The sequence below is a fragment of the Magnolia sinica genome, chromosome 9 (assembly GCF_029962835.1).
Source record: "Magnolia sinica isolate HGM2019 chromosome 9, MsV1, whole genome shotgun sequence".
Lineage (NCBI taxonomy): Eukaryota > Viridiplantae > Streptophyta > Magnoliopsida > Magnoliales > Magnoliaceae > Magnolia > Magnolia sinica.
Window position 1 is genome coordinate 34,049,190 of NC_080581.1, and position 72,089 is coordinate 34,121,278.

Sequence of the window (72,089 nt, forward strand, 5' to 3'; positions counted from 1 at the left end):
CAAAAAATGAGAGTGATACAACTCTCCAATGGACCACACTACAGGGAAATTATAATTATTGGATATCCACCATTAAAATCCTCCTAGGGCCTACCATGATTGGATTATGCTCATTTTTGGTCTCCTACCATAAAATGATCTATAGAAATATATGGACAGCATGGATGAAACACGTACGTGGTGGTGGGGCCCATAGAGAGCTGAGCACCAACCATTGGTCAGTGTCCCAGGGAGTAGCCGATCCGTCCGTTTCTCGAGGGTTGCAACAATGGGTGACTTCTACTTCATGCCAAGACTGTACAAGTCCTAAACCAAGGTCAGGGGCATTTTCATCCGAAACAAAGTCCAAAAGCTGTCAGAAGGCCCTTTAGGGAATATATGGAGTGTCGTAGAGTTCAAGGTAATTTGCCCAAACTTTGAGGTGAGTACGGTCAATTTCCCAGACAAAAAATAGGGGAATTTCTCATCTTCGTCTTCCCGCTAACAGAGATTTTGAAAATGGGCCCACTGATTGCATCCCAATTAATGATTAGACCATCCATCTTGATCAACGGACCAATCCTACCAGGACTATAGGCGTTTCCACACGAGTTTCAGGCACACCTGTGAATAACTCCATCTGCAAGCAGGGCTTTGTGCGCATGAGATTTCTAAAAATAAAAATCTCATTTCGCTGCCAATGAGCTAGCGATCCATGTGCGAGAAATCCTCCCACCCTAACCGCACACTAGGAAAATCCAAACCTTTCATTTTAGGGCGCTCATCTCGTTCTTTTTGCAAGAGACTTCACCACCACCGCTTATTGCACTCGAACCATTAGGGAAGTTAATGACCACCCAAAATGTGGACCCCACAACAATCAGTGGACACATCCAGTCCATTCAGAAGCATTGGATCATAGGTTATGGCCGTGGAGGAGAATTTACCATGAGCGGCCACCTCATCTCCTCTGCCTAACCGTAAAAACCCACCATTGTGTAATGGGCCTTATTTCACAATCTGAGACCTTCACTTGGTAGGCCAGGCCATCAAAAACATATTCATTGCATTACATTATTAGCAGACAAATAGGATTTGATTAGATCAACTCAAACCAGTGTCCTAACTCTATAGTTAATCCCAGATTAGTTACATCTGAAAGTTTTAGAAAGGCTTTTAAGAGTTATAAAAGCCCTCTTTCTATTTTGGGTAACCGGCCCTAAAAATCTGAGAGAGAGAGAGAGCATGGATCGGCTCTGAGTTGTGTCACACCCACTTTTCGAGTCATGGCCGAGTCGTAGCAGAGCCAGGCTCCGTCTGGATGCAAGAAGAATGAGCATAAGAAGAAAGGAAGGAGAGAAGAAGCAGGAGAAGAAGAAAGGAAAGAGAGAAAGGAGTAGGGGCGTGGGATATGATCTGTTGTTGCCATGCCGCACCAAGACTCGGCTCGAATCTGCCGAGTTTGGGGAGATTCAAAGTCGAGTCCAGTTGCTGGACATTTGCAATAGGGAAGCAAGAGGTGGAAAGGAAGAAAGGGAAAGAGAGAAGAAAGGGAGAGGCGAAGAAGAAGAAGAAGAAGAAGAAGGGAGAGAAATGAAATGGCAGGGGGTGGGGTAGTCGGACTGAGTCGACTCACCGAGTTATCGGGTGAGTCAAGTTGAGTTTGGTTGAGTCTGGCTGACTGTTGGACATTTCGACAGGGAGAGATAAAGAACTCGAGAAAGGGAATGTAATGCCCTGAAAATCGGGGGTCGAGCAGGAGCCCAACTCCCGAGTCCAACGCATCACTTATGCAACATAGATAATGATGATTAAATGTTGTCTATATTAGTGCCTTAAACATGTATGGGATTATACCAAAACAACATATCATACTCCAGAGACAATTAAATTATGCAAACGGAAGACTGTGATAGATGTATAAGATATATATAACTGTTGTAGTCTCTAAAGTGTGAACATGTTACCAGGTTAAACATATACATGTATACTCCCAAAATGTACAAAATGAATATACATGTGTGCTCCAAAATACAATCATAACGAGTGTAATGATATCTAGTCAGCATCCCTGAAAGCCCCGTCGATCAGAGCACGGTCTACATAGACCTGCCTGATAACTGCATGTAGGAGAATTCCTCCTCATCGTCGTAATAGTCTGGTTTTGCCTCATAAGAATTGCCATCACCTGCAGTTAAGACAGAGTCTGGTCGGTGTTTAAAACACAGTCCCAGAATGTGGGAGTAAGTGATCAACTCAGTGGAGCTATAAGGCAAAGGTTAACATGTTATCAATTCAATCAATCAGTAATGATAAAGCAATACAATCAAGCATCCCTAAGTACTCTGGTTAATGCAAAAATGATATGTCTTAATGATGTACGCCCTCGCCTACACTCCCTCTGTGATCTTCCTCTTACGGTCACGGCATGCACCCCTTCCTCTATGCTCAACACCAATGCCAAAGGCACATGCAATATGGTACATGAGCGTGATTACCGAGTTCTTATTAGACCTTTTCATACAGCAGGATTGGGAAGCTAAGGTATCTCCCTTATATCATTTCCCAAACAATGATCCATTCTAGGGTCATCAGTCCTAGCTAGTCTCATACAATGTTGCGGTTTCAGGTCGCTACAAAGGGCTCGTCACCTCAATGTATGCCTATCTTATACTCTAGTTGATACAAAAAGGCTCGTCGCCTCAGCGCAGTCTCAGAGTATGCTCGAGGTCACTGTGAATGGGTTGTCACCTAGTCGTAGGCCGATTGCTTGAATACAGTGTCCCATACTACTGTATTCGGCTCACGAGTTGGTTTGCTCACTGGACACTATGAAGAGGCTCGTCGCCACAGCATAGGCCAACAGCTCGACCACGGTATCCCATACCACCATGCCTGACTCATGAGTCTTAGCGGATCAAGGTATAAAGGTTAAACAGGCTTTCCACTGGTGAGTTTGGTACCTTAGATTCAAGCAGTACCGTCCATACATGGTGAACATACATCAGACCAATTGAGTTACTTGACAAGCATTACTAGTACGAGCGTACATCAACTTAATCGACATGAAATGCATAAGAATTCCGCGTGGCCTAACCACTGTCGTCAAATGATGTAGGACTCGGATTTGTCGAACGTGTCCGCCATGGCTGAAACAATTCGGCCACCGATCGTAAACCATTACCAATTTCCTGGGCTACATTGTAGCCTCAATCACACTTCAAACATTAACATTCACGTGTAACAACCAAAGCTAGCATGTGACAACCAAATCTAAATATAAATCTTATCTGAGCATTTTAACATAACACATACTACACATGTTACAATACATAGGCAGTTCATCCATCAATCACATAGTAGTAAGGTAGGTTACATAAAGAAACTGTAATCATAGATAAGGGGATTGAGAATCCTATCTCAACACCCTCATTACATACATTTAAACCAGCATTTTCTTATTCAAGCCTTTTATCAAACACCTAGTCTACACATATTACATGCATGTAATAAATCAGTTAAAACATATATTATAGCAAATCCTCCTACATAGGAGTTTCCACACACACAACGATCATGTATTAGCCATCAATAATCATAGCAAGCATAAATCATAATTCCATATTCATTCAAACATTTTAACAAACACTTAGAATGCATTTGAAATAGCATAACCTACATATATATGTAATATGTTGAAACATCCTAACTACGCATATGTTATAGCACTCAAGTCAGTCACAAATCATTGACTAACATTGAAAGCCTTGAAAACCATAACCTAAACATTTATAGTCCGCACCTTACGCCGGTAGACACGCATCAAACTCAGTTTGTATGTCAAGTCTTCGTCTACAACACGACGGCCAACTATAGCATAAAATAGGTTAGTTATTTCATCACTTACACTATTTAAAACCCTAAAACAGATTAGGGTTAGGTTTTCTTACCCAATAACGGAATCAGGATCACCGATATAGCGACACGGTAGCGATGGTTAAGCGCGTGGAGTGGCCGGGAAGAATTCCAGGAATAAACTCCAACACTCTCTCTCTTCTCCTCACTTTCTTCTTCTCTTTTCTCTCTCTTCTCTCTCTTAGGGTTGTAAATTCGTATGGAATGAGAGAGAGAGGGTTTAAGGTGCTTATATAGGCCTAAAACTGATGGAAATGGCCCTAGGGCCATGGTATACTTAGGTTATAACCAAAAGTTGGTTGTTTCGGTCCAATGGAGCTGTTCTGGAGGCCCCTTTTCCACATGCGATCAAACTTAAGCTTCCTGACATTAGATCTAGGTTGGGTTAAGCTTTTGATCCGATCAGATTTACAGATCGACCGCGGAGGACCAGTTTCAGTTCAACGGTCACCAGTATTCGATCAGGGCCACAAGTACACTGACATGGGTTAGAAATTTTTCCTGATCCGAGGGTGTAATTGGGTCAGATTCTAACGGTCTAAAACCTCAGATTTGGCCTGCAAGTGAATGATTCAATTCACTTAAGTTTCAGTTCATTTCCTAAAGATATTCACGTTTCTCACACACTCCGCTCCGGGCTCAAGTTGTGTATTTCAGGATACTATCTGGACTTAATTTTTGAGGTGGTAGTCAAGTCCAACAAAGCGGTCATAACCGTATAGTTTTAGGGTAATCGGACTTTCGACGCGCGGTCCAGGTGTGATACGGAGTTTCAAAGTGCTCCCAAGAGCAACTGGGTTTTGAGATGGATCCTAAGTTTTAAGGTAATGTAGCATTAACAGTTTTACTTGTTTTGGGTCTTACAGATCGTATTTAAAGTGATTAGTACTAATTTCATAGGTAACCTAGTTTAGCACTTAGTTAATTCTCGTCTAATTGTTAAAGGATTTGGTCCTTTGTGATATCTACCTGAAGTGGTACTTGGGTCTTCATATGGATTTTTTTTGAGACATTACAGGGAAGGAAGGGAGTAGAAAAAGGGAAGGAAAGAAAAAGAAAGAGAGGGTGAGAGAGTTGTGGGTTGCCTAGTTAAATCGAGTTGACTCAGTTGGACCTTTCCCAAATGTTCCACATTTAGTTCCTTGGTCAAGCAAGGCTTAAATCCATGCAAGTTTAAATTCATAAGGTGAGGAACATCCCCTATTGCTTCTTTCATTCATATATTTCCATATTAGCTTAAACTTCAAATGCAAAGAATTTTAGAGAATTAGAAGCATTAATTTCATTTGTGTTGATATTTATGAAGTAATTCTTTTTAATCCCTATTGCCCAAGTTCTATGACCATATGTATGTAATGTTGCCTTATGATTTCCAAGCAACATTTATGATTGTTTGTCTATAGGTACTCTTCTACTAGTCATGATGTGAAGTAGGAATTTCCATGCAAATTTAGCTATAAATTGCATAGTGAAGATTTGCCTCCATTGTCCTTAACTTTCAATATTAGTTGGCTCTAACATATGGATGTCCCTTTTAATGAAGGTAGAAGGTAACTCTTAAACAATTTAAATGATATCACTCCATTGAGATTTATATGTGACCTTGTTGAAGGAATCCCTCTTGGCCTTCTACGTCCATTGATCTTTTATTTAGATAAATTGTCTTTATGAATAAATTGTAGATTATGGGAATGTAGACTCCTCCATGCTATTTATACTCCATTTTTTATGAGCCTTGAGAATCTAAATCTATTAGTGTTATATATAATATTTAATATTCTGATTTTAGATTTATTTCTACCATACGTACCTTAGGAACAAGAAAAACATGAATTCATTCCTATGTTGTATTGATGAGCATCAGGAAATACTTTATTCCCTATTTCTCAAAACTTAAATTCAATAACTAGGTGGATAGAATTTAGTTTTGTATTCCCTATGTCATATTAGTATTTGCTTGATTATATGCATATTTCAATTAGTAATGATAAGAGTTATGAAGTTTCAGTTCATTCTATCTTACAAATTGTACAATGAAGATTATGTATGAAAAGTTATTTTCTGTAAGAAACGTAGCCTGACCTTGTCAACAATTAATCATAGTTGACATGTCACATTTATGGGCCCTCATTTGGACCTAGAGAAATTAAAAAGGATTTATGATTAGCTCATGTTTGGATGTTTGATATCTTATTAAAAGACCTCAAGCTATGATGATGTTTATGAGAGCAATCTTGTCAATCCTGAGGAATGTACATGGGTATCATGGTGCATAACATCCACGCATGACATTTGAGCTTTACTGGGTGCTCAATATAAGTCACGTTCTGTTAAGTTACTAAGAGTTTCAATACTTTAGTTAAACCCTAGATTACATGCATTCGTACCACTATGGGCTGCTCTCTTTACATGAGGCTTTTCCAGGATTTTAGGACCTCCTCGGGCGTATCCTGAGTATTTTTCCAGGAGGTCAGACATCCTTGGGCGCACTCACCTACATGGCCTTTTCCAGGTATTTAATCTACCGTAGGCGGTCTTTTCTTTTGACATGGCCTTTTCCAGGTAATTAATCTACCATGAGCGATCTTTTCTTTTGACAGTTGGATGTGCATCCCCAAATCTGTGACTTGAGCATATGACTTGGCCTTCATTATGATATTGTTGTCTTGTGAAATGAAAATGCTGGTTTAATCTACATTGGAATGATTTGATATGCTTGAATCTTTGAGGGAAGTTCCCACTAAGTTTTCACTCATCCAATCGTGCAGTTGCACCAAATAGATGCAGATTTGAAGACAGGTGGAGACCCCTATGACGGGATCCTAGAGACGACTGAGGTGGAGTTTGGCGAGGGGGACCTCTATGCCGTTGCTATTGAGCCGTTGGAGCTCAACCGATATTTTAGGATTTACTTGCTTTCATGCTTCAGACTTAGTATTTTGTTTTAATTGTAATAATAATTCCCTACTGTGGGATTTCATTTTGCTTTCTTTTAATTGTTTGAATTCCCTTGTTTTACTTCCATTTACTTGTATTAAACTTCCTCGTTATTACCCTTGATATCCTTGGTTTATGCAATGTTGCCTTACTTCATATTATGGAGGTGTTACAACTGCTTTCCTTGCATAACCTGCTGTCAAGCTACCTTGCCTAACTCTGCTTTTGTATGATGCATGAGTAGGCATATGCATTTTAAAATTGCGTCGATTGTCTAACACGACACCACGCTATGTGAAAGTTTCTGCAGCTTAGAATTATGGCTAAATCCTTGGGAGGGGGGGGGGGGGGTTAGGTGAACAGGACCACTTAAAATTTATGTCACTTAAAAACTATTAACACTTAGGCTTTCAAGCTAGGTGGGTCCAATTGAATAGACTACAAATGATATAAAAAATTGAGTCACGAGTCTATGTACGAGATAAATATCTTGTGTGTGCATGTACAATCAATTAGATGCCTAGCACACAATCCATTTAAGCATTCATATAATTCAACCAATTAAACTCATAAGCATGAATAGAAATATACACAAATCACAATCGTAAACACAATGATATATAGTGGTTTGGCTACTTGCCCACTTCACTCCCGGCAGACGCACTCTACTCGAGTCTACCAGATTTCACTATCTCGAAGGTTTTCAATAAGTTCACTTCTAACCTTTACAAGCATACACTCCTACTGGAGGCTTCCATGGAGACCTACACATGTACACTACTGTCGGAGGTCTACACAAGGACTTGACAAACGTACACTCACATTTGAGACCTACACAAGGATTTAACATACGTACACTCCCGTTGAAGGCATACATAAGGCCTAGATCCAGTCAATCATATACAAGTAAAGAGTATGTGGACTATAAAATGACAACCTTGTTGGATTGAGCCCCTTTGTAGTGCCTTGCTTAAGAGCTTCTTCAATCTTGAATCGACTTCTTTTGTGTTCCTCCGAACTTTGAAGTCAATCTTATTTTGCTTGAATTGGCTACCTTCCACTTTATGCTCCAATGAGACTACCAAAGTAATAGAAGAGATGTTGAATCTTTTACAACTATGGGATACTTTGTTCCAAATGGAGGTTCACTTGGATGGATACTTTAGAGGTGTATAAACATTAGGATTTACCTATGGGATTGATGTCTAAACTCTAAAAAAGACTTGAGATCATGTTCTTCTTGCAATAGAGCTTGAAATACTCATCAGAGTGAAAAATCACTAAGAAGGTAACATAAATCTCATTGGGATAGAGCTTAGAAGGTATGGTAAAGAATGGAATACATTAAGGCTTCTAATTCATCAAAATCCATCAATGCTTAAAGATCCAAATGTAAAATATATAGAGAAAAAGCTCCAACAGATATATAACGGCTAGTATCGATCAATCGAACTTAAGTTCAATTTAGGATTAAAATGTTATTGAACATTTTTGCACACCTTCGATCGATCGATTGAATGGCCTTCGATTGATCGAGACCAATTAAAGGTTCGCTAGATTGATCAAAGATCAATCGAACTTGTGCATTTTAATTTTCATTTTATCAACGCACTTTACAAATGATCTAGCTGACACAAACTTGAAGACTAAAGATTTACCTATATAAAACAAATCATCTAAAATGTTTTGTTTTGGAACTAAAGGGACCAAAGATTAGGGTCACCAAGGCACATCAATTAACATATTTCTTCCTTCATTGTAATGCCCTGAAAATCGGGGATCGAGCAGAAGCCCAACTTTCGAGTTCCAATGCATCACTTATGCAACATAGATAATGATGATTAAATGTTATCTGTATTAGCACATTAAACATGAATAGGATTACACTAAATCGGCATATCATACTCCGGAGACAATTTGATTACACAAGCATAAGACTGTGATAAGTATATAGAGCATATAAGTAGTAAGTCCCTAGAGTATCAACATGTCGCCAGGTCAAATAATTACATGTATAATTCTAAAATTTACAAAATGATTAAGTGTAATGTTCAACTATCCATATCCCTGTAGCCCCGATATGCAACTCCAGGCCTACATAGACCTGCCAGAGAGTTGCATGTAGGAGAACTCCTCGTCATCATAGAAGACAGGCTTCATCTCGTAAGTCTCGTCATCACCTGAAACTACAACAGAGTCTAGTTGGTGTTTTAAAACACCGTCCCAGAGTGGGTATGAGTGATCAACTCAATGAAGCTACAAGGTAAAGATTAACAAGTTATTAATTCAGTCAAGCAGTAATGATAAAGCAATACAATAAGCATTCCTAGGTACTCTGGTTAATGCAAGGATTGTCACACCCCGAACTCGAAAACCGGGCTCACAAAATTCCCGATCGCCGAATCCGGCCCCGACAGCCTCCGTAGAACCCCATTTTCGGATCCCGGCACCCATTCACCAGGTTCCGATCCTGGGATACTACAAGGAGGATTTCAAATCATCAGTCTGATTCATAATGAGCATAACAAAAGCATAACCCACAAACAATAACCACAAGAACACCACCATAAAATCCACTATGATCAAAAACTTTTGAGTACAATGCGATAGAAAAGGAAAATACAATGTAATAAAAGAAACAAAACTCCAGAAGCTCGTCTGCACTGTCCAACTACGGTGAGACTATGGCTGCGACTGCGTCCTGGCGTCACCTGCACGCGTCAATCGTGCATAAGCTTATGGAAAGCTTAGAGGGTGGTGTAAGTGTGTGCGCAATATAAACGTGCTCAAAATGCAAGGTCAGAGTGATGCGGAATCATGGAGATGAGCACATGAATGCAATCAGCCGTACCAAGGCTATGCGGTGCAAGATATGAATGCTATCGGCCATAACACAGCCATGCGATGCGAGATGCAACTCAAGTATGCCAATCCTCATCATGTATCAGTACAGTTCTCATTCTGGATAATCACCGGGGTTCAATACACTCCAAATGGCACTGTCGCTCTCCTAGCCGCACAGTCCAAGTGAGCGTAAGAAACCTCACTATCCGCCCGACCAATAGTCTGCCAATACCTATCTGGCACGTCGATAGCGGACCCATTCGCGAGCTGGTCAAACTCAGCCTAGTATTGCCCCTACCCTCGGGCGAGTAAGGCCACACCCCTTTCCAACCGACCACGACACAGTGGGAGACGCGGCCTCCTGGTATTCGGCCCTCGTGCGCTCATATATCCACTCGGTCTCGACATTGGAGTCATCCTCTGGTACCATCGGGTTTAGGGATTTTCACCCAGGGACATCTATGGCGCCCGTATGCTAGAACCAAACATTTCCTATGTTCCAATCCACCCACCCACGATGTGTCTCGTGGAGGCTATGGCCCTGGTGTCACTAGGGCATACAAGAACTTACAATCACACAATGCAAGTGCATGAGTCACACTACCGGTCATGCAATAATCCTGCGTAACCCATGCGCTCATACAGGGCAACTCCGCCTATCGGGGAGCTCGTAATGCCTCAAGGCATATGCTATGATCAATCACTCCTCATACCCATACATATGATGCGTATGATAATAAATCATGGATCTATACTAAACATGCATATAGGGATGGGCTCTGCGTATCACAGAAATGGGCCTAGACGGCCTGCAGAGTATAAGTATGGACCTATCAGTGGCCTTAAGGAGTGTGACAATGCGGACATTTAACCAACATTATCCTTACAATGTGGACGTCAAACCAACATTGTTCCCAAGGCATAGCCCGCAATAAAGTACCATTACACAAACCATAGGAAATCACACATTGCATTGGACTAATATACATCTCATTGGGCCTCGACCCATAGTTCTCAGATACATCAAATGGGCTATCTCATATGGGCCTTATATAAATCAAGTGGGCCGCATTAGTGGGCCTTATGTACATTGCAATGGGCCATAACCCATGGGCCTTTAAATACGTTAAATGGGTCGAATCACATGGGCCTTATGTATATACTAAGGTGGGCCTCAACAATGGCCACAAATACACATCCAGGTGGGCCTCAACAACAGCCACAAGTACACATCAAGTGGGCCTCAACAACGGCCATATGGTTGAACAACTTGGATGCAACACATGCATTATGGTGGGGCCCATATAGGCCCACCATCATATATATATATATATTATATATAATAGTAATATATGTAAATATATACAACATTATATATAATAATAATATAATATTATATATATATACATATATATATATATATGTATGTATGTATATCCACACACACTCACACAAGTGCACACACACCCACATGCATACACACGTGCACACACACCCACATGCATACACACGTGCAGCAGGGAGGGGGGGGGTCCCACCGTCCAGGACGGTGCGGACGAACACATACATCAAGTAGGCCCCACCGTCCGTCTGGACGGTGGGCATGTAACACATGCATCACTGTGGGTCCCATGTGAGGCCCATCATAGCGTTTATCTTCCATCCGCTCCGTTCATAAGGTCACACGGGCCAGGGAGAAGGGGAACAGCAAATTTCAGCTTGATCTGGAACTTCTGTGGACCCAGAAAGGGTTTCAATGGTAGAGTTCAATTCACACTGTTTCTTGTGATGTGGGCCGCCCGAGCGTTGGATTGGCCTGATTTTTAGAAGGGGGTCCACGTCAGATAGTGGCCCACCAAATGGGTGGTGTGGATACAAAATATACATCATGGTGGGGCCCACGGATGGAGCCGTGGGTCCCTGCCTCTTGGCCGCCCGCCCGTGTAAAACGCAGCAGCGTCTGCTGCTGTGTCAGTGGCAGCAGGCGCTGCCCTTATATTTTTTTTATTTTTTTATTTTTGTTTTGGGGCCCACCGAGATGTGATTCACAATCCAGCCCACCCATTATGTGGGTCCCATCTGGCTAACGGTCCAGCTCAAGTTTCAGAACCATCCAAAACTCAGGTAGGCCCCGCCAAACGATTTTATATGTTTTGGCATGTCTTCACATGATTTTAAATGATGTGGCCCACCGGAGTTCCATATACAGCTAAATTTTTGGGTGGACGGCGGAACTGTGGGAACCCAACAAATGCACGGTTTGGATGGCCTAAACGCATCAAAGCGGGGCCCACAACTGGGGCCATGAGCCCAGCCCGACCGTCCGTCCGTCCACGGCTGGCGTAGTGGTAGCAGCAGCGTCAGCGCTGCTACCTCCCTTGTCCTTTTTTTTTTTTTTTTTTTTGAAAAACAGTTTTTCTATGGATTTTCATAAACGGGGCCCACATCCGCAAGATCCACTCCAGCCATGGGTCCCTATGGCTTGATACAAGCCCATAGAGTCCAATATCGGGTTATTTTTGATATGCAGGAGCATTAGGGAGTAAACCGAAGGTAGGAACACTGTTTCCTATGGTATGGCCCGCCAAGGAAAGGGATCAACTTCATTTTTCGGCTCAACGCCTAAAATGAGATGGGGAACAAAATGAACGGCTTGGATTTGACTTATTCATCAAGGTGGGGCTTGCATGAGGGGCCCACCACTTCTTTCTCTCTCTCTCTCTCTTTTTTTTTATAAAATAATCACCCATGCCAGTTACTCCTCTGTTGCAACGTCCAGCGTTTACAATCTCTCATCATTATAGTGGGTCCCACGTAGACATGGCCCACCACTATCTATGCATATACTTATAATATATCTTATATTATATATATATATAAAAATACATATTATATTATATATATATATATATATATTATATAAAATATGCTCATATAAATATATACATATACATATATAAAGATGCATTGGGCCCATCCAAACAGTGGATGGTGTGGATCATCACTTGTAATAGGGCGGGCCACACCGTCTGATGTAAATGGACGGGGTAGATATAACACACATTGGTGGGATCCACACCATTACAAAGAAAGAGAGAGAGCTAGAGAGAGAGATATACGGTGAGATAGAGGAACCCCGCCACTATGGGCCGTCTTGATTAAATCACATACATCCAAATGGGTCCCACCAACAAGTGGGCCCTAAAGTTTAAAATAATGGAAAATCACCCACCTTATCTTCCTTCTCCTTGCTCCCTTGGACTCCTTAGCTCCTTACCTTCACTTTTAATGGAGGATGATGGGGGATTAATGGTGTGGATGAGAGATGGGAGGGTGTAGATGGAAGATGGAAGGTGGGCCACACTTGAGAGGGAGAGGAGGCTTGGACGTTTGAGGCTTGGAGTTGCTTGGAGAGATATGAGAAATGAGAGAGAGAAAGAAGATATGGATGGGTGAGGTGAGGTGATGGAGTGATGGGTTGGGTTGAAAAATTGTAAAGGTGTATGGTTGTTGTTGAAATTTGGAAAAGAGGAGTGGTGAGGTGGAAAGAATGGTGGACTTTTGGAAAAAGAGAGAATGGGTGTAGTACTTGATGTATGGAATGCATTTAATGTTGATTGATGGGACTTATTGTGTAGAGATTTCCTCGAAATCCGTAACGCGTGGTGTTTCTTCGGAATAAACGCTGATCGGCATCTTCTTACCTGGGTATCGGTTCGGTGCGCAAGTCACGGCGTTGGAACCGCGGCGACGACGCGGTCGCTATGATACAACTTTTGGATCAAGCCGTGCGCGGGACCTGGCTTAGGATCATGTGTAAACACCGAATATGGTACGAAGGTTGCCGAAATTTGACCGGAAGGACCGCGGAAGCCAACGGAACAGTACGGACTAGGACACGGGTCTTACAGCTCTCCCCTCCAAATAAAAATTTCATCCTCGAAATTTGAACAATCAACACAAGAAAACATAAATCAGAATAGAAGAGGAAGCAAGGCATCGCCATATAAATATCAGAGACAACATACAACATACAATCAATCATCAAAGAGGTGAGGATAGCGCTCTCGAATCTTAGCCTCGCGTTCCCAAGATGCCTCATCCACAGAATGGTGACCCCACTGAACCTTCACTAAGGGAATGACCTTGGTTCGAAGGACCTGCTCCTTCCGATCAAGGATACGAACTGGCTGCTCGATGTAAGAAGCGTCCTCACGAACCTCCAACGGCTGCCAGTCAATAACAGGAACTACGTCTGACCCACATTTCCTCAACATAGAGACGTGAAAAACGTTGTGGACGCCAGACAACTGAGATGGTAAGGCAAGCCGATAGGCCACAGCGCCAATGCGCTCAGTGATCTCGAAAGGTCCTATGAATCTCGGGGCAAGCTTGCCCTTCGCTCCAAATCTAACTACGCCCTTCATGGGCGAGACCTTGAGATACACATGGTCCCCTACATCAAACTCTAAGGGACGACGCCGGCGATCAGCAATACTCTTCTGCCGGCTCTGAGCTGTGCGCATCCTCTGCCTGATAATATCAATAACCTCTGATGTCTCTTGTACAAGCTCGGGACCTAGGAGACGCCGCTCTCCAACCTCGGTCCAACAACTCGGAGATCTGCACGGTCTGCCATATAATGCCTCAAAAGGAGCCATGCCAATGGTCGCCTGATAGTTGTTGTTGTATGTGAACTCAGCCAATCGTAAATGCTCATCCCAGCTACCACCGAAGTCAATCACGCAGGCCCGAAGCATATCCTCAAGGATCTGGTTGACCCTTTTGGTCTGGCCATCGGTCTGCGAATGATACGCGGTACTGAGTTGCAAATCAGTGCCCATAGCTCTCTGAAAGCTCCTCCAGAACTGAGACGTGAACCTCGGGTCTCGGTCAGAAACGATCGAGACTGGTACGCCGTGCAGTCTCACAATCTCCTCAAGGAATAACCTCGCAAGCCGGTCCAAAGGCCAAGTCGCACGAATCGCAAGAAAATGTGCCGACTTCGTCAGACGATCGACGACAACCCAGATGGCGTCATGACCGCGCTGAGTCCTCGGCAAACCCATAATAAAATCTGTGGATACGTGCTCCCACTTCCACATCGGGACGCTCAACGGCTGCAATAGACCAGGGGGTCTCTGATGATCGGCCTTGACACGCTGGCATGTGTCACACTCGGCCACAAAACTGGCAATCTGGCGCTTCATCCCTGCCCAGTAATACTGTCGCCTCATATCATGGTACATTTTCGTCGAGCCAGGATGGATAGAAAATCGCGATCGATGCGCCTCGGTCATAAGATCTCTACGCAACTCAGGAATATCCGGGACACACAATCGGCCTCTAAAGCGAAGTCCACCATCAGCACCAATCTGCCAATCTGTCTGACTCTCAGATGCCGCATCTGCTCGGTAATCCTGTAACGACTCATCTGTCTGCTGAGCCTCGATCACCCTTGCGACAAGAGAGGGTTGAATCGACAGGCTCGATAACTGAACGATAGAAGACTGCAGACCAAAATCAAAGTCGTACTCTGCTATATCCTCGAGCATCTTCCACTCCTGAATCATCATATGTGCCACCAGGATGATATGTGTTACTGATGCATGCCCTCGCCTACACTCCCTTTGTGACATCATCTCACGATTGCGGCATGCACCCCTTCCTCTGTGCTCAACTCTAAGGCTAAAGGCACATGCAAATGCAATGCATGTACGTGATTAGTAAAGTTTTTAATTAGACTTATTCATACAGCAGGTTTGGAAAGCTAAGGCACCTCCCTTTATATCATTTACCCAAATAATGATCCATCTAGAGTCATCAATCCTTGCTAATCTCATACGATAGCAGTTCTAGGTCGCTAGGGAGCAGCTCGTCACCTTAGCGCATGCCTAGTTTATACTCGAAGTCACTATAGAAAGGCTCGTCACCTTAACGTAGTCCTAGAGTATACTCGAGGTCACTATGAGAGGCTCATCACCTAATCGTAGGCCGATAGCTCGAATACAGTGTCCCATACAACCGTATTCGGCTCACGAGTTTGGTTTGCTCACTTGACAGTACGGGGAGGCTCGTCACCCCAGCGTAAGCCGACAGCTCGACCACGGTGTCCCATACCACCATGCCCAACTCATGAGTCTTGGCAGACCGTGGTACTAAGGTTAAACGAGCTTTTTACTGGTAAGTTGGTACCTTAGATTCAAGCAGTAGCATCCATACATGGTGAACATACATTAGGCCAATCGGGTTACTTGACAAGATCGACTGGTATGAGCGTACGTTGAACTGATGAACATGGAGTGCGTAACCACTCTGCGTGGCCTAACCACTATCGACAAAAAGTGTACGACTCAGATTTGTCAGAAGTGTCTTATGTGGCTAAAACAGTTTGGCCACCAATTGTAAACCATTACCGATTGCCTGGACTACATCGTAGCCCCAATCACACTCCAAATCATAGCATTCACATGTGATAGTCAAAGACAGCATGTGACAACTAATCTAAATATAAATCTCATATAAGCATTTTAACAAACACATAGAGTGCATGTTAACATACGTAAGCATTCATTCATAAAGCACATAATAGTGAGGTAGGTTACATGAAGGAAACTGTAACTATAGATAAGGGAATTGAGAATCCTATCTCAACCCCCTCATTAAATACATTACTGCAAGCATTTTCTCATTCGAGCATTTTATCAAACACTTAAACTACACATATCAATATACATGTAATATAGTAGTTATAACAGGTATTATAGCAAATCCTTTCACAAGGGAGTTGCCACACGTACAACAATCATGTATCCTCAAACAGCAATAATAACAAGCACAAATCATAATTCCATATTCAATCAAACATTTCAACAAACACATAGAATGCATTACAATCAACATAGTACACATATATTTGTAATATACGAAAAACATTGTATTTAAGCACATGTGATAGCAATCAAGTTAGTCATAAATCATTAACTGACATTGAAAGCCTTGAAAACCATAACCTAAACATTTATAGTCCGCATCTTTCACCGGTAGACACGTATCGAACTCAGTTCGAACACTACGCCTTTGTCTACGGCACAACGACAACCTATAGTCATGAAATAGGTTAGCTATTTCATTACTTTCTCTATTTGGATCCCTAAAACAGATTAGGGTTAGGATTTCTTACCCAAGAACAGAATTGGAATCACCAGAATAGCGATACGGGAAGGATGATTCGGCACATGGAGCGGTGGGATTGAATCCCACCAACGATCCCTCACTCTCTCTCTCTCTCACTTTCTCTCTCTTTCCTTCTCTTTCTTCTCTCTTCTCTCTCCTAGGGTTTGAAATTCGTATGGAATGAGAGAGGGGTGAGTAAAGGTCCTTATATAGGCCCAGAACTAGTCTCAATGGCCCTAGGGCCATGGTATACTTAGGTTATAGCCAAAGAATAACCATTTCGATCCAACAGAGCTCATCTGGAGGCCGATTTTCTGTATACGATCCAGAGAAAATTTCCTGACATTAGATCTAGGTCAAGTTAAGTTTTCGATTTGATCAGATTTACGGATTGACCGTGGAGGACCTGTTTCAGTTCAACGGCCATCGACACTCGATCAGGGCCACAAGTACATTGACCTGTGTTGAGAAATTTTCCTAATCCGAGGGTGTAGTAGGGTCAGAATCTAACGGTCTGAAACCTTAGATTTGGCCTGCAAGAAAATGGCCTAATTCACTTAAGTTTGAGTTCACTTTCTAAGGATATTCGCGTTTCTCACACACTTCGCTCCGAGCTCAAGTTGTACATTTCTAGATACCGTTAGGACTTGATTTCCGAGATAGTTGTCAAGCCCAGTAAGATGGTCATAACCATATAGTTTCATGGTAATCAGACTTTCGACGTGCGGTCCAGGTCCGATACAGAGTTTTGTAATGCTCTCAAGAGCAACTGGGTTTTGAGATTAATCTTACATTTTTAGGTAATGTAGCATTAGCGGTTCTACTCGTTTTGAGTCTTACAGATCATATAAAAAGTGGTTCAAGCTAATCTACCAATTAATTCAGTTTAGTACTTAATTAATTTTCGTCTAATTTCTAAAGGATTCGGTCCTTAGCGATTTCTGCCGAAGGTAGTACTCGGGTCTTAGTACGGATTTTTCCAAGACGTTACAATCTAACCCCCTTTAGAAAAAATTTCATCCTCGAAATTAGTACCTTTTCGTACTCCTCGAGAATCTAAGGGTAGCTCTTGTGGACCTCGGCTTCGGTTTCCCAAGTAGCCTCTTTCTCAATGTCGTGTGTCCATAGAACCTTTACGAGCGGAATCACTTTACTGCGCAGCACCTGTTCCTTCCTATCTAGTATATGCATCGATTGCAGTACATAAGTAGCATCTTCACTCAACTGCACCTGCTCCCATTTGATAATGTGGGAAGGATCAGGAACGTATTTCTTCAACATCGACACACGACATACGTTGTGCACACGTATGAGCGATGTAGGCAAAGTAAGACGGTAAGCTACCACACCCACTCGGTCTAGTATCTGGAATGGACCAATGAATCTCGGCGTGAGTTTCCCCTTCTTGCCAAACTAAAGGACTCCCTTCATAGGGAAAACTTTCAGGAACACATGGTCCCCAACCTCAAACTCTAGCGATCGCCGCCTCGTATCGACGTAGCTCTTCTGTCTGCACTGTGCTGCAAGAAGTCGACGCTTGATAATGTCGATCTTCTCTAAAGTCGCCTGAACTAACACTGGGCCAATCAGGCTTTTCTCACCAACCTCTGCCCAGCAATGCGGTGCTCGACAGGGGCACCCATACAAGGCCTCATAGGGAGCCATGCTAATACTCGCCTGAAAACTGTTGTTATAAGCGAACTCGGCATAAGAAAGACAGTCATCCCAATTGTCCTTGAAATCAAGCACAAAAGCTCGCAGCATATCTTCCAACACCTGATTCACCCGTTCCATCTGCCCATTCGTCTGTCGGTGGAATGTGGTACTAAACTTCAATTTTACACCCGTTGCTTCATGGATACGAGTCCAGAAGATAGATGTGAATTGCATGTCTCGATCCGACACGATCTCCATAGGAACTCCATGTAGACATACTATCTCCTTGATGTACAGCCTGACCAAATTGTCAGCTGAGTTCGAAACTCTAATAGAAAGAAAATGAGCCGATTTCGTCAACCGGTCCACAATCACCCATATGGAGTCATGTCCCTTCCTCGTCTTCGGTAGCCCTGAGATAACATCCATAGAAATGAAATCCCATTTCCATTCAGCTATGGGCATGGGCTGAAGCAATCTAGGAGGTCGGCGATGTTCTGCCTTGACCTGCTGGCACGTGAGACAACGGGATACATAATCTGCTATGTGGGCCTTCATGTTATCCCACCAGTACGACTTCTTCATATCTCGGTACATCTTCGGTCCATAATCACCCATATGGAGTCATGTCCCTTCCTTGTCTTCGGTAGCCCTGAGATAAAATCCATGAAAATGAAATCCCATTTCAATTCAGCTATAGGCATGGGCTGAAGTAGTCTAGGAGATCGGCGATGCTCTATCTTGACCTGCTGGCATGTGAGACAACGAGACACATAATCTGCTATGTGGACCTTCATGTTGTCCCACCAGTACGACCTCTTCATGTATCGGTACATCTTCGTACTGCTAGGATGCGTTGTCATCCTCGAATTGTGAGCAGCTTCGAGAACCTCCTTTCTCAAGTCATGAAGGTTTGGGACACATAGGCGGCCACGATAACGTAAACCCCCATCCGTACCAACTCTCCATTCTGAGTCTTCATCGTCACTAACCCACTTTTTCAACTCTGCCAACCCTTCAGCTTCCGTCTGAGCCACAATGATTCGGTCATCGATAAGTGGCTGAACCCAAATATGTGCGATGCTCTTGAATGGCTCCTCCACCGTAAGTTTCTACTCAAAGTCTCGCACAAACTCTACCAATCTCATTCTGCTATCATCAACGGAGCCGCAAATGTTATCATCTTCTTACGGCTCAACGTATCTGGCATAAGGTTAACCTTACCAAGATGGTAGGAGACCTCGAACTTGAAGTCCTTCAAGGTTTCCAGCCATCGCTGCTGCCTCATATTCAAGTCCCTCTGCATGAATATGTATCTGAGGCTCTTATGGTCGCAAAAGAGCTCGAACCCCTCTCCATAGAGGTAATGTCTCCAAAGCTTCAATGCAAAGATGACGGTCGCTAACTCTAGGTCGTGCGTAGGGTAGTTTTCCTCGTGTTTCCTCAACTGTCACGAGGCATAGGCAATCACCCTGTCTTTCTGCATCAGGACACAACCCAAACCAACTCGAGAAGCATGGGTGTAGATGGTATACTTGACCCCTTGCTCTGACAATACTAGCATAGGGGCAGACATCAACTTGTCCTTCAGCTCTTAAAAAGATGCTTCTGCCATCTCATTTCAAGCAAACTTAAGATCCTTCCGAGTGAGCTAAGATAATGATCTGGCTATCTTAGAAAAGTCTCTAATGAATTGGCGATAGTAGCCAACAAGTCCCAGAAAGCTCCTCACATCCATAACCGAACCGGGCTGCTCCCAGTCCTGAACTGCGGTCACCTTAGCAAGGTCCACAACTATCCCTTCCTTGGACACCACATGTCCCAGGAACTTGACTTCTTCTTTCCAGAAGTTGCACTTCTTATACAGCGCAAACAATTGATTCTTCCTGAGCGTGTCAAAGACTGCTTGCAGGTGTTCCTCATTCTCCTCCCGACTCTTGGAGTATATTAAGATGTCGTCTATAAACACGATGATGAATCAGAATAGATACGACCAAAACACCCGGTTCATCAAGTCCATGAACATGGCCAGTGCATTTGTGAGTCCAAATGACATCATAAGGAACTCGTAATGCCCAAAACTGGTCCTGAAAGTTGTCTTCTGTACGTCCTCATCCCTGACGCGCAACTGGTGATACCCTAACTGTAAGTCGATCTTTTAGAAATACTGCGCCCCCTTCAACTAATTAAACAGATCATCTATCCTGGGCAAAGAATACTTGTTCTTCACTGTCACTTGATTCAACCTGCGATAATCAATACACAAACACAAAGATCCATCCTTTTTCACAAACAACACAGGTGCTCCCCACGGAGACACGCTAGGCCGTATAAAGCCTGCATCCAATAGATCATCAATCTGTTTCCTCAATTCCTCCATCTCTCACAGAGGCATGCGATACGTCGGTAATGAAATGGGTATCGCATCAGGCACTAGATCAATGAAAAAATTGATCTCGCGCTGAGGAGGCAATCCAGGTATCTTTCTGAAGATGTCCTCAAAATCCTGAACTACTGCCGTGTTTCCAAGCGTCGGACCATCATGATCCTTTAATAGGGTAGCATAACAAAGGACTCAGAAGGGGCAACTGACCTGAACGGGGAAGGTGAAGGTCGTGTTTTCAGGCCTGTGCGCTGTCACCAGTCGGGTCTCGTAGTCGATCTTGGCCCTCATTTCAGTAAGTCAATCCATACCAAGGATGATGTCGAAATGGTATATCATAGTGACAATCAGGGTCAATGCATATCGTCCTACTCTCTAAATCTATCAAGCAACCCTCACACAACTTGGTAGCATCTGTAAAAGTTCCTTGTGCTGCGATAACTCTCACCCTAACCATCGAGGTCGTATTCAGCCCTAGGCGCTTGACTGTAGAACATGATATCACCAAAATAGTTGACCCGGTGTCCACTAACAGAAATATGGGGGTACCTTGGATGTGAGTAGTGACCTCGAAGGTTAAAGGCACCATAGCTGCTGAATCAGATGCTTCAGCTGCAAGTGCATATACTCTAGCCTCCTGAGAACAGTTCGGTTGCAGTACCATAGGTCACTAAGGTGGCCTAAATCAAGGTGCAGGTGGCCAAAAAGATGAATGTGCTGGTGCTGACCATAGAGGTGGGGCTACAATAGCTTGAGGAAGCTGGCGGTCGATCCTCTAAGGCGGCGAGAAGCCGTTGTCCCTCATCCTGGTGAAACAATATGTGTCTGAATGGCCTAACCTCTTGCAGTATGTGCACCACAAATCTACTCGCCTCATCTGGGCTGGTGGAGCCGCAAGCCTGGGAGGCGAGTCTGCACAGGGCCTCTTGCCGAGGAACGGCCTGCTCGGCAAATCTGATCGCGGCCTAGGAACCATAGGCACACGAGTGCGGGATAATTTGTCCCCATCCTGTTCCGCTCACAAAGACATGCCCACTAGCTTAGTATAATTGGATATGTTAGCGCAACACATCTTCAAGCGTATATTGGGTCATAGACCCTCAGAAAACTGCCGTATTTGCATCGGTTGGTCTGCTAATATCAGGGGAGCATATCTGGCCACCTCCGTGAACCTATTCTCGTACTCTGCTACTGTCATCCCTCCCTGACGGAGGTGAAGAAAATCACTCTCCTTCTTATTACAATACGTGAGGGGAAAGTACTTCTCATGGAAGCGAATCTCAAAAGCCACCCACGTCCATACATAGCCAACAGCAATAGTCCAAAGGACACTGTCCCACCAGAGGCTGGCCTCCTTCTTACACATGTAGGTGACCAACTCCACCTACTCTGCCTCAATGCAGTGCAGCGATTTCAGCATCTTAGAGATGCTGTCGAGCCAATACTCGGCCTCCTCGGGTCTATGAGTACCCGCAAAAGTAAGAGGTCAAAAGTGCTAGAATCGCTCAAATAGGCCGTTAGCACCCACGTTTCCAGTAAGGTACATAAATGGTGCAAGTGGAACCACACCCATGCTCTAGGCGAGGGCCCCTGCGATGGTGGCTAAAAACTGTTGCTGCTGCTGTTGTTACTGCTGCATCAAGAGCATCATTTGCTCCAACCTATCAGGAGGAGGAGCCGACTGAGGCACATGTGGCGTCGAGGTAGACGCGCAGTTCTGCTCAGGAATCGGTGGTGCAACAGGTGGCGCAACAGGTGCCGGCCCATTAGTGGGGCCAGTGGCCGGCTGAGAATCTGGCATAGTCTCGTGGGTCAGGCCCGAATTGGGGTCCATATGGCTATCGCTGAAGGGAGGTGCCCCGTCAATCAAGTCGCCAAGTGTGAGACGTGTCGTACTCCACGTGCTCGTAGGTGGCATTCCCTATATACAACATAGGGTGCAACCCGTGTAAGATTTAGCATAGTAATACTCAATTAATCAAGCATTCTACACACTTCATAACAAAGGAGCTGCATGCATTTCATTTAAAAAAATTTATCACAATACATAAGATATAGTTTTACATGAATCATGACAGGAAACGCATGTCAGCTAATCTAATCAAGGTTTCTGACACTAAAGCATGCCAACCACTCTACCACATTACTAAGCCTATAATGTTGTACATAGAGACAAGAAAATAAGTAACAAAGCAAACTAAAAGACGACTACACGTGTGTCTAGTCGTCTGAATCTGGAGATGGAGGAGGTGCACCCTTATCCTGTAGACAACACAGGATAGCCTTCAAGGTGAGAGACACCTTGCTAAATTTTTGCTTCATGAAGGCCTTGTTCTCTTCAAGCTCTTGCCTTACCTCGGCCCGAGTCTCTTTGACTTCCTGTCACAAGGCGTCTTGGCCCTCCTCAAGTTGAGCTAAGAGGGTTTCAAAAGCAGCCCGATTAGGATGTGTAATGCCCTGCAAATCAGGGGTCGAGCAGAAGCTCAGCTCTCGAGTTCCAACACATCACTTATGCAACATAGGTAAGGATGATTGAATGTTGTCCATATTAGTGCATTGAACATGAATGGGATTATACCAAAACAACATATCATACCCCAGAGATAGTTAAATTACGCAAGCAAAAGACCGTGATAGATATATAAAATATATAAACTGTTGTAAGTCTCCAGAGTGTGAACATGTTACCAGGTTAAATATATACATGTATACTCCAAAAATGAACAAAATGAATATACATGGGTGTTTCAAAAGTACAAAATAACAAGTGTAATGGTGTCTAATCAGCATCCCTATAACCTCGTCAATCAAAACATGGTTTACATAGACTCGCCTGATAGCTGCATATAGGAGAAACCCTCCTCATCATCATAAAAGTCCGGCTCCACTTCGTAAGCATCGTCATCATCTGAAACTAAAACAAGGTCCGGTTGATGTTTAAAACATCGTCCCGTAACGTATGAGTCAGTGATCAACTCAGTGGAGCTATAAAGTAAAGGTTAACATGTTATTAATTCAGTCAAGTAGTAATGATAAAGCAACACAACAATCAGGTCCTAAGTACTCTTATTAATGCAAGAATGGTATGTGATAATGATGCATGCCCTCGCCTACACTCCCTCTTGCGACAACATCTTACGATTGCGGTATGCACCCCTTCCTTTATGCACTTCCTCACCAAAGCACATGCAATGTATGTATGATCGTGATTACCGAATTCTTATTTAGGCCTTTCCATACAGCAGGATTGAGAAGCTAAGGTACCTCCCTTTATATCATATACCCAAACATTGATCCATCTAGGGTCGTCAATCGTAGCAGTCACATACGATAAGCAAGTTCAAGTCACTACCACCAACGCCATACCAACTGGCAGTCTATTTTCGAAGGCTCGTCACTAACCCGACTGGGGACCACAGTCAGGCTGTGTCGGGGTAGGCCCATTTCATACTCGAGGCCACTCCACTAACACCCTACCAACTGGCAGTCTATTTTCGAAGGCTCGTCACCAACCTGATTGGGGACCACAGTCAGACTTCACCAGTGGAGGTCGATAACTCGAATACAGTGTCCCATACCACCGTATTCGGCTCACGAGTTTGGGTTGCTCACTGGTCACTACGGGGAGACTCATTACCCCAGCATAGGCTGACAGCTCGACTACGGTGTCCCATACCACCATGCCCAGCTCATGAGTCTCAGCAGATCATGGTAGCATGGTTGAGAGGGGTCTTTACATTAGTAAGGGGTACCTTAGGTTCAAGCAATAGTGTTTATACATGGTAAACACACAGTGGGCAAATCAGGTTACTTGACAAGTTCAATTGGTACGAGCGTATCCTGAATTAATCGACATGAAGCGCTAACCACTGTTGACAATCATCGTACGACTCAGATTCCCCGAACCCGTCAATTGTGGTGAGACTAGCTCGGCCACTCAAACAGGAATTGTTACCGATTGCCTGGACTACATCGTAGTCCCAATCACAGTCAAATGTAAAAAGTAAGCATACATGATAGTCATACGGCATTTAAAAACCAATTCCAACATACATATCATTTGAGCATATTATTCAACACATATAACATGATATTCTACATATACATTTGCTACACAAACATGCACTTGAAATTAAAGCTACATGAAGAAAAGTACACATAGCTAAGGTAGTTAAGAATGCTATCTCAACAACCCTCGTAAATACAAAGCATCAACCAATTACTCATACAGGCATTTTGTCAAACACTTAGACTACATATTACACATACGTGTAATATACTAGTTCCAACAGACATTAGGGTAAATCCTTTCACAAAGGAGCTGTCACTCATACAACGATCATATATTCTCAATTTATAAGCATGGCAAGCACAAATCATATTTCCATAGTCGTTCAGACATTTCAACAAACACATAGAACGCATTATACTCAACATAGTTTATATATATATGTAATATATGGAAAACATCATATCTAAGCACATGTGACAGCAATCAAGTCAGTCATAAACCATTACTGACATTGAAAGCCTTGAAAACTATAACCTAAACATTTATAGTCCGCACCTTTTGCTGGTAAACCCATACCGAGCTCAGTTTGAACACTACGTCTTTGTCTACGGCACAACGGCAACCTATAGGATGAAATAGGTTAGCTATTTCACCATCTACTCTATTTGAATCCCTAAGATAGATTAGGGTTAGGATTTCTTATCCAAAAATGGAGTTAAAATCGATGGTATAGCGATGTGGGAGGGTAAATCGAGGCGTGGAGTAGCAGAACAGAAGGACGGCAGCAAACTCCAAGGATCTCCCTCTGATCTCCACTCTTTTCTCTCCATTTCTCTCTTCTCTCTCCTAGGGTTTGGAGAAATTCGTATGGGAGAGAGAGAGGTGGGTTTAAGGGCTTTATATAGGCCCAGAACTGATGCAAATGGCCCTAGGGCCATGGTATACCTAGGTTATAGCCAAAGGGCATCTGTTTCGATCCAACGGAGCACATCTGGAGGCCCCTTTTTCTACAGGCGGTCGAACTTAAGCTTCCTAACATTGGATCTAGGTCAAGTTAAGTTTTCGGTCTGATCGGGTCAGTGGATCGGCCGCGGGGGACCTGTTTCAGTTCAACGGTCACCGGTACTCGATCAGGGCCACAAGTGCACTGACCTGTGTTGGAAATTTTTTCTGATCTGAGGGTATAATTGGGTCAGATTCTGATAAAATTAGATTCTAAAATTAGAAAGTTACTAAAAATAAAAGTAGAAAATTAATTAAGAAATAACCTAGTTCTAAGAATAAACTATTTCCTACATATGGGAGGATACTAGAATTAGAAAATTTATAAAATTCAAATCCTAATTCAAAAAGGTAGAAAAAGTAAAAGAGATTATGAAGGAATTACCAATTTATGGACTTATGTCAGGATCCTACAAAATATGGAAACAAGTTAGTTTCTAAGAATAAAATAAAATAAAAACTTTTAGCCTAAAGTTAGTAAAATCCTAATCCTAACCTAATTCTAAAACTGATTAATTTCAGAGAATCGTAACCGTCAGTCCCCGGCAACGGCGCCAAAAACTTGTTCACTCCCCAAGTATAGGGTTGTGATGTAGTAATAAACTCGGAAAGACCGAGGTCGAATCCACAGGGACTGATACCTGTACGTTATCTGAAACCAAGTAGAACTAGAACTAGACTAAGATGTGATCTAAACCAAATAGAATTTAAGAAATAATTGCGAAATAATTATCTAAAACTTTAAGGAATTCTGAGAAAGGAAACTAGGGATTCAGAGGATCCACTTGTAGAGATCAGGGAGATCTTATGCTTGCATCAGGAATCATGGAAATCAAACTGAATTTACTTGATCTAAGTTTTAAGAGATGAAAAGTATATGAATTAGAATGGATTCCATCATCTAACCATGCCAGGAGACAAAGCAAACAACAGGATTAAACTAATTACCAACTAATCAACCATGTATGAGGATCAGGAAGGGTACTGTCATCCTACCATGCCCATGGAGCAATGATGGACAACCGGGGCTTCTTTTGGGGGTGGTTCATAAACCGATATTTAAAATGGGAAAGAAATATTCAAAGCCATTGCAAACCGGATTGTAATTTGATGTGCAATACAAGCTGATCTATCCATTAAAGCCTACTATTTCATGAAAAATATTCCTTATAATAATCAATAAATCAAATTCACAAGTTTTATTTAAATTTATTTACTATTCATAGTAATTTTTAGTTTAAGTATTGTTCTCGTTCTTCTTCACCTAAACTTTAAGATTTGTGTCTAACATACAGTTGACTTAGAAAATTCTAATTAAAAGAAAAGGTGGTGAAGGTGAGATTTTTGAAGGAAATGGTTAAAAAGAGATTTTAGAATTTGGGATTGAGTTTGGAGAAGTTAATAAGGTGTTAGGATCAATCCATTGCCTAAGGACATCTAACTCCAGGTTGGCAAAAATTCGAGGCGTTACAGGATGGCTTGCACGTGTACTAGGAGGAGAGCCCTTATCGGTGTCTTGGGCCTCTTCTTCCTCCTCTTCCTACTCTTCCTCTTCCTCTATCTCATTTTCTTCCTCTTCTCCATCAATTTCCTCTTCCTAACTCCTTTCCTCTTCACTGCCTTCCTCGTCCTCAGACCCATCACGTTGCAGTCGCGGCCCAGTCTTCATGTTGGCGAGTGTGGTGTCATTTATAAAGTGAATCGGCACCAACTCATAGGGCTAAGTCTGTAACCGAACTCACAAGCAAGCTTGCATATGAGTCGGCTAAAGGGAAGTGAAGTAGCTGTCCTAGTAGAACGGGCGGTCAGGACTATCTCCCGTAGGACGAAGGTAAGCAGGCACAAGTTGTCTCCCTGCCCAACACAGTACAAGAAGTCTACCAGCAAGCGCATGCACTCGGTGCGGTTGCTCCACCTAGGATATACATTGTATGTGAATATGTGGTGGAGGAGACAGAAATCAGGAGTCATCTTGGTCACTGGGAGGTAGTTATCGCGGTTCCAGTGGACCAAGCGGCCACAAAGGTATCGCGTGCGGCGACCCCTTTCACGCACACTCTTAAAATACTTCTCATCAGCATGCACCTCACCACACTGTATCCCCATGATCCAAGCTATCAAACCGACATCGACTACTGCTTCCCACCTTACCACGGGAATCTTGAACTACAGAGGCTCCAGCGATGGGTCCCGTATATGGGCGTAGAGGGCTCGGACAGTGTCCACAGTCGCACGTGACTTGCCTTCGAAAATGGGCCCCATCTGGCGTCTGACAGGCGATCCATCAGCAGATAAAGCCCAAACAGCTTCTCGTCCACATGCACTTCAAAGAAAACCCTACGGCCTTAAAATCTACCATGTGCAATGTCAGGCTATAGAGCTCTCTCAATGGGAACCTGGGGATCGAGCTCCCACTTCGTCCTCAGCTCTTGTGCGGTGCTCGTACTTGGCTCTGCGCCCGATCTCTTCCTTGGACGGGTTGGGCGGCTAGGCCTACCTTCATCTATAGGAGCTCTCTTCTTCCCTATAAGGGAAAGAATTGTGGAGAGAGAGAAAATGGCAACCACAAGCTCAAAAGGAGCCATGAAAACCAAATAACCTTATAATGAAGGTGGATTTGGAGGCTTTTTGAAAGATGAGACACAAAGCTATGGACTTTATGCCCAAATAAGTAAGAAATAGGGAAAATGGAAATAGTAGAAGATAGGGTTTTGAGAAGGATGAGGGAAAGAGAGTATGTAGTGAAGAGAATGAAGAAGATAGTAGAATGGAGGGAGATTTGAGAGAGGAATGTGAGGTTTAGAGAGATTTGGAAAGCTTGGAAGGGTAGAAGTGAAAGGAAAGAAGCAAATAGGGGTAATATAAGGAGTCCCACATGATTTCGTGGGCCCCACAGCTGTTTACACTCATCGATCCGACCGGCCCGGTGCAGCCCGGCAGGCCCGCTGTCCATAATCGGGGATGCATCCTCGAACCGGCGATGGCATCCCCCCCCCCCCCCCCTCTGGGACACCGGATGTGCGCGGGACCCACCTCGAATCCCCTCGATTTGTGTCGTTTGGGCCCCCGAGTCCATTTGAGGTGTTTTTGGGTCGCATCACTCATATATTCACACCTTTCGGGTTCTTTAAGTGCGAAATGCACCAAATCTTCGTCTAAACTTATTGATTGATGGTCTGGGAAAGGATTTGAGGCCATCTCACGTGATCACAAAGGCTTACGGCTCAATTTCAACGGTCAATTTTGGTCACTTCCTTCGATTGGCAAAACTGGGCATCCTATGACTGTTTTTACATTTCATCACACCCTCCTAAGTCAGAATACGTCAGTGTACATCATGTGACCATAACCCAGGTTCAGTTTAATCCAAATCATGCTCTGATACTAACTTGTAATGCCCTGAAAATCGGGGGTCGAGCAGGAGCCCAACTCCCAAGTTCTAACGCATTACTTATGCAACATAGATAATGATGATTAAATGTTGTATGTATTAGCACATTAAACATGAATGGGATTACACTAAATCAGCATATCATACTCCGAAGACAATTTGATTACGCAAGCTGAAGACTGTGATAAGCATATAGAGAATATAACTAGTAAGTCCTCAGAGTATCAACATGTCATTAGGTCAAATAATTACATGTATAATTCTAAAATTTACAAAATGATTAAGTGTAATGTTCAACTATCCATATCCCTGTAGCCCCGATACGCAACTCCAGGCCTAGATAGACCCACCAGAGAGTTGCATGTAAGAGAACTCCTCGTTATCATAGAAGACAGGCTCTATCTCATAAGTCTCGTCATCACCTGAAACTACAACAGAGTCTGGTTGGTGTTTTAAAACACTTTCCTAGAGTGGGAATGAGTGATCAACTCAGTGGAGCTATAAGGCAAAGGTTAACATGTTATCAATTCAGTCAAGCAGTAATGATAAAGCAATACAATAAGCATTCCTAGGTACTCTGGTTAATGCAAGGATGATATGTGTTAATGATGCATGCCCTCGCCTACACTCCCTCTGCAACATCATCTCACGATCGTGGCATGCACCCCTTCCTCTATGCTCAACTCCAACGTCAAAGGCACATGCAAATACGGTGCATGTACGTGATTAGCCAAATTCTTAATTAGACTTATTCATACAGCAGGTTTGGAAAGCTAAGGCACCTCCTTTTATATCATTTACCCAAATAATGATCCATCTAGGGTCGTCAATCCTAGTTAATCTCATACGATAGCCGTTCTAGATCGCTACAGAGCGGCTCGTCACCTCAGCGCATGCCTAGTTTATACTCGAAGTCACTACGGAAAGGCTTGTCACCTTAGCATAGTCCTAAAGTATACTCGAGGTCACTACGAAAGGCTCGTCACCTGATCGTAGCCCGACAACTCAAATACAGTGTCCCATACCACCGTATTCGGCTCACGAGTTTGGTTTGCTCACTGGACACTACGGGAAGGCTCATCACCCTAACGTAGGCCGACAGCTCGACCACGGTGTCCCATACCAACATACTCGGCTCATGAGTCTTGGCAGATCGTGATACCAAGGTTAAACAGGCTTTTTACTGGTAAGTTGGTACCTTAAATTCAAGCAGTAGCGCTCATACATTAGGCCAATCGAGTTGCTTGACAAGATCGACTGGTACGAGCATACGTTGAACTGATCAACATAGAGTGCATAAGTAATCCGCATGGCCTAACCACTATCGACAAACAGCGTACGACTCGGATTCGTCGGACGTGTCTTGTATGGCTAAAACAGTTCGGCCACCAATCGTAAACCATTACCGATTACTTGGACTACATCGTAGCCCCAATCACACTCCAAACCATAGCATTCATATGTGATAGTCAAAGACGGCATGTGACAACCAATCTAACTATAAATCTTATATAAGCATTTTAACAAACACATAGAGTGCATGTTAACATACGTAGGCATTCATTCATAAAGCACATAGTAGTAAGGTAGGTTACATGAAGGAAACTGTAACTATAGATAAGGGAATTGAGAATCCTATCTCAACGCCCTCATTAAATACATTACAGCAAGCATTTTCTCATTCAGGCATTTTATCAAACACTTAAACTACACATATCAACATACATGTAATATAGTACTTATAACAGGTATTATAGCAAATCCTTTCACAAGAGAGTTGCCACACGTACAATAATCATGTATCCTCAAACATCAATCATAACAAGCACAAATCATAATTCCATATTCAATCAAACATTTCAACAAACACATTGAATGCATTAAAATCAACATAGTACACATATATTTGTAATATATGGAAAACATTGCATCTTAGCACATGTGATAGCAATCAAGTCAGTCATAAATCATTAACTGACATTGAAAGCCTTGAAAACTATAACATAAACGTTTATAGTCCGCACCTTTCGTCGGTAGACACGTATCGAACTCAGTTCAAACACTACGCCTTTGTCTACGGCACAACGGCAACCTGTAATCATGAAATAGGTGAGCTATTCATCACTCTCTTTTGGATTCCTAAAATAGATTAGGGTTAGGATTTCTTACCTAAGAACGGAATCGAAATCGCCGGAATAGCGATACGGGAAGGATGATTTAGGACGTGGAGCGGTGGGATTGAATCCCAGCAACGATCCCTCACTCTCTCTCTCACTTTCCCTCTCTTTCCTTCTCTTTCTTCTCTCTTCTCTCTCCTAGGGTTTGAAATTCGTATAGAATGAGAGAGGGGTGGGTAAAGGTCCTTATATAGGCCCAGAACTGGTCTCAATGGCCCCAGGGCCTTAGTATACTTAGGTTATAGCCAAAGAGCGGCCGTTTCGGCCCAACGGAGCTCATCTGGAGGCCCATTTTCTGCATACGATCCAGAGAAAATTCTCTAATGTTAGATCTAGTTCAAGTTAAGTTTCAGTCCGATCAGATTTACGGATTGACCATGGGGGACCTGTTTCAGTTCAACAGCCATCGACACTCGATCAGGGCCACAAATGCATTGACTTGTGTTGGAAAATTTCCCTGATCCGAGGGTGTAGTCGGGTCAGAATCTGACGGTCTAAAACCTTAGATTTGGCCTACAAGCGAACGGCCCAATTCACTTAAGTTTGAGTCACTTTCTAAGGATATTTGTGTTTCTCACACACTTCGCTGTAAGCTCAAGTTGTGCGTTTTTAGATACCATTAAGACTTGATTTCCGAGATGATTGTCAAGCCCAGTAAGGTGGTCATAACCATATAGTTTCGCGGTAATCGAACTTTCGATGTGCGGTCCATGTCTGATACAGAGTTTCGTGATGCTCCTGAGAGCAAATGGGTTTTGAGATTAATCCTACATTTTTAGGTAATGTAGTGTTAGCAGTTCTACTCGTTTTAGGTCTTACAGATCATATAGAAAGCAGTTCAAGCTAATCTACTGATTAATTCAGTTTAGTACTTAATTAATTTCTGTTTAATTTCTAAAGGATTCGGTCCTTAGCGATTTCTGCCTGAGGTGGTACTCGAGTCTTAGTACGGATTTTTTCGAAACGTTACATTGATGTTCCAAGACTATGTCATCAGTCTTCAGCTTCTAAAGGCTCAACCGACTTACTAACAAACTAACACACGTGATTGACAAACAAGTTCACTAACACATTTCACTTCATTAGTTGTCTATAATAAGTTTCTTAGTTTTAAGCCAAGTGTCACTATGCAAAAATAGTGAAAAAATGATAGTTGAAAACCGTCTCAAATCTCAATATCCGACGGTTTTGAACCATCGCATGGGCCGTCGTATTTTGTTGTGTCATAAAAGTTCTCGACATCGTCGTTAAAAAAATAAAAAAGACGGTTGTAGACCGTCTTTAAAAAAAAGATGGTTATGGACGATCTTTCAATTTAGATAGATAGACCATCTTTAAAATGGACTATTCGTGACCATTGTTAGATGCATTTAATGCCTCACCAAAACATTTAGAGACAGTTATTGACCATCTATAAGCTCAATTTTTAGAAAAATAGAGACGGCCTAAAGCCGTCGGAAATTTTCTTGCATAAAAAAAATAGAAAAAATTTTCTTTTAGTGTTTCTTTTGTTAATTGCAAAAAAAATATTCAACCAACAGAACATAGAATAGCTAAGCTTTAAAAGAAACTTAATTTGCTTTAAAAAAAAAAAAAAAAGCTAGAGCACACCTTTTTAAAATTAAACTAATTGAAAGCAAATAATAAAAGTGGACAAGAAAATAAAAAATAAAAAAAGGTAAGAAAAATCAAAGGCTTCCAATTAAAAAAATCAACCATAAAACAAATGTAAGTGATGGATACCTAGTGCATCAAGATTCGCATCACACGCTTTCATGGAATAACTGTATTTACCCCCATCAACCTCCCCTACTAAAAGGGGGTTCCGTTTGAACCAACTCTCAACATACATTCAAACTCTCAACATACATTAGCCCTAGTCAGCATACCTCTCCAAACATCTGGCTAACTCTAGGAGGTAATGAAATCACCCCCAGCCCCAAAAACATGAAACTAGCAATGGGATGATGTGGATCAAAGAGACCACCCCCAAAACCTGAAACTAGCAATGGGATGATGTGGATCAGAGAGACCAGCCCCAAAAACATGAAACCAGCAATAGACGAAGAGTTTTTTCATCCCTATTTCAACTCTCCTCATTTCTTTGAGATCCACAGCTTAAGATTGTCTAAACTCGAACCAACATTTTCAGCAACTTTAGCTTTGATTAAGGGTTATTAGTGTGGTTGACCAGTTCATGGATGGTTATATTATTGATTATTGATTAGTGATTAGTTGATTACTAATATTAATTTGATAAATTGATGGTTTAGTATGCAAGTTGATTTTGTATAATTGTCTTAGCTCCGTTTTAATTTTCGTTTTCCTTTGAAATTTGAATGGTGTTGATTTTGATTGATTGAAAAATTAGCATATAAATATGTAAATATTAATATTTATTATATATGTAATGTAAACATTATTTGTTATTACACATTTTAAAGAAAATTGCCTCATAACACCAAGCGGCATTCCCGGCGCTCTAGGGGCAAGTGCACCTATCCCCTTTTTAACTACATTGATTGGAATCATTGAACCTGAATCTGAACTGATTATCACTTGAGCTCAAAATGTGGATACTGAAAGTTAGCAAGTTCAGCATTGACTTTCTAAATCACGAAGCACCTTAAGCACTAACCTTCAATCTCTGTTTTTTTTTTTTTTTTTGCAGACTGCTCAGCCTTTGCAAGTAGGTGAGCATCAGGAATCCTGTCAGCACCAAAAGCAGTTTGAAGCCTTGCCAGCCCAGCCTCTAGAAGAACCACAGCCATGTTGGTCTTTGATTCCCATAAAGAACCCAAGAAGGTTCCAGTCCTATCAACCGTTTTGACTTCAATCTGCACAAAATTACAGAAATTTAATAGCACTGAACTTAAAGTCAAATGGAATAAACCAAGGCAGAACATGGTACCGCTACATCCCTCTGCAAGATCTTTCTTCTCATGAAGGCAATCACTTCATCTGAGAAAGGCTCATCGCGGCCAGTGTAAGACCCGTATCCTAGTCCATATTGTTCCGTCGACTCCCGTGATCCTTCTCGTCGAAGTCCGGCAACCTGCGACGTATAATCGACGTTTGCGCGCGACCCTAAGTCGTAACCTATAGATCTGAGTCAGTTTAATCTGAGACTTGTATCATTGCGACCGCACCGTTGCCACTATTCCAACGCCGCGTTTTGCGCACCGATCCGATACTCTGGCCAAAAGATGTGGGCCGGCGTTTATTTCGAAGAAACACCGCGCGTTTGCAATCCCAAGAAAATCTCTACAACATGTCTCATCAATCAATCACTCAATCAATCAATCAATCACCTCATGTCAAGTACAAGAGCACCCATACTTTCTTTCTCCCCAAGTAAGCAACCACCAAGTCAACTCTCTCTCACCCTCTCTCTTACACACTCATACATGTCAAGTATACCATCACCTCACCCATCACTCACATCCATCACCCATCTCTCACTCTCCTTACAACCCTCTCTCTCTCATTTCTCTACACACTTTCCAAGCAAGGGAAGAGAGTGCACGTCCAAGCCATTTCAAGAGAGAAAAGAGTGAGTTGTGTGGCCCACTTTCCCATCCCAAAAACCTTCATCCTAGCCATTCAACTCTCATCACCCTCCATCAAAGTGAAGCACAAGGAGACCGGCATTCCAACGGACCGAGAAGATTAAATGGTGGGTGCTCTATTAGGCCTAGATTTTCTTTTTTTTTATGAAGGACCAAGTAAGGCCTACCGATTGATGGTATGGATCTCACTTTGGACCCTAGGTGTGGCCGATAGCCCACCTTGATCCACATGATCATTCCATGATGGGGTCATTCTCCATGGACCCCATCATGATGTTTATTTTCTTTGCATGGCTAGAGGTCATCTAGACCTTCCATTTTGGTGGAGAGGGAATCTCCACCGATGGGCCCACGTGTTATGGGACCCACTTGATGTATGATTGATTACTAAGGAAGGCCCATAGTGTCAGGGTCCCTCCATCACATCTCTCTCTCTCTCTCTCTCTCTCTCTCTCTCTCTCTCTCTCTCTCAATTTTTTTCTTGTTGTATGTAATGATGTGGCCGTGTGACTTACCCGGATCGACCCCACCATAAGGTATGTATTTTATCCAAGTCATCTATAGATGGGGCCCACTTTATGAGTGTTGTATCCACACCACCCATCATTTGGTGGCCCACGTGGGCAGCCCACTTGAAATGCACGTTGAATGGAAAACACAAATATTAGCTTGGTGTAAAGCATTTAGGGTGGGCCACTTGTGTAGGCCCCACCATGATGCATGAATGTAATCCATGTCGTTCATCCTATTCTTCAGATTATTTGAGGCGTTGAGCCGAAAAATGAAGCCAATCCGACTTTCTGGCAGGCCATAGCATAGAAAAACAGTGGCTGTCACCATTAAAAATCCACATGATATTTTCACACCCCTAAATATATTGAATATTGGGCTTGTTTGGCTTGTCTTGGGCTATGGGAAGCAGTGTATGGGGTGGATTCTTCCGATGTGAGCCCCACGCATGAAAAACCTCAGAAAAACTAGATTTCAAAAAAAAAAAACAAAAAAAATATACATATGCAGCAGACGTTGCTGTTGCTAGAGGCACGCAGGCAGCGCCTGCGGCGTTCAACGGGCAGATAGCAGGGACCCACGATCCTAGCCGTGGGCCCCACCATGATGGGTGTTTGTCATCCAAACCGTTCATTTGGTGGGCCCCTTCTTAAAGTAGGCTCCCTCCAAAAATCAGCCCAATCTGGATCTCAGATGGCCCACATCACAGGAAACAGTGGGGATGTAACGTCTGCCATTGCAACTCCTTGGAGTCCAGGAGTTTTGGATCATTATAAAATCTGTTTTTCCTATTCATCCAGGACCGTGTGACCTTATCAACGGTTGAATGATAAATAAATATTATGGTGGGACCCACCAATGATGTATGTGTTCATTCACACCGTCCATAGTGGACGGTGGAACCCACTGTGAATCTCACCACACCGTCCAATGGTGGACGGTGGAACCCCAATGATGCATGTGTTCTCACCACACCGTCCACTGGTTGGATGGTGGGGTCCACCATGATGCAAGTGTTGCATCCAAACTGTCCACCATTTGGCAAGCTTGTCTTACAGGCTTGAGACTAAAAACAAGACAGATCTATAGTTCGAGTGGACCCCACCTTGGTATATATATGAGGCCCATGTGATTAGGCCCATTTTGATGTATTTGTGGCCCGTTGTCGAGGCCCACCTTGATATATATGAGGCCTAAGTTATGAGGCCCGTTTGATGTATTGGAGGCCGGTGGGTCAAGGCCCAATGGGCTGTACATAAGGCTCATTGAATATGATTCCACCGTGGTTTATGTGTTGACCTTTATGGCAGGCTATGCCTTGGGAGCAATGATGGTTTAACGTCCACATTGTAAGTACAATGTTGGTTAAATGTCAGTATTGTAACTCTCCTTAAGGCCCATCGATAGGCCCATACTTGTTGATAATTCATCACTTTATAACATGCTTAGTATAACTCCATGATTCATGCCCATACGCATCATATGTATGCTTGATATGAGGAATGTTTAATCATAGCATAAGCCGTTGGGCTGAGACATTTACGGGACTCCTTATAAGACGAAGTGCCCCACATGATCGTGTGGTACGTGCAGGATTGCTGCATGACTGACGGTGTGACTCATACATTTCGCATTGCGTGTCATGATCACTGCACGCCCTAGCAACATCAGGGTTGTGGCCTCCACAGGCACATCATGAATGGTCGTATCGGATACCAGAAATATTGGCTCTAGTATTATGGGCACTTAGGATGTCCTTGGGTGAAAATCCCAGAACCTTTTTAGTACCAGGAGATGCTCCAACGTCTAGATTGAATGGATACACGAGCGCCAGAGTGCCGAATACCAATAGGCTGCATCTCCCACTGTCGTGGTCGGTTGGAAGAGGGTGTGGCCTTATCCGCCCGAGTGAGAGGGCTATAAGCTAGGCTGAGTTTGACCAGCTCACAAATGAGTACGCTATCGACGAGCCGGGTAAGTATTGGCAGACTACTGGTCAGGTGAATAGTGTAGTCTCTTCCACTTGCTTGGCTGTGCAGCTAAGGAGGCAGTCAGTGTGAAGTGTATTAGGCCCCGGTGCTATCCAGAGAGGAACTGTACTGATATGTGTACTTGATGAGGACTGGTATGCTTGCTTTGTATCTCGTATATGACATTTAGCCACATAGGCCTTGCATCGCATGGCCTTGGTATGGCCGATAGCATTCATGCCTTGCATCACATAGCTTTGGTACAGATGATAGTATACATGGACTTACCACATATTTTCGAATTACTCTGATATTGTATACTTGGCACTTGCCTTGCGCACACACTTACACCACCCTCTAAGCTTTTGTAAGCTTATGCACGACCGTTGCGTGCAGTGGCATTAGAACCCTGTATTTCCCTTTCCGTATTGTACTTAAATTTTTTGATACAGTGGATATATGGTGATGTTGTTTTGTGACTTGATTATGCTTGTGGTTATGCTCCATTACAAAAAAAAAAATCATACTGAAAATCCTCCTTGTAAGATCCCAGGATCAGAATCGGGCACAGCCAGGGCATCTAACACTAGAGAAGGAGAATGCAATGCTGCAAGTTTCCTTAGGGATCAACAATTTAAACCGATGACTACTAAGGACTTAATCCACAACATAGCCTTCTACTCTACAAGAACGGCAAGAAATCTTTAGCTTCTTTTGCGGATGCCTGAAAGTATATTTTTTTACCAAGTTCTGATGGAACAATTTTATTCCAGAAGAGATCATTTCATAGAACCAAACGTGATAGAAAGTATAAGGAAACAAGAAGGTTCAGCTTTGCAGAATGGATCCCTTTCTTTCCATTGATTGCACAAGATTCAGCAGCAAGCTACGCATCATAATAATTTGAACTTTCCTCAAAATCTCGGTGCCTGATAACCGTGCCAAAGCCACGCGCAACAACCAACTCAGCAACATTTATTCCTGCTAGTTGGAGTAGGTGCTGTGTCATCACCATCAACCTTGGATGGAGATGCAAGAAAGACCGATCCAAAATCCATGATTCTTGAATTTGAAGAGCCAGCTGTAGGCACTGGATTGAGTCCATCAGCCATGCTGACCTTCCTAGAATATTCCATTGAAACATCTACCTGAAAGAAGGCCAACCTTTAATTCAACTTTCTGGAAACAAATTTGAATGAAGTCCCTGTAGTTGTCAGCTCATTCTTGACAAATCTCATCGGATGTAAATAGGCACTTGAACACATACCTGATGGCTGATAAGGCATTGGCGCAGGAATTCTCGAGCCCCACGGGCAGGGTGCTGGTTTTTCATCCCTGCGAGGATTGCCCATTTTGGGTGACCTGATACTCGAAAGATTCACACGCCATTCAGCTGATGGGCTGCCATAAGGAATGGAGTCATCGGCAAATATGGTCCAATCCCCACTCACAACCTCCACCACCTATAGAAAGTAGAAGCATGCAAAGGAATGGAAAATTACACAAGGATTAATGGAAAGAGGAAACTACTTGTAAACAAAAGGGAAAGCCACTCACCTTTCTTGTGAAATTCTGATCGTGAATCGCCTTTGAGATTGTAGCTGGAGGAACATAGTTATGTCCAGATCCGTAAACGATCCTTCTTTGCTTGGAGCTCAGCAGCCTTCAACTTACGTTTGGCATCGTCCTCCATCATATTGGCACTCCATTCCACGAAGTTAGCCAGACCCTACATGGGTATCCAATTTAGTATGATTGGCTAGAAATTCCTCAGCCACCTGCAAGATAAACATATAATGATTGGAAATAACAAATCAGAGACATAAGAACATGGAAGGGAGCTAGAAAGACTTTGACAAAAAAACCTCCCAAGTTATAATGAAAATTTACTGCTGCTACAGAAATTAGCAACTGATGTTAAAGCAATGTCTTCAAATCGCAGCAACAAGATGAAAGACCAAGCAACTAAATAAATAGGCAAGCAACAAATGATTGAAGGTCTCAAAGGAAATAGAATGTGGGAAATTAACAAAAGAATTAAAAATAATTATTACAGAATGTCATGTTTTGCAACTTTTTGAGAGTAATAGTTCTTAAGTGCTTTTAAATGGGAAGTACTCGATAGTTGGAATCGTAATACTCATGGAAACATCCATTTAAAGGACCATCTTCCAAACTTGTATCAGTGAGAATCAACATAGTTTCAAATTTGTCACATGAGCAGATTTAAAATAAGGCACAGTAATCTTCCATTAAAAAACCTCAATACAAAAGGCTGAGTGGAACCCAATCCATGGCTTTCATCAACTATACGTTTGTACAGTACCAAAGAATTGTAGTGTTTTTTAAAATTAAAAAATAATAAATTTCAAAAGTAAAAGTTTATTTTAATAAGTAAATAAATATATTAATAATTAAAACTTTTCATAAATAGAGTGTGCAGTCAGATAGTAAGAGAAGAGGTTTTTGCTTTTGCAACCAGGGTTCAAATCTTCTCAAAGAGTCCACGCTCACGCGCACAGCGTGGGTTGTAGGGATGCTTGGGTGCTTTTTGGTGCTTTATTAGGCGCACTTAGCACTTCGCATGGAGCCAAAAGAGCCTTAGTCTTTTTGGCACTGGTTCAAATTATTTTGAGCCATGGTGCAACTTGAATCGTACTAGGGTCTACCATGAAGTATTTTAACCTTAGTGTTGATTGAGAGTGACTGTGACATAATTGTACATTTGGCACCTATGCCACATGTCACTTATGTGGCAACAGTTAAGATGATTAGATCATGTGGCTACAGTTTTTATTGTTGGATAACTGTTTCTGTCTGAATGGTTACAGAAATAACTGTCATAAGACAAAGAGTCATGTCTTTTCATGAAAGACAATTGTTTGTTGTGAATGGGTATGGATTTCTTATAGAGGCACATTAGCATCTCTTCATGAAGAAATCCATGACCCTTCAATTGATATAAATCCTGGATACTATAATCTAGTAGTTAATATTCTTAATTCTTAAGATTATATCATCTTCTATGCAAGTACTCTTGATCTGACCTCTTGCTAAGCTTTTTCTGAACGACTTAAAGGCATATCGATGTCAAATCTAGAGATCTGTTCAACACTTAAATGTGTAAATTTTCGTGTTGAAATTTGGATTGAGAGTTCATTGTATCTTGAAGACAATTTGTAGATTTCTTACGTTTTGCACTTGCTAGAACTACCAGAAAAAGGGCAGCAAATCTGTCTTGAGATATTGACTATTCAAGTCAAGCCTTGATCTCGATAGATCTGGTCGTCTCATTATCTTTTTGTTCTATCCTCCTTGTGTACAAGAATATCTTCTTTTCTAACAAGAATCCCCATTAATCAAGCTGTCGTATTCCTGATTTTTATCCATATCTCAATTGCAATTTGATTGTAGCTTATTTTTCTGGTATTGGAAGCTAGAAATTTCAAAATGCAGTCTCACCTTTCAATGTTTGGATCATAGCCATGATTTACATCCTCCATCTAAGGTAAATGACCAACTTACATTCTCAAAATAGACGTCATCAAATATCAACAAGATTTGAACATGCTTACAACATCTAAGCCAAACAATTGGGTTCATATATCACTTCAATACTGCATCCGAAAACAAATTAACATGCATCTCAAGCCAGGAAGGACGTACTAGAATTGTGTGGCCCACTTGCAACTTGTTATGGGAAAAAATGAACTGATCAGAAAGATGAGGTCGGCTCGGATATCAGTATACGTCGCGTGGTCGACATGACCAAGGAGCTCCTCAACGACCAGAGTAATACCGATCCAACACTAGGAGATATACCCGCCCGATGGCCTCGTCCACCAGAAGATGAAGTATCTCCACTTCTTGTGTAAGGGGACGAGCTCCGAGCCCTCTCACAATCCCATCCATTTTCGAGCTCTCGTTGAGCTCCTACTAAGGTCTTCTGAAGGTCATCCGAGCTGTAATCCCATATGCGGGGCTGCATGGCTCGGAACTTACAAGGAAGTCCTTACAATGTACGATAAGATGAAGAGGATGGTCATCCTTGGTGCTTTCAAGACACCGATAAGGTCCCAAATGGAGGTAGTTCGGCTCTATTGCTCAGATATATGGCTGCAACCCAAGAACTCGATAGGAGGTCGAGTTATATTGGAAAAATAACCAACATATCCTACAGAGTGCCCAGTCTAAGAAAATCGTTGTCAGAACGGCCATAGGATTGATTCCGAAGGTCAACTCGAATGCTCGACCTCGGCCTCTGAACACACGTGTCTTCAGAGCTCGACCACTTGATCTTATCATCGTTGACAATCTCCCTAAACGGTTGAGAAACAGTAGCCATCCACACCTACTATTTAGGGAGTGTTTCTCTCCATGTAATCGACTCTTAGCCTATAAATAGAGGTCCCACCTATAGTGAAAGGTACGTACCAGTAAACCCTCAACACTACCGGTCCCAAATTGCTTAATTCTGACTTAGGCATCGGAGGGTCCCCATACTATAGCCATGGTCTCATTTGTCATCTTTGTGTGAAGGTACTCGAAGGTTCAGTGAGGGTTAACCAAATTTCTGCATCAACAGTTTGGCGCCGTCTGTGGGAATGACATCAAGCTGCTCTCATCTTACCCGGGTTCTACAATGGCGAAGGGAAGGAAGAAAGCTCCAACTGCCATTGTTGCAGTGCAAACCGAACAATCCTCTCAGCAACGAGCTAATTCCACTCCAGTGGCACCAGCTTCCAGATCTCATAACTGGGGAGGTCTGCTGGTCTCTCTGGAAAATCGTGTCGAGACTTTGAACAACAACATGAATTGACTGATGCAAATCCTAGAGAGACAGAACCATCTCCCTTGTCACGAGGCAGAAGACAGTGCTGCCATTGAGTAGTCCCGACCTCCGCGTCACCTCCCGATCCCCAGGAGGTCGGACCGCAGCCCAGCCAGATGCCTGCTCAAACCACAAGAACGGCCACTCTCTTTGCTTCTGACCTGCGTCACATGCTAGAGAATCAGAGGCGTGGAAAGACTCCTCAGGTGGTAGGAGAAAACGAAGTTCCCTAGGAAGCCGAACTCAAAGAGCTGCAAGGTCAGATCGGTGATATACGCCAAGCATATCGCGCGCAGATTCCAACCTCGATATAAGCAATGCTAAAGGAAACTGAACCACCATTCACCAACGATATCATCAAGATCAGCTGCCACCCATATTCAAGATGCCACAGATTACCCCCGACTCCGGGTCTGCCAACCTGACCGAGCATCTAGAATCTTTCAGTGCATGGATGGAACTTCATGATGCCTCGACCACGGTGATGTGCAGGGCATTCTCCTTAAATCTGTCAAGGGTAGCTCGAAAATGGTTTGGCAGTTGAACTGAAATCCATCAGTTCGTTCGCACAGCTTAGCAAAATCTTCATCACTCAATTCATTGGAGGAAAGGACAAGTGGAAGCTGGCGACCCACCTCCTTACTATCACCTAGAAGGAAGACGAGCTATTGAAAAATTACATCAAATGTTTCAACCAGAAAGCAATGCAAGTGGAGGGCTATTCAAATCAGATAGCCCTAGCTGTCATGATGGTTGGTTTGAAGGAAGGAAGATTTCTCTTCTTGATCGGAAAAATACCCCGGCGACATTGGCTGACCTCCTCAACCGAGCTCACAAGTATTCCAACACCAAAGAGTTGTTCAACTCTCGCAAAGCCACCCGGAGTGCTGGGAGTTCGGCTAAGGAAAAGAAGCGCAAAGAAGAACCCCCTCCCAGTGTTAACAATAAAAGGAGGAGAGATGATGACTCGTCTAGGCAATGGCCAAGCCAATGACCTAAAAGCAGGTTTCACACCTACGCCCCTCTGACCACTACACCTGAGTAGGTCCTCACAGAAGTTCGAGACAAAAGACTCCTGAAATGGCTGAACCGAATGAGGACTGACACCGAAAAATGGGACAAGCGAAAGTATTGTCATTTCCACCGCAACCACGATCATGCCACCAGCGACTGTTTTGACCTCAAGGAGGAGATCGAAGTCCTCATCCACGCCAGACATCTGCAGGAGTGTAGGTAGAAGGCAAGAAGGGCCAGAACGAAGGAACGAACAACACGGATATAGGAACGACAACGAGGCTACGAAGGAAATCCACACCATCTTTAGTGGGCCTGCGGGGGGAGGAGATTCGAACCGAAATCGCAAGGCTCATGCCCGAAGCATCAGCCATAATAGATCGAAACATCATATCCAACTTACCTGCCGACCTCTGAAAGAGTAGAAGATGGTCCCCTGCGAACTAACGTTCATCGAAGAGGACGCCTGTGGAGTCCACTACCCCCATGACGATGCCCTAATGGTGGCCATGACCATAGCTAACCGTGAGGTGTTTTGAATGTTGGTGGACACCGGTAGCTTGACCGGCATCCTCTTTGCCGTCTACTACTAGGAAAGCAGTAGTTAAATATCTATGGCTACGGTTATAGTCTGTAGCAGGACCATCGAATCCGTAGCTATAGAAGCAATAGCTACGAATTATATCCGTAGCCATACCTTCTGTAGCGAAATGTGTACACAACTACGGATAATATTTGTAGCTAAAAGTTAAACTTATCCGTAGCAATAGGCACATTAGTATTAGCTACGGTTTCTAGCCGTCGCAATCGCCTTTTTTTTTTTTTTTCTTAGCTGGTACATTCCCACATACGATCCTTCTCTCCAGTTGCACCGCCACATCTCAGTTATGCAAATAATCAGTTAATCAACATCCTCAATTGGGACTGAAATTGCAGTTAATAAAATATTAACACCCAAATGAAGGAAGAATGTCCAAACTTTTTTTTAGAAATCAACTTTTGGAATCCAACCATGCCAGTTGTGAAGAAAAAGAAGATTTTCTACCAAAGAATTACAAAATTGAAGCCCAAGGAAATAAATATAGAGAAGCACCCAAGTGGATGTACCATAAGTGACATGGCAATACTTTCAAGGATCCAAGTAAGATTAAGAGCTTACCTCAAATAATTGCAAAAGGATAATTTGACACAGTACAAGGATCGTCAACTAAATCCAGCAGTGACTTCACCATGCCATTTCTTGTACCTGCACTCGAAATAGAGTAACTAAGTCACGAAACAAATTGGGGCTGCTTGTCTCCCACAGGGACCACATCCATCTAATTTTCCCACTTCTGGACAGCAAGCATATCAACAAATTCCTCAGCCATTTCAACCACAACAACAACAACCCGCTTCCACAACAAATGGTCTTTCTACCACTTCCACCTCCAATCATGGTGCATAAGCAATTCCCCATCAAATTTGTTGCTGCTTCCACATACTCATTTACTTCGCCCTCCACCACCCATTCACATGACTCCAACTATCCCATCTTCAATGCAAAGATCAATGCATGTGCTCTCATCAATGGTTGTGATGGTGCCAGTGCCACATCTTGGTCCAATGGTACCTTCTCTTTCATTATTGTCATTATTTCTTAGTTACTGTTTTTAGTACTCTGTGACTAGACTCCTATGTTCTTCCATCATTTCTTAAATGGTGATGACTCATCCTTGGTACACATGGCATAGAATGTGCATAGATTAGACTATCCAAGTTGTTGGATTTGTTGTGGGCAGAAAAACATTTTACATAGGAAAAGCACATATAGTTGAAGAGAAATAACATTTTGTTTTGGAAGGAGAAGTTATATACAAATGAGCTCCAATAAAATCAATTTAAACAATATGGAGTAAGTTCTTAAACATATTCCTGCAGCAAATGAGAATTCTGTTTGTGGATGCACTGAGATTTTAACCATTTACTGAGGCAAGCAGTCCTAGTAATTGCATGTAAAAAATAATTTTAAAAAAATATATAAATAAAAAAGATAGAGAACCATCCAAATATTGACCCTAAAAATTTACATTGACTTGATTGCCTAGCTGTCCAGATTTGCAAACATTTAATTGACAGTTGAATGAAAAGCATCAAATGGTCCTAATTCAGCAAAAGGGTTTAGGAATCAAAGTCTAAATCCATTATACAAGTCTTATTTTTGGGATACCACCTATATACATTTAAATTCACAGAATGGATGGTTTAGTTTGAGTTTTCATTGTGCTGCATGTACATTGTCCGAGTTCCTGCATATCAACCATCACATTACTTCTTTTAAGGACCAAGACTTCTATGTTAGTTTTTAACCATTTAGAAAATGGTGGTAACTCATCCTCCCTTTAAATCTGATTGAAAATAAACAAGCTCCCTAATCTAATTGAAAATAAAGGTAAATACCAAAGACTGGCAGATTTTTTTTTTTTTTTTTTTGCAAGGTTCAGATTGGTAGAATCTGATTTTCAACAATATTAAAAGAACTTTTAAAAGAGCCATGTGTCACGTTTTAAGCCCTCCAACAGGATTTAGTGGTCAACCAATAACATGGAGTAAAAGAAGTACCTGACTGCAATAACCAAGTTTTTTATATACATACCCCATCCATGTTGTTGTTGCCCACCAAAAAGAAAAAGGAAAAATGTATTGATTCATGGGAAGATGAAGCTGCAACAACCTAAAACAAACAAAGAACTGTTAAAATGGAATAGCCATCCACAACAAAGAAACGAAAAAAGGGAAATGTATTTGTTGCCTTTTCTTGCAATGAATCATTAGGGTACAATTTTTTTTTAAAAGGACAATCTTCTTCACTTGCTTTGAGGTTTCTTTGGATGACAAAACCTCACTTTGTAATGTGAGCTTTTTCCTTGAAAAAAATAGAAACAACGAAGTGGCTAATGGCTGACTTTTTAGGTACTCCAAATTCATCTTTTTTCCTTCTAGAAGGGAAGGGAATCTTGGGTTTTGTCAAATATGAAGAAATATTTAGTTCTTTGTTCGGCCGAAATCAATGACCCCTAGAAAAGAAAAACACATACATGTGCATGAAAGATAGAGCACTGAAGAAAACAAACTAGTTGAACTCACCAACTGGAATTTACAAAGTGGGGTATGTGTGAGATTTGTGCACTCACCATGGTTTCAAAATTGTTGTCCAAGAGAATGTTGGCAGTTTTAATATCACGATGTATAATCTTCAGGTGGTCTGGCAAGTAAATAGAAAAAAATATACATATCGTTACAACAATCCCCACCATGTCTCCTCAGTTAAATATACATATAAATAGACATGTGAACACTTAGCATATCGTTACATAAATATTAACTCATACATATAGAGCACAAAACGAGGTATCCATTTAAATAGAAAGACATTAAGGATATGTTTGGGTGTATGTAGAAACTAAAGATGTAGGTAGGCAGGATGCTTTCTGCCAAATAATATATCATTAGTCTCAGATCCTAACTGATGTGCAACGGATATGATTTGGGGTACATAATGTAGTTTTGGGTTATCAAACAACTATCTACAATGGTTTGCTGACTTGACTCGGCTCAAAATCTCGTTGGGTCAACTGAGTCAGCTCGCTGACTTGATGAGCTTGTTGATTCAGCACCAAGTCGCACTCACAAGTAAGTTCTCTAGAGACTTGGCTCAAAATCTTGTTGGGTCGGCTCAGTTGAGTTTTGAGCTGAGTCAGCAAGTTCTAGTGCACATGAGAATCACTGAGTAGCTGTAGCATTCTCCCGCAACTCACCTGGGTGACAATGGAATAAAGCGGTAAGGTGCTGTAGCTGCAGAGTAACTGAATAATCAATAAAAAATAAGAAAAACAGGCGCCTGCCCAATGTGTTTCCTGTTTTGTGACCCAATCCAAATGATAAGGTGGATTTGTATCATTGATTCCTCTGAAAAAATCCAAACAAATCTTGATTTCTTGGCTGAACCTGATTCCTTGGCTCATGGACAGGGCGGGCTGGACCTAGACTCAGGTCCATAGCTCATGGACTGGACTTGTAAATGCTCCTGCCTGACCAAATTGCAATGCTACATGAAACAAAATATGCAAGTACGGCCACATCCTGATTGCCTCCTTTTGGAAAAAGTAGTATGTATGGTAGGTAGTAACTTTCAAGGTCCCGTTTGGTTGAAAAATGATTTCATCTCATATACAAGTAACTCTGCATCTATTTCATCTCCTATACAAGTAACTCTGCATCTATAGTAAAAACACAGAGACGGAACCACATGCTTCAACAATTTAAAACAATTCAATCACATTGACAGTCAAATTAAGATATTACAAACAAATGCACCAAATGGACAAACAAGATAGTTTATATGTTCAATATCTTGTGCATCTATTTTTATTTCATGCTGGGAATCACTACTTTTGCAATTGATGCAATATTTGAATGTGGCCCATCATTTAGCTTATCTGGAACAGATGAAGGGTCCAGCAGTCAGACAGTAATGATGGTTGTAGAGTGAATATGGGTGCACAAATCTTGGGTTTTATCTAGTAACTTAAAAGACAAACCTGGCATTATTGATGATGAGATGAAACCACAAATCACAGAAGGTGCCCCTGTTTACAACTAGATAGAATGTCACTAAGAAGTCTAAGAATGGTATGTATTTTACCAACTCCTGGTAGGGTTCTATGCATGTTCAAAAAGCAAAAGACAAACAAAATTTTAGAAAAAGAAAATGAAAAGTATTGCTTGCTAATAATATATACAACATTTCCAAATAACTTCATGCGCAACATAAATTAGGAACACAAAGATAGAAAGTTAGAAAAAAAAAATAATAATAATAATAAAGAAAACAATATCTGCTCATACAATACGTTGATTGGAAACAAAAGCTGAAATAAGAAAAAAGTACCCTGACTTGCCAAACAATGCAGCAGTCTCATCCCATCTCTTCATGGTTAGGCATCCATTGGAAAATCCAAACAAGCCTTTTGTACTATTTTCAAACTGAGGGCAGTCATCAACTATATTGCCCACATCGTACATAATTTGGTCTTGAAATGACCCACCAGGCTTTATTCTCATTGGATTGAAAGCTTAAATTTCAACATAAATCAAGAGAAGTTAAAGAACTAAAAGCACTTATGCTTGACATATAGCCTGAAGAATTGCATGATTCCTCCTGGTGTTCTTCCATTCTAGTCACATGCGAAGCATCTTCCTCTTCCTTCAGTTGTCCTTCCATTTTAGTCACATTTGAAGCATCTTCCACTTCAGACTCTTCCGCTTCCTTCAGCTGTCTGTCCATTTCAGCCATATTGAAATTTCATTGGTCTAAAATATTCCTGCAAAATGATAATAGCCTGGCAACAGATGTAACTGAATCTAGAACTTGATGAAGACCTAAATCATGTAGTTTAATATACTTCATCAACAAATATATATATATATATATATATATATATATATATATATCAAAGAACATGAAAGCATGTGAAGGATGTCATCTTGTACTCAACAGCAGAACTGAATGGATCTTCAACCTAAGTTGTTTCCTTGTTCTATTATCCATGTCGAGGAAATGAGAGTACAGGAGCTTCATGCTCATGTAAGACAAAAAGAAAAGAAATCACCAGAACACAAGACAAGTGCATCATGCTCATGTTAGGGTCCCATAATGATTGGCAAAGAAGCAACCTTTTTACATGATAAAGTTAATTATATATAATGAAATTCCCATATTTATTGCATTTTTTTAAATATTGTTTTCCCAACTCGTATTTTTGTTTCAACCACAATGAGAGGGGAAAAAGTCATGAAAGGTCTGAGGTGGAAAATAAACTTGTGAACTTATGATTTCCATATCAAAGTAGTTGGTACTTGGGGAAAAAAAAAAAAACTAGTTAACCATGATGAAGATTATCTACGACTGTTTCGAAATGAATGACAATTTCTTGTTTCTAGCCATGCCAATACAAACTGATATCAACACACATGTTCACACGATTAGAATGCCTCTAGGCTCCACAGCATCACAAGGACCAATGGTATTGAGGAGCCATCTCAGAACAAGCATGTAGTTTAGTGCATTCTTTGACAGTTCTGCTCTCCAACTGCAATAGAGAAACTTACCCAAACATGCATGGATTTTTCCCACAAATGTCTGATGGAAGAATAGAATGCCTCTACCCATTGCCATTACTCGCAACTCATGCTACCCATTGTTCTCATTGCTCAGACAATTGATGGAAACTGAAAACGTGAAAATGTATACATCGCAAACACAACATGCACTAGATAAGGTTCAAGCATGTCCTAAAAGATTAAGGTTCAAGCATGCCCTAAAAGATTAATATATTAACCATGAGGAAAGGTTGGGGAACTACCTGGCTGTACTTTGCAAGTCATTCTGAACGAATTAGAGCTCCAATCTTGAATTGAAAATTGCATATACTCAAAAGTTAGAATTGAAACAAATGGCTAACCTCATTGACAATTCCATTGCCCCGCCCCCTACACATAATTCCTGGAAGGGAATTAGAAGAAACAAAAATAAGGGTATGCACTAGCCAAAAAAAGAAGAAGCATATACTCAGAAGCACGAAAAAGAACTACCATCAGGGCATGTGTTGATTTCAACATCAGAAGCGACGCTTCTTACATGACCAGTAAATGTTGTTTTGACTATTTTCATGTTGAGCAATAGAATGAAAATAAATTCAAAGATGAAACTATTTGAATTCCCAAAACAGAAATGACAGAAGAGCTTCACAATAGATAGAATCTGTTCTTTACGTCAACATAAATACCAAACTATAGCATAAGCATGTTAAATCAGTATAGGTCCTGATTCAAAATATTAAAAGTTTGAAATAGTCATGCGTTGAATCTTTGGCAACATTCCTGGGGCCCATTTAAATACCCAAATGATAAATAAAAATGCTCTTGAAGGACCATAAAAATAAGAAGAAGAAAAAAGCTTCTTCAATTAGTAAAGCAGTTGGCCTGGGTTTCAATCTCTGGTTCTGGTGCAACTTGGTCAAACTGGCAGGTGCAATCCGGTTTTCAAAAATCTGATTGCATAACCTTCAATTTCAGCATGAAAGAAATGTAAATGAAATTTGAGGGGCCCTTCTTATATGTAAAAAAAGTGATGCCCCCCGTAGACCCTTGCAGCTTCCATATGTCTCTTTCCTAGTTTTGTGAAAGAAATGGATTATGAGAATTCCTGTGAAGGCCTTTTGCTCAAATAAAATAGTCTAAGATACTGGGCCATCAAAATCTTAGTAATCCGATTGCATAATGGTGAGTTTGGATGTCAATTCAACCAAATTGCAATCCCTTCAATACATAATAAATGAAACAACTAAAGTGGAGTGTCACCATTTTAATTCATGGTGACAACCAAACTGCTAATTGTGATTCCCTTCTTTTCAATTAGACTTCAGATGGTAGTAATTTCCATTTGGGGCCAAATCCCATGTCAAGAATGGCATGAGATTTTGGTCATTTACTCTTTATCGAATTAAATTATAGCAATTCAACTATTCTGGTTCCTAGTTTGCAGGCGGTGATGTGGGATGCTTTATTTTACTAGCAACCACCATTATCCTTCAAACATTCATTTGTCTCCATATCTGTATGACAAAGAAAATACCTACATTAGGGACTTGTTTTGCAAATTAGAATATCACAACGCAAGATAGAGTTAGGGTGCATTTAGATGCTCAGTTGGACGGAATTGCTGAACTAATATAATAATACAACATAAAATAAAATTTAAACACAAAAGAAATGACTGAAACAAATGTTAACAATTATAATTCATGAATCATGATGACAGCCAGTCCCTGGCTGCAATTGCGTGCTTTTTCAAGTTGAACTTTAAACGATCCAAGTTGCTCCTTGAGTTAGGCCACTTCTGCATTATTAAATTGAAACATTACAATTCTATTGAATTGAGCATCCAAATGCTATATTTCAAAAACTAGACATCAGAATATTTTTGAAGCTCACCATCACTCGAACAAAGTATATCCTCAGTCAAACATCATAAAATTCCAAGAAAGGCAAAGGTATAACAAGAGACACCTACTTGGGCATCTTGCTCTTCTTTTAGAACAGGATTTAGCACTTTGGTCTCCTATACATTTTTCAATCTTCTTATTGTTGATTCCTACCCAAATGCAACAAATACATTTTTCAATCTTCTTATTGTTGAGTCCTACCCAAATGCAACAAATAACATTAGAGTACTTCCATTAATCATAAATGACATACATAAAAGTGAAAAGGGGAGAAAAAATATCCATAGAATCTACATTTCTTACCTATCATTTACACCACAATGCAATCAACAACAATTACAAACATGGAGCAAACAAACGCCACAAAGCAGCCACTCCTCCAACCCCATTCCAACTACACTTGAGACCTAAATCGCTCTCTCGAATCTGGAAGGTGAAATCTCTAATTCTAAAAATCCTCAGATTCCTAAAATCCTAAAATCCCCAATTTCGAGGTCCACATTCAAATCTGTAAGCCCTAAAATCCCCAAATTCCTAAATGAGGGTCCACATTCGAATCAGGAATCTGGAAATTACTAAATCCCCAAATTCCTAAATCGGCATTGAGATTGATAGAGATTGAGAGAGAGAGAGAGAGAAATAACTCACGTTCGTGAATCTAATTCAATCGAGCTACAGAGAGAAAGAGGGGGGCGGGGCGTCCGTGACTAAGAGAGGAATAAAGGTGGTGCGTGGGTCCGGAGGGTCGTGTTATTCACGAGTAGCCTGATCTTCTTGGCCAACGTCAGTCGTCCGAACAAGTCCCTCACGCAGTCGGGGTTAGGCAAGGACATGCAGCAGAAGGTGAAGTTTTTGGCGTTGCCGACGCATGCAGATGTCGGACGAGAGTCTACTCGAAGTGGGGAGAAGATAGAGAAAGGAAGAAAGGGAGATTTTGGCCATAAGACAGAGAGAAGCCCGCGAGAATGAAAATAGCTCGCGGGCTCTTTTTTGGGTTGGTGCGGACTGGTACTTGAGACGAACGGTCTTGTTAGGGGCTCCGTGGGGCCCACCGTGATGTATGTCATTTATCCATGCCATCCATCCAATTCAATGATTTTTTGGGGGATTTATCCCAAAAAAGAGGAAAATAGAGGGCTCCTGTTGACCACACCACAAATCAACAAAAGGCACCTAATCTCCATTGTTTCCTATGGTGTGGTCCACTTGAGCCTTCAATCTACCTACTTTTTGGAGCTAACGCCCTAAAATGAGCTATCAAAATGGATGGACAGCTTAGATAAAATACAAAAAATTGTGGTGGAAACTTCTTATGGACCATCAATTTGTAGCCGTGGGGTGGTGGTAAGCATATTTAGCTGCGGATTAAATCCGTAGCAATTTAGCTACAGATTATACCCATAGCTAAAATCTCCCATAATCCGTAGTCTTTACTTGTTTTTTTGTAGTGAATGTTCTGAATGAGAAATCTCCCCTAGAGATGTGTAAGAAGCCAGAAAATTTATACATGGCAAAATCCCTCAATAATAAGTTTTTTATGAAGAAATAACTTCTTGGGCTATGGATGAAGGAAGGATCCAATCTCCTAGAGTACATAAACTCATTTACGAAGGTTTGTAGCGACTTATTAAGACTCAGAGTGACGATCGAGGATGAAGACAAAGCAGTGCCACTTCTAGCATCATTTTTCACATCATACAACAATCTCATCACTACTATTGTATAGGAAGAATACAATGAAGCTAGAAGAAATCATCGTGGCTCTCATTTCTAATGAGATGAGGAAGAAGTCAAGCAATGAAGACTCTCAGGCAGAATGGTTAATTGTGAAAGGGGGTCAGGGACATGGGAGATCCGTGAAGCGATCTCGGTCTGACAAGAAGAAAAAGGCTAGATCGAAATCAAATTCAAAGGATGGATGCTTTTATTATGTCATAAAGGGGCACTTCAAGAGATACTAATGCAGGGGCATTTTCACACCGAGCTTAAGTGGGGTAGCCCGTGGGATGCGGGGACACACTCGAGATGGGTGACCCATGTGATTTGGGGCCCACGAAGAAGGTCTCGTGTTTGAGACTCCTCACCAGGGGTGATTAATGCGCATTTCACATCGAGCTCGAGTGGGGTAGCCCGTGGGATGTAGGGACACACTCGAGGTGGGCGGCGCATGTGATTTGGGGCCCACGAGCCCACAAGGGGGGTTCGGCCAAGGTCCTAACCCATGAGATATGGGGCCTGAACTATGAGATAAAGGGATCAATTCGTCATACTCTAATAGTTCGAGCTTTTAGAGCAAGTAGTTAATTGTACTGCATCAAATTGGTATCAGATCGGGAGGTCTCGTGTTCGAGACTCCTCACCGGGGGTGATTAATGCAAGGGCATTTTCACACCGGCCTCGAGTGATGTAGCTCGTGGGATGCAGGGACACACTCGGGGTGGGTGGCCCATGTGATTTGGGGCCCACAAGCCCACGAGGGGGTTCGGCCGAGATCTTAACCCATGAGATGTGGGGCCTGAGCTATGAGATAAACGGATTAATTCGCCATACTCTAACAGTTCGAGCTTTTAGAGCAAGTAGTTAATTGTCCTGCATCTCAATATAATGATATTTATGAAGTCATACAGACTCTAGGTGATGTCATGCATGTCCTAAATTTGAAGAAAATTTTAATATCCTTAGGGGTTTTAGATACAAACAGGTGCACATTCACTGCATCTAGCAGTGTAATCAAGGTCATCAGAAGTGCAATGATGTTAATGAAGGGACATAAGATGGGAAATCTATACAAGTTGGTTAAGAGCACGGTTATAGGTGAGGCCGTTACCACCTCACATATAGAATCCGGCATAAATGACACTAGTCTGTGACATGTGGCTAGGGCAAATGAGCGAGAGGGGCATGATGGAATTCTATAAACGGAAATTGTTGAAGGAGGTTAAGGCATATAAGGTGGATTTCTATGAGCATTGCATCTATAGAAAGCAATGCATGAAATTGTGGTAGGACCGCTACAATTGAAGTACGGATGTATGACCAAGTGTCCTAAAGGGGGGTGAATAGGATTTTTAAAAACTTTAATTCTACTAAACTATAAATTTTACCAATTTAAGACAAGTTGAGCAGGATTATCAAGAAGTCATATTCATATTCTAGTGAGAAATCTAAGTGTTGCATTATATCAAACATGTATTGTGCGTAAAGTAAACATTCTAGTAGTCAATACATATGAACAAGAGCAATCATCACAAACGTAACAATATATAGTGGTTCAGCTACGTGCCTACTCTGAAATTGTGGTAATGACCGCTTTAGTTGAAGTAGGAATATGTCAATGTGTCCTAGAGGGGGGTGAATAGGACTTTTTAATATTTTATGACAATTTAAAATCCTATCACTATAATCCTAAAAGCAAGCATACATTAGGATTACTAAAGAGTAACTCTACTGGCTTCCAAGCTCGGTGGAGGATCCAATCATAAAACTATTTGAGAGATAAACAACATGCAAATCAGTTTATGATGGATATGATTGTGTGTGAGAGGCGTGATCTCAGATAATCAAGTATGAAAGTATTTAAGGAAATCACATAAGTAATGGAAGACAATAGCAATCTCAAACATAGTCATTTTTATAGTTGTTCGACTACTTGTCTACTCCACTTCCGGCAAACGCACTCAACCTTTGAGTGTACCGGATCTCACTAAGGAGGTTTCACAACAGGTTCACCTAAAACCAAAGGTTTTAAATCAAGTTCACCTCTAACCAGCACAACCTACACTTAGGCTGACACAATGTGTCTATACGACACTGTTTATGCTCCCATGAGCAAGGGTCAACACATAGACTTTTAGGCCACACTGGCCAAAGACCTTCATAAGGACCTAAACGTTTATGCTCTCCACAGAGCAAGGGTCAACACAAAGCACCCCCACGTACACTCTTGCCGGAGGCCTCCTACGAGGACTTGCAAGGGGTGAGAAACACCTTTGACCCAATCCTAAGAAGGAATTATCACAAGGGTCATCTGGACTCTAATGACTTACAGATAAGTAAATGAGCCCCGTTTAGCGCGTTGTTGAAGATCTCCTCCTTTGATGACGAAGAATCTTCTGCTTCCTTGAACCGCAACTCAGAAGATATACCAATACATGACGACGAGTTAGGTCAAGGTTATAAGGGAATCCTACTCTATTAAATGTTTTCCTATGAGGGAGATAGAGCGATTCCAATCATCTATGTATTCAAGGCATCCCAGCTTAATGATTTGCCATTAAGGTGGTAGCTGCAGGATCCCTGAATGCGGAAGTTCATTCCCCAATCTACTCTATTGAATGTCAATGATGAGGGTTGATTGGAGGATGAACTCCCATGAGAGAAAAAGGCTTAGGGTATATGATCTAGGGTTAAACACACAAAAGCACTCTCTCTTTTTCTCTATCCAACAACCAAGGGCAAGTTCTCATTCAATAGGCAAAAGGTTCCAACGGATATAAAACGGTCGCATTTTTTACAGAGTTCGATATCATCGAGCAGGGTCGATATCATCGAGCGTATACTCTTGATAGCATCGACTGGCCGCTCAATGACACGAACTCAGATGTCAAACGCTTTTGAAACCTTTTGCCAGCTGGTCGAGGAAATCAAACATGTATCGATGTCATCAGATTTCAAACTCCGATTTCATCAACACGAGGTTCAATTCCTCGACATTTGAAAAAGTGAGAGACTTGTCTTTGAAGGTTTTTCAGGAAACAGATATGATCGAGCTTCACTCGATATCATCGAAATTTGAATATCGATGATATTGAGGGCAGTGTCGATTCATCGATAATTCTAAGAATTTTCCTATAAGCTTGCTAGACAATTTCTGTCCACTTTCGATGACATCGACCATGCCTCAATATGATCGATATTTGAATATCGATTTTATCGAGTGACCCTCGATCCGAGAAAAATATCCTGAAAAACTTGTTAGATGTAAACGTGTCCTAATCCAATATCATCGAAGGTCTTCCGATATCATCGAGATTTAAATTCAAAGGATATTGAGAAGCTCTTCAATATATAGAAGATTACTTGATTTGCCTTAGCAGAACTTTGGACACAACAGTCCTGATGTCGATTTTATCGAGTCTACTCGATGAACTCGAGATTCAAATAGCGATAATATCAAACCTTCTATCGATACATCAATAATTCCGTCCAGATATCTTTGTGGTTGCTGGACATCTTATGTCCTCATTTCGATAATATCGAGTGAGCTTCGAGGACATCAACAACATGGTTCGATTTCATCGAACCACTTGTCGATAAATCGACAAAGGCAGAAAACTTTGAGATTTTTCTAAGTCTGAAAAAAGTTTTCTAACCATACTCCCTTAGGGTGTTCTAACCAATTTTTAAGGGTTTTAAATACCTGGTATTTGGGGACATGGGATGTGAGGCTCAAGATTTACCTGTGACGAGTTCGGGCACCCATCCAGTTGAGGCAGTTGTTTGATCAATCTTCCTATGGGGCTCTTCTACCTAGCTAACTCAACGCACACGCTAATTGACAAACCAGGGCACTTTCATACTCCACTCCCGGCTAACGCACTCCACCCTAAAGTGTGCCGGATTTCACTATCAATGGTTTTAAATCAGATTAACCATAAACCTTCATGACCTACACAAGGTATGTACTAGTTGCCTACACAAGGCAAACACTCATGCCTACACAAGGCAAATACACATGCCTACACAAGGCAATAGGTCCTACACAAGGACACTATATGTAATCTTCCGTCAAAGGCCTACGAAAGGTCTTAATGAGTTTGAGAAACAAACTCTGAATCTCAATCCTACATAAGGTATTCAGATTCTATAGACTCTATGAACTTACTTGTAAGTGAGTGAGCCCCATTTTTAGCACATACTAAAGATTATCTCTCTTGTTGATGAAGAGTCTTCAGCTCCCTTGATCTGCAACAGTTGGAGATGCTTCCAATGCAAGTCGCCGGTGTTGGGTTAAGGTATTTTGGTGAATCTTATCTATTAAATGTGGATCTTTAAGTGTAGATGAGATTCCCAAATATTAAGTATTCACAGGATTCCAGCTCAATGATTTGCCAATAAATGAGTTGCTGGAAGATCCTTGAATGGTGGAGTTCATTCTTCAATCCAATCTATTGATTTTTCAATGATTGCATTTAAGATAGGGTTGAAAGATGAACTCCCATGAGAAAATAGATTTAAGATGGTAGGTAATATTCCTATAGCAATAACTCTCTTAAATCTCACTATTTTCTCACTAAGGAACCAAGGAAGCAACCCTTAATAAATAGGCAATGAAGTCCTAATGGGCAAAAAAAAAAAAAAAAGGGTAGAAACCTGTCAAGATTCAATGTCATCGAAGGTCTTGAACTGACTTCGATTGCCCGAGCCTTTGTGCATAAATATTCTTATAAGAGCTTGGACAGTTCTACTCGATGTCATCGAGTGGTCTTCGATGTCATCGAAAGATACCTTCAATGTTATCGAATGACTTCTCGATGTCATGGAGATTTTTACCGAAAATTCTTGAAGCTTGCTGTACATATTTGGGTTCCTATATTCGATGTCATCGAAGTTTGAATTTCGATGACATCAAAGTCAATTCGATGACATCGAGTAATTCATGAATTCCTTCAAAAACTCTCTGGACAGATCGGTCCCTTTTTCGATGTCATCAAATGGTCTTTCGATGTCATTGAAGTTTGAATTTCGATAACATCGAGTAATTCATGATTTTCCTATTGAGCTCGCTGGACAATTGGGTGCCCATTTTTCGATGTCATTGAAATGGGTTCGATGTCATTGAACTTGCAGGCAGTGTTCGCAGTATCGATATAGCGGCCGACATTATCATTATTGCTGTCCAGTGACACGAAACCACTCGGAAGTTCAAAAAAATAGAAAAAATGACTGTATCGCGCAATATATCGTAAGATATCACCCCATTATGATCGATATCGTGGATATCATCAATACTATCACTCATCGTTGGATTTATGGGGTTCATAATTACCAAAAAAATAAAAATAAAAATAAAAATAGAGAGGAAAAACTGGAGGGAAGATCTTAGTACCCGTAGACTCAGACTGCATGATTGGAGGTCAAATTTGATGGGCCACTCCATCAACAGCAATAATTTCGATACGAAGATTTCACATCGCAATGGAGATCTCGCATCACAGCGAAGGTTTCGACGAAGGTATTGCTGCAATCAAGATTTTGACGAGTAATCGGGTGTATTGAAGAGAAGATTGGAGATTTTTAAGGTTCGAAATCTCCGGAACCCTCTTCCCTCTTTCGAAATGCAGCTTCCTCCGTTGAAATCCCAAAAGAAATCTGATTGCGTACCGAGTTACTCGTACACTTTATCGTACTGCTAAAAGTCCGCAGGCCGACCGTGAATATATGTGGTTTATCCACGCCGTCCAACCATTTTTACAAATTATTTAAGGGGTTGATCCCAAAATTGAAGCATATCCAAAGCTCAAGTGGACCATACCATTTGAAACAGTGGGAATAATGATTTCAACTGTTGAAACCTTGTCAGGCCCCACAGTGATGTTTATTTGTCATCCAACCTATTCATTAGATCACAAAAACAGGGATGAAGGGAAAACATAAATATAAGCTTGATCCAAAACTTTCGTGGCCCTCAAGAATTTTTCAATGGTATATGTTCAATTCACACTGTTTCCCGTGGTGCGGTCCATTTGAGCTTTAGATACGCTTCAATTTTGGGATCAAGCCCTAAAATTATCTGTTAAAATGGATTGGAGTGGATAAAATATATAAATCACGATGGACCCCACAGTGTTTACTAAGTACATAAAATAAAATGTACCCATAAATGCAGCCTGGTGGATTGGTGCTACATGAGAAACAACTTATTGGGTGTTACGCTTACTGTAGGGACCACGTTGATGATATGTTGTAGATCTAGTCCATCCATTTGTTTTTATAGTCCATTTTTATGATGTCATCCCAAAATCAAACACATTAAAATATCAAGTGGACCACACAACATCAAACAATGATTAATGAACACTTACCATTAAATGATATGGATCTGCTTAATTTTTCTGGTGTGGTCCACCCAAGATTTGAATCTGCTTAATTTTTGGAATTATATTCTTAAATTATATGAAAAAATAAATGGACGGCTTGGATAAAATATATCTAAAGCAAGATGGACCCCACAAGACTGGCTGTTGTACCACATAGGTTGTGTTGCGAAGACGAGCGCTGACGCTCTGAGTTGTACAAATGGTTCAAATAAGATCAAAGTTACATGGGCCACACAATGATGTCTTTATTATATCCACCCCCGTTCATCTATTTGGCGAGATCATTTTAGATCATGAGCCCAAAAATAAGTCGTATCCAAAGCTCAAGTGGACCACACCACAAATAGTTGTGGGAACAATGATTCTCACCATTAAAATGTTTGTAGGGCCCACCATAACATTTTTTTCCATCCAATCTGTTCATAAGGTCACACATACATGGATGAAGAGGAAAAACAAATATCATATTGATCCAAAACTTTTGTAACCCCAAAATGGTTTCAATGGTAGACGTTCAATCCTCCACTAAGTTTTGCAGTGTGGTCCACTTGATAATTGGATCTGACTTATTTTTCAACTCAAGCGTTAAGACTAGCTTGCCAAATGGACAGGCAGTTTGGATATAAAATATACCTTATGATGGGACCCACAGAACTTGTTGACGTCAACACAGCATGGTGGTGTGTGGTACACCAGCCGATCCGCTTCTGCGGATTTCCTAGGAAAGCCTTTGGCAGGAGATTCCTGCGTCGAAAACCTAGGTGGGGCCCACCATATTGTTTGTGAGAAATCTACCCTGTCCATCCTTTTTGTGAGCTCATTTTAGGACTTGGGACCAAAAGTGAGCAAGTTCCAGAACTCGAGTGGGCTGCACTTAAAAACTCCATGGGTCGACAATGATGTTTAAATGCCATCCATACCATTTATAACGTCATTCCTGCTGAGAAGAACTGAGAAGACAAATATTACCTGATTCAAAACTTTTGTGGCCCCACGAATATTTCAATTGTGTACGTTCAATCTTCACGTTTTCGGCCCACTTGAGTATTTGATCCGGCTCATTTTTGGTACCATGTCCTAAAATGAGCTCACAAAACAAATAGGTGGGATGGATTTATCACAAACATCATGGTGGGTCCCACCTAAGTTTCTAGCGCATGAAACAGTATAGGCCACAAACGTCCCTATCATTTATATATGCATATTTATCCATTTTTATTTCTTTTGCTTTTCAATGAATTGTTGTGTTTTCATACGTCTTTGATACATTTATAAATGTCATGCATTCAATTTAAATATAGTTGCATTAGTTCAGTTAAACATCGCATAACTTAGGACTCTATACAAAGAAAATTTATTATATGCACCTTTTCTTTGAGATGTTATGATTTAAAAGTGTGTATTAAGGTCCTTTTTAACAATCCATGAAGTTTCATTGAAAATTCAACCATTTTCTCAATGTTTCCCCATGTTTCCCAAAAAGTGCGATAAATTATGCGATACAAACAATATATCCTGTGCGATAACCGATACGTATCTGTATCCCAAGGGGTATCTCAAGGGTGCGATACATGCGATACTGATATTTCGAAAACTACTTAGAGGTTCGATGTCATCGATACTTGTTCGATGTCATCGAGAAATTCTCCAGAAATATGGTTTGATAGCTGGACATATTTGGGGCACCTTTTCGATGTCATCGAAACGTAAGTTTTGATGTCATCAACAGTTGCAGAAAATATGTTTTTACTTTTCATATAACTTTGCAACTGGAACCTTATAATTCTAAGTTTTTTCTGAGTTTTTCTTATTTGATTTTGAGCAAACTTAGATTATGAGGGAGTTCTTTTACCTGGGTGTTTTGGTTATGGGATGTGAGGCATGATTTACCTTTGAGGCTAACCTGAACGTTTCCTTCTTGTTAAGATTTTAGCCATATAATCTTCAATGTGGGGCTCCCTTGACTCTATGACTCAACCGTCACGTAGATTGACAAACCAGGGTACTTTTAATGCAGGGTAAGGTTCAAGACTACTACATATACTAGCACTGGGGTACTTGATTATATTCATTCCGATATATGGAGGCCAGTGATAGTACCGTCTAAGGGAGGAGCATGATACTTCATGAGATTCATAGACGATTACTCGAGGAAGGTTTAGGTCTATTTCTTAAAGCACAAGTTTGAGGTGTTCGCCAAGTTCAATAAATAGAAGGCGGAAGTAAAGAAGCAAATTGGGAAACATGTTAAGTGTCTTAGGTTAGATAACGGTACGGAGTACAGAAATGTGGATTTCATGAAAGTTTGTAAGGAACATGACGTCACAAGGCATTTCTCAACTCCAGGGAACCCACAACAGAATAAAGTGGCAGAAAGGATAAATATAACTTTATTGGAAAGGGCAAGAAGTATGTACTTGCATGCGGGGCTGTCTAAAAGCTTCTGGGCAGAAGCGGTTAACATGGTATGATAAATTATAAACCGGTCACCATATATAATGCAAGACTCCAAGGTTGTAAAGGAGGTTTATACAAGTAAGGACGTCAATTACTCAATGGTGAGGATCTTCGGGTGTCCAACATATGTCCGCATGCAAAGTTGATAAAGGATAAAGTTTGATCCCAAATTTAGGAAGTGCATCTTTATCGGGTATGAGAAAGGTATTAAGGTATACAAGCTTTGGAATTTAGTTTCACAGAAGGTGGTCATTAATGGAGATGTCATCTTTTAATGATGTATCAATGTTGACGGCCAACAAGGATGTTGTAGAGAAGTTAGAAAAACATGGTGAGTCTGAGAAATTATCATTGTAAATAGAGCCAGTTGAACCAGTTACTGAAGGTGAAATTTTATAAGTGTACGAAATTGACCAAAACAATCAACATGATACCCAGGAGAGTATACCCAATAACAAGGAGAAAAGAACCATCAGGGCTCCAGCTTGATATGGGTTTGAAGACATGGTTTCTTTTGCCTTTTTCATAAGGAGTGGAGTGAAAATGTGAGCCTGTAGTGTAATGGGATTACCACAGCTGCGATTTTCGGAAGCTTAGCAAATTTAAGGAATGAAGGCTATGTCTTAGGGGAGGGGGGTTGATTAGGACCTATTTAAAAGTAATGCCTACTTAAAACAATAATTGCCTAACTTAAACTAATTAACAATTAAACTAAGAAAGATAATATAACTCTTAAGACTTCAAAGCCAAAAGAGGGTCCAATCACATAGCCTACAAAGGATTTGCAAATAAACAACTAGTTTATATTAAGATAGTGTGTATGTGTGTATGTGGGATGTGCTACCTATCAATCACTAAGCATTCAACTAATCATGTATGTATAATGTAAACATTCAAACTCACAAGCATAATTAAACAATTGCGCAAATGACTATCTCAAACACAATTATATATAGTAATTCAACTACTTGCTTACTCCACTCCTGACGGACGCACTCACCCATGAGTGTATTGAATTTCACTATCGGAGGTTTAAAATCAAGTTCACCTCTAACCTTTACAGCCCTACACAATGACTCTTAACTTTATGTCATAAACAAGAGCAAGGGTCCTACTCAAGAACCCAAGGCCAGGCCCTACACAAGAGCCAAGGTCATACACAAGAACCTGAAATTTAGAGTTTACAGTAGAGTTAACACAAGAACCCGATATGTATTCTCCCGCCGGAAGCTCCCACAAGAGACTTCAGTTGGTTTTTCCTTAGGCTAACCAACAACATTGGTCCTATGCAAGAACCACGAATTTAGACCATACAAAAGAGCCAAGGTCCTACACAAGAACCTAGAATGAGTTTAGAACACAACTCTTGCACTCTAATCTACACGAGGAAAGAGTACAAACTTGGACTCGAACCTAGAATGAGTTTAGGACACATGACACTTGTCAGATTGAGTCCATTTTGTAGCTCCATCTTAGGTCGCTTAATCTCTGCTCTCCCGTGCTTCAATCAACTCCTCGATGCTCTCTCGATCATGTTGCCGCTGCTTTGCTAACGCTTCAGCTCCACGATCAATCACCTTACATTTTATGCTCCTCCGAGGTGACCAAGGTGATAGGAGTGGGTTGAATCTCCTACAACTAATGAGAAGTTATTTTTCATAGGGGATTCAACTAGATGAGTCTCCTAGAAGATTTGGGCAATGGTTTGCCAAGATATCTTAAGTCCAATCTCTAGGAAATGAAGGAGTTCAAGCACATCTCCAATGGTGAGATTGGAATCCTCATTAGAGTTGAAATCTCAATGGAGATTGCTTGAATCTCCATGGAATAGAGGCATGGGATGAGGGATATGTATATGGAATCACCCTACCTTCTGTTGCTCCAAAAACCCATCATAAAGCCCAAGAACTGAATGCCCTTTATAAAAAGTTCGAGCTCCAACGGTAATAGAAAAAAAAAAAAAAAGGGTAGAAAACAGCTTTGTCGATGTCAACGAAAGTCCTTTGATGTCATCCAAGATACCTTCGATGTCATCGAAGGGTTCTTCGATGCCATCAAACAATTTTACTATTTAGTGTGGCCCATTTGAGCTTTTGGGCTCAATCCTTAAAATGATAGAGAAAAGGGAAGGCATGGGAAAGAAGTCACACCAAGTTTTAGCCGTACACAAGACTCGGGTGGGCCCCACACAAGTGATTTTAAATGTTTTAGGCATGATTTCTCACAATTTCAGATGGTGTGACCCACTTGAGTTCCGGATACGGTTTATTTTTATGATATATCATAACCTAGAGGGGACCCACCAAATGCATGTTGTGGATGTCCAACGTAGAACATAGATCACGGTGGGTCCACAAAGCTCAGCCTAATGGGAAACTCCCATGAGGTTGACCTCATAGTACCATTTCCTCTGTGTGTGTTGCAACACCCTTTCAAACACTAATTAGACGGGCCAGGCTTGGATAATGTATAGTCCAAATCAGCCCGCTTGAAAAAAAAAAAAAAAAAAAGGGCTTGAATTTTAATCTTAAGCTAGGCCCATAGCAGCTAAAAGCCCAAAATCCCAATGGGTAGAGTTGCAAATAGGATAGGTTGGGTTGGGTTGGGTTTGGTCGGGTAGGGTTTAGGAGATCCTCGTACCCAACCATTTAAGAATCTACTTCAAGTTTTGGACCAATACTTGATCCATTAAAATTCAAAGCTAGTTTAGATTAGCTAGCAATCAAAAGCAGCCGACCCATTAATTTAAAAGGTCGATACTGGCCCCTTATACAAATCTGACCTGTTTGTCACTCGTTGCATTAAGGTCAGTAAGGATGTCAATGGGTACCCGAAGCCATGGGTACCCGATGAACTCGACCTACAAACCTGACCCAATTTTAACGAGTTCAGGTTCAATAAATTGGACTCAAGGAATCAGGTTGAGTTCGAGTGTAGACAATGAATTTATCTATACTTTTCTTTATTTTGTTTTGGTTTTTGGGTCAAGCCAAGCCGAATAATCTGGCACAACCCATTAATAACCAAAGTGGGCAGGTAGGGTTCAACACAAGCCCAACCTATTTATTTAAATGAACATATTTCTAGCTCAAACCTGATCCACTGCCCAAATAGTTTGGCCTGAACTACCACAAAAGCAAGTTGGGTCAGTTAACCTGCAAACCAGCCCGACTTAGGCCTGAGGCTAACCCATTTTAAATTAAGTCTAGGCCCGTTGGTGGGTCTATATTAGGCCTAAGCCCAACCCATTTAGGTCGAGACTCTTAACCCACATGCCAATCTGGCATGTTTGTTGTCTAATGTAAGGTACAATTCCCGTAAGGAAAATAAATATAAAACAAAGTTCAAAAGTGAAATGGATTCCTTATCTTCGTTAATTATTTTATACCTCATTAATTCCATGCTCTTTAGTAGTGCCACTGGAAAAAAGAAAAGTTAAAAAACAACAGGAAATTGCACTATTAACTAATTGCTTTGACAAACAGTTCATGACTTGAAAGTGGCTATGCTGTATCAAACCAGCATTCATTTTCAGGTAAAAATACTAAAATCAGAAATGCAAGGGAAAAAATGCGTGCGTGTGTGTAAAGCTGAATCTGGCCACAGGTAGCCAAATGTTCATCTATAAAGAGAATGCATACCTCCTAATCACGGGCCAGTCTAACATAAGCTTTCCCATATCCAATAGAGAAGTTGAGCATTTTTGCCTTTTTTCTATCGGAAGCAAAGGCATCCTGAAATAAAGTGCAAAAAACTAGATTATAATTTTCCTACTTGTTAGGATACAGTGGACTCCAGATTGCAACTATCTTACTTGAAGTTGGACTAAAGAGACGTATAACTAGAGTTGTGCCAGGTGGGTCCTCCCTCCCTACCTCTCTAACCTGTCCATAATCATCCACAATGAGAGACTTTCCTGGTGTAGCTATAAATGCCTGCCGGGAGCATTAACAATCTTGTAACATTTTGAACAGAAATAAAGGCATTAAATATTCAGCATGGAGAACAGTCAGAAACAAATCTTTTGAGGTAAGAAAGAAACTCTGGCAAATTAATAAACTTCTGATATATATATTATATCTTTCCCTTCTATTTTCACATTTCTAGTTTTCCATTTTATGATGACTTCATTAAGAATTGGAAGGCTAATGGTTACCATCTTTCCTTCATATGATATATTATAACAATACATGGAGAATATAAGTGAGGAGATTCTACATAAAAAGAAAATGTGACCAACTAGATGTACATATTAAGGCTTGTTTACATGTTGGCTGCTCCTTGAATTGGATTTGATTAGTCCAATCTTTTCCAGATTGGGTGGGGGAAGGAAACAAACCGGAAAAGGGAGAACATCTTTAATGTCTTTTTTGCTTCACATAGGACTTTTGGTTACCAAATTACCATTTCGTTATGCTCAGAATCCTTTTGGATGAAACTCCAAAAAGGTCAAGAGAATCACTGCTGCATGCAAACAAGCCCTTAGACAACTATCAAGTTGTCTTCTTTTTCTTTTTCCGAGAAGACAACTATATTCATTACATCAGAAGCAGGGAATGGAATTCCCAAAATACAGAAAAGGGACTTGAAGCTCCAGATTAGTCAAGCTGAAGGACAATACAATCAGCAGTCCCGGCAGCCACGGTAAACAAAATGTTTAGCCCTGCCAACTTGCTGTGTCAACTAATGTGTAACATGCATCTTCAACTCTATCAGCAATGGTATCAATGCCAATATATACCAGGAAACACAGCTTGTCTAATTTATCAGTGTCATAACAGCATAGCATATCTCTAATCAATATTATCATATAAAACTTCAAATTTCAGTTAACTTTTACATGGTAGCAATGTTAAAATTCACCCACCTGAATCACGTATGGCCCTTATAATTTTTGGGCCCTATGCCTATAATTTAGTGTGGCATCTAACGATTGGAGTCGGTATCATATAATGATGGTGGGCCTGGTAAAAATCAAGGGTAGACATCACTCTTCCAATTTGAACATGGGAGAAAAGACGTCACCCTTGATTTTTGAGGGTCCACCTTGATGTGTATTTGAAATCCACTTCGACCATGAGATGTGTAATCTCACTTTAGGCCTAGGACCAAAATATCTAGCTGACCTATGATTCATCTGGGGCCACAAAAGGAAAAAGTTGAGAGGTGTAATCACTGATGAGGCTCATTTTTTGGGTCCAAGATCCAAGATTGGCAAGCAGAAGTTGGAGCAGGAGTTTGAAGTGTGATTTGAAGTGGAAGAATTACCTAGCTATAATGATTATGCAGCTAAGTTCTTTAAACCTTTTTTGCCTTTGGGATTTGATCTTTTGATTCTATTCACACTGTGATTCATTGGTACCATGATTCTTCATATTAAAACTGTAAATTTTTGTCTCTTATTTGCCACTGGTACACATGCCATGCTGAATTGCATCTGATTCACAGTAAAACAACTTGGTGAGTGAAACAAAAACGTCATGGATCAGACTTCGAAGTACACAAGAAAGTTAGAGAAAAAATGTGAACCTCAATACATTGAGTGCAGTGTTGTGTTGTTTCACTGATAAGTAATAATTTACAATTACCTTGAGCTATTTGGTATAACGCTATAAACCTATAAACTAACAAGGCCGAATCTGCATGGACATTTACCATTGTTGTAGGCATTTCCAGGGACTGCTACCCCATTAGAAAGATGTTGGTCACATCTTTGAAAAACAATCCACTCTATCAAATAAGAAAAGGAAAAAACACTGAAAAAAATAAAAATAAAAACAGAGAGAGAGAGAGAGAGCAGGTTGTTAGTGGCTATTCAAAACGAGATACAATTTAGAGAGCTAAATGATGGTCCAAGCTAATAGTAGAAATTTGAATTAAATCAGGGCTAAGCCCGTTATTGGGTCTATATCATAGGCCCAAGCCCAAGCTATTCAGGTCAGGACTGGAACCACAGGCCTATGATAAATCAGCATGTGGGCTCACATTTTGTAGACATCCCATCCAAGTATTAGGTGGGCCCCATCATGTAGATGGCTCAGCCCTGACATCAGAGCTGGACAAATCAGCATGTAAACAAATGCATGTGCTAAAACCATGGACAGCCTAGAAAAAATTTGCCAAGCTTGTTTAAACCATCCACTGTTTTCATCTATGTGGCCTAACTGATGAGTTAACCATCCTCACGGTTATGTACGTGGTAGAGCACACCTGATACATGGCTCAGATGTCCTGCACATTTTCCAGGTTAGCACGTGTCCACTTGCGGAAGTGCATGTGGAGCCAGCAAACATCCCTGACACATGGCTCAGATGTCCTGCACGTGTAAGGTTAGCACATATCTGCTTGTAGAAGTGCAAGCGGATCTAGAAAACCAATTTAAAATCCATGCACTCTGCATTCCTTTGGCTTCTTTAGCATGCATGAGAGAGGTGAATTCTACAGGTGTTATTACTGTTGTTGGAATTGCCGGTTGCCGGTAAGTAACAGTGGTATAGAGATATAGATATAACAATGATTGGGAGATGAACTCCTGCTAAATAATCATTGCTATACAGACATGTTTATTTTGGGGAGGAAGAACTAGAAAAAAAAAAAAAAACCTGCTGATTTTTCATGCTTGAGTCTCAGCACATGTCGTCCGCAACTTGAGAACTCCGAATACCGCAGAATGATCTTCGCTGCAGTTTCTTGTTGGTAGTTGTGAAGAGCTGACCCATGTTTACCGCACAGGTGGCACAGTTGGTGATTGCCCATGTGTATCTGGAGAAACAGTTCACCAGCATTTTCTTTCAATCTAGAAGAAGCCTATTGAAAAAATTACTGAAAACTCCCCACTCCCCATTTGGGGCAACCATTCTAAGCTATCAGATTCTAAACCAGCTACAACCAAAATAGCTGCGAGAGGCGAACATGATAAATTGATGGGTCTGGAGGAGAATCCAGTATGGACAACATGTATGATCAGACTTAACAGGAGGTGTGACCTAACACTAACTCCGGCACCGGAACCCAATTTCTTAACGAGTCCAATAAATGGGACCCGCACCATTAAAATCAGGTCAGATCCAACAAGTACGCGGATCCACGGGTCCGGGTACTCATTGATTATCCTCTGGTTTTTTCACAGTGTGTAGTAGCATGTTGCTTCTGCTAATCGAGCACCACATGAGTCTAACTTTCACGAGATCCACCCCATCGCTCAGGTATGTTGCTCATGTTTACCCAGGAATCCAAAAATCATAATGGTTCTATAGTAAACCTACCCAACAAGACCGACTAGAATTGAGTGGGTCAATCAATGTGACCTAACGCTAACTAAAGCACTCAAACCCGATTTCTTAATGGATTCAATAAATGGGACCCAAACTATTAAAATCGGGCTAGGTCCAACATATCTTCTTGAGTCACTTTTCTTTCCCACTACCTACCAGATTAACTCTCTACAGACCATATCAAGTGCTTATCTACACCAACAAAGTCCATGTGAAGATCCTTCCACCTCTCCCTATATCTCTCGATCAACTAAAAATGAAAATAGCCTCAATAATTGACCTTCTTGACATAAATTCAAAAAATTAAAAAAAAAATCTGATACACATTCATCTCCCACCTTACCTTTCTTTGATCATTCTCTCCCAGAGCTTCATAGTATCACTCATATGTGTAATATCATGATAGTTGTAGCTTAGTGCAACTCTACATATCTCCTTTACTCTTATAAATAGGAACCATTGTAATTTTTCTTCATTCATCTCTAGCAATTTTTATATTATAATATTGTTGAACAAATTTTTCAACTAAAATAAGCTAGTATCTCTCATGAACTCCAAATCTATACCAATATACCATCTGGTCCTAGGGCCTTTCCTATCTTTGTCTTTCTCAAAGCTTCTTTTATTTCAAATATCCCAATGATACAAAAGTATCTATGGTATCCGACGTCATTTGTGTTAATGACTTTGATCCTATATGCTCTTATAAGAGTCGATCATTTAACAAGTTCTGGAAATAGCTTCTCCATCTCTCATTAATCTCACCGTCCTTTAACTAATACCCTTTACTCATTACTCTTAATACATCTAACCCTTCCTCTCATTTTTTTGAGTTCGCAAGCATCTTTCTCAATTTCTTTATCCCAAATCTATTATAAAGATCATCAAATGCTTTAAGTAGCAAACAAACATACAAATCAATTTCTCATCCCTAGGATTCTTCTAAATTGGAAACTTCGCACCAGCTTCCTACCCAATCTTGAAAAACAACTACGAAACGAAGCATTCTTGTCCATGACCAGCATAAAGATATTGTGGAATTAGGGCAACAATGTGCAATCCCCAAATCAAATATTTGTCCAACGGTGCACTTTAACTCCACTGCCAACTTTATATCTGATGTCCTCTTAACCCAGCCAGCATCAGAGGATTTATCAAAGATGGCAGAGGTGTAACTATGCTGGAGTTCTTTGGCCCAATAGGAACTTGTGACCCCAACTTCACTAAGGCAGGTGTCAAACCAGCAATTGATCACTTTTTTTTTTTTTTGAAGATGCAATTGATCACAATTTTATCTCATCGTTAGTTAAAGGAGACTCAAGGAACAATCCATTGGATGATTGATGGCAGACCTCGTTGGAGATTATTGGACTGAGGAAGCGGTTGAGGTATGCTCATCATTCTCAGTGTCATTTCTATTGCTAGTACATTCAGCTAACTTTGAGGCTGATAGGCTAGCCAAGGAGGTTTTACACGTGCTTGGTACCGTCATTTAGGACAGGTGTAATGACTTCTAGTTTGTCTTTTTTATGTTTTGCATTAGCAGCATCTATATTGATTACTCCCAATGGATGTTGGGTTGCATATTCTGTTTTTGCTTTTTTGTTTCTTAATAAACTTTCCATTCATAATAATAATAATAATAGAAGAAGAAGATATTTTGGAAGCTGTGGAAGACATTTAGTTGCAGGCAAGTTTGACTGCTAAAAGTTAAATTTCTGGAATCTTGGTGCAAGATCCTCTTAATTTTCTGAAATCCTGGTGCCGGATCCTCTGACTTCTTGTCGCTCCGACTTGGAATCATGCTTCAGACTCACGCTCCAGCTTCCTAGCTTTCTATACTCGTTAAAATTTTGAAACAGACGCTTCCCTCGTAATGTGTAGATGAGCAGGTAGAAACTGTAGCGTGTGTGAGTGATCTAGGGTTCAATCCCTGGTAATGTTACCTTTCAAATAAATAAATAACAGATGCTTCCCTGTGCTTTCACTAGAATCTAGTGTCGCCTAGCTTCACACTACGTCCAACTATATTCTATAATGCAATTGATTTTTTGAACTTCCAGTCATGGTATCAGGATCGTCTTAGAATCATAAAGTTGGATTATTGATTCGTTTCAAATGTAAAGATATATGGGTCTGAGGGAGTGACAAATTTGAGATTTTTTTTTTTAGCCATTCAATCATTTTTAGGTTTCTCCTAGCCCCAACTGTGTGTTCTTCCCTTGATCCATCGGATCTCATGTTCTTTCTCTAAAATCCCTACTGCCCTAATTATCCTTGGTAAGATGCAAAACTACTAATTACCCCAATTAAAGATGTATATAATCAGAAGGGGCCACTGTCAAAGAAACATCTATATAAAATACGTACTGGTGCAGATAATTCATCGAGTAGTGGTCCTCAAAATTCCCAACAGAACGACAAAAACAGCATCCCAACATCATGAACCTCTTGAAGCATTGATCCTTGTAATTTAGGAAAATTACTGAGATTTCACAGGCTAGAGCAGTACTTCTTCTACACCTCCAGCTCGATAGAGGGCGGCAATGGGTCATTCTCATAGGGGAACCCACTCCAGTACAAAGATGTGCCCGAATCACTCCCATACATCGCCTCCACCTTCCCCATAAACCCCTCTCAAATCTTCCAAAACCACCTCTCAATCAACGAGCTGCCCGTTGGCCCCACCATCTCCAACCACCTTCTCTTCGCAACACCTCTTCTCCTTGATGACCTTATCGTACCCACCAAAACACTTGACCACATTCAAGAGGTAGCAGAGGCTAACATCCTTGCCCTTGAAGACGACAACAGCAACCCACTTCTCGAGCTTGCAGCTACAATGGTT

General features: G+C 41.3%; 2 long non-coding RNA genes and 1 pseudogene across 8 annotated transcripts; all 3 read right to left on the reverse strand.

Moving 5' to 3' along the window:
• Positions 1 to 33,916: 33,916 nt before the first annotated feature.
• LOC131254944 (ribonuclease TUDOR 1-like) lies at positions 33,917 to 41,509 on the reverse strand (annotated as a pseudogene).
• Positions 41,510 to 49,714: 8,205 nt separating this feature from the next.
• On the reverse strand, positions 49,715 to 57,391 carry LOC131256235 (uncharacterized). Its single transcript, XR_009176686.1, has 3 exons — positions 57,296 to 57,391; positions 51,480 to 51,560; positions 49,715 to 49,910 (listed from the first exon to the last, which is right to left on the reverse strand). It is a non-coding gene; the product is annotated as an uncharacterized LOC131256235 (long non-coding RNA).
• Positions 57,392 to 63,520: 6,129 nt separating this feature from the next.
• LOC131254842 (uncharacterized) lies at positions 63,521 to 71,751 on the reverse strand. Of its 7 annotated transcripts, none has more exons than XR_009175956.1 (8): positions 71,612 to 71,751; positions 68,570 to 68,729; positions 67,623 to 67,723; positions 67,236 to 67,404; positions 65,782 to 65,902; positions 65,609 to 65,701; positions 65,356 to 65,386; positions 63,521 to 63,599 (listed from the first exon to the last, which is right to left on the reverse strand). It is a non-coding gene; the product is annotated as an uncharacterized LOC131254842 (long non-coding RNA). The 7 variants fall into 7 exon arrangements; XR_009175957.1 differs by having other exon boundaries at positions 63,522 to 63,599; positions 65,852 to 65,902; XR_009175955.1 differs by lacking the exon at positions 63,521 to 63,599 and having other exon boundaries at positions 64,059 to 65,386; positions 65,852 to 65,902.
• Positions 71,752 to 72,089: the final 338 nt, after the last annotated feature.